Genomic DNA, 72,089 nt, shown 5'->3' on the forward strand with positions numbered 1-72,089 from the left:
TGTGCAATATCCACAAATAAGATAAAATGCTTCCTCTATTGGTCCCAACCTGAAAGGGTTCAAGACAAATTATGACCTCGGTTTGAGCGCGAGGAATTCTGGTGTGTAAACAAACCAACATGGCTGACATCATAAGCATCATTCTTGATCATTTCAATTGAAATCTATTTTGTATTGATTCATGCACTGAAAACTAGCTAACACCAGAGCAGCTGCCAATGATGCGTTAACGTTAGCAGCAACACTTCGGCTTTGATGTGATGTCACTTGTCGTAACTCAGAGTACGTCGATCTAGTACAGGTTCACAGTGGGAAGTTACGAGTTCAACTGCCCTTCCAGTGCACTTTCAAAAGTTACAGGTAGAAAAACACAAGTTATGAGTTGCCTGGAACAAAGCGTGAGTATCTGTGCTCCACAGCACAGACTGGTTGTCTGTGTTTTGTAGCATGGACTGACAGCCAGTGCTCCATGGCTTCATGAAATATGTTTAAAAGGAAGTTGATTTGGACCAACCGTTTCGTATTGTCACCAAGCATTTAGATAGATTACTGAACAAATAAATGTAATTAAAACAACCCAGAATAGTAACTATATTTAACTCCTCTGGTGGGTTAAAAATGGACCAACCCATCCTGCCGGGTCAAGTTAACTGCTGCAGGGCTGGTCCTGCGATGACCTGGCAGTGGGGTCATCTTTAACCCAACAGTTTTTAGTGTGAATGTCTGTGAATAGCATGATGCTACTCAGCCCTCTGGTAATGTGTGTTTATTGTGGGACTTTGGTGAACCAGAAAATAAAATTCATGTTTTTTTACAGTCTGATTTATGATGACCTCAAGGAAAATGTCTTTTTTTTTTGGTTTGATGACTTTGAAAAACTTGAGTTCTGTATGAAAAAAGGAATTTTTGCTCGAGCAGATTTTATCTGAGACACTTGGAAGAAAAGACAGTGTCTATTATTTAATACTGAGCTGGGAAAAGATTTGGCAGCTCTGTTACTGTCATGAATTTCCATTTTGTAAACACCACAACTGTATCTTTGGTGCCTGGGTTAGCACTGCTAGCTCGTCCATCTCACTCGAGATAGATACATTACATTCCCCATGACCATGGATGGAAAGATAGGTCAATGTTGTCACTTCCTACCTCACACCACAGCACCAGCACATCATCCATGCCTCGTTCTCCTCAGCTTGTGGGGAACATCCGGCCTAGCACCAGTTAGCATCAGCATGCTATGGGCTGCTAACATCTGATCTTGTGTGTAAACCATAGTCATAAAAAGTAATGGCTGACTCCAAATACAAAGAGAGCTTAAAAAAAGATGAAGAAAAGTCGGAAAAGGACGAGGAACAGAGAGCTGCTGCAGTAACGGTTAATACATATTACCGATATTTTTGTCAGTATAATCATTTTAATAGTAGTGATTCTTTGACACGTTGAAATGGCTCTCAAATTTAAATTTTCTCATTGTTTTATATTTTTGAGAAGGTTTGCATAAGACCTCCTCTGAAGACACCAGCTAGTGGTCAAATGGTGCCATTGCAAGCTCAGACTGGATCATCATTAAGCAGTTATCCCTGGAAACAGAAAATGAGGCAAGCGTGGATGTCTAAGACAAAGAATCTCCTTATGGTCACATCCGTTTTACAGAAAGAATAAAAGTCTGTGAATTAAGCTCCACTGAGTGGTGATTTTGTTTGATAAGTCAGGTTTTAATCATCAAAGAATAAACTTTGCATGAGAACAGGTTTTTGTTAAAGAGGGTAATCAAAACCTCCCCTCAGGCTCTTCAGATAAGATCAACAATCATTACAGCTTCAGTTATTCTGAGTTTGTATCCTGGTTGTTTTGCATGCTAACGTGACTTTGTCAGTCTGATCTTTACGTATTTATTACACGTCCATCCTGAGAGAGGAATTCCCCTGCTGCTAGCTTTTTAGGCTAATTTCTCCTCTGATTTATGGCAGCTTGTTTGAAGCAGTTTCTGTCAGTGTTTGCAGAGAAAAACTCACAGGAGCTGTTTGAATTTGAATATTTCCCAGCGCTCTCTCTGGCGTGGTTTGTCACCTCCTCTCTGTACTTTCTCCTCAGGTATGCAGAGCCGGGTGTTGACAGGCCTCTGATCTGATTGTGAACAGGTTAAACTGAACAGGACAGCAAGGGCTGACCCTAACCCTCTCTTTAGCTCCGCCCCCTGTCATCACCAGCTGAGATAAGCTTCAGTTGAGATAAGCTCTGCACCAACAGGAATGTTCTCAACCGTTTGGATGCCTCAGCGCTCAGGTGTTAAAAGCCCTTGATGCTGGCCGCAGGTGGACCCCCCCCCCCCCCCCCCTCCGTATGCAAATACCATGTAAATATTTCTCCTGCAGCACCGGGAAATATCAATACCAGGAAACTAAATACCAACTAAACCTTCTTGAGCAATTCCCAGGAATTTCAGAGTCCTGATGTCGGCGTGTTGAGACTTCACTGAGAGGTTACTGAGAGGGCGCTCAGCAGGATCAGTTTCTCTGGGAGACTCCTAAAGTTCTGTTGACCCCGTTACAAACACATATTGATGTTGTTGACTTACAGTACAGAGGATTTTAACCGTATGACTTTGAACTCTTATTTGCTTTATGTTAAAAGTGTTTGTTTGGCCTGAGGAGGAACTCGTGTTTATTTACGCTGCTTAAAGAGAGCTGGAGATTTCTTCCTGTGAAGGTTGATGTTGACTTTGTTTCCACCATGATTTCTGTGGTTGTTTTCTGTTGCCAGGCCGTAAATCAGACTCAAGCAACCGATCTGGTTCTGTTTTTAATAGAGGGATGGATCCAGTGTGTCAGCTTCATTGATCAAAAGCTGCAGAGGTTTTAATGTGTTTGCTCATTCTTCCTTTCTATGAGGCACAATTAACCCCCTGTCAATACTTTACCCGGGTATATTTTGGCCCATGGTACTCCATAACCTTGTTTTCACCAAGCAGTCTGGTTTAGATCAGTACGGTTTGGCGTGGTTAACTGTGCCCCCTCGTAGAAGGTGTTAAATTCTCTGATACTGAATGAAGCAGATTTCATTACCGTAACTCTTCTACTATTTGGGCAAGAGATGAGAATCCAAACAGTTCCTGAGAGAAAATAAGATTCTCACAATTTAAAGGCAAAAACAACAGAAAAAAATAAATTAATTAAAATTAAAAAAAATCAGCAGAGTAAAAAATACTACTTTTTTATCATAATAATAATAATAATAATAATAATAATAATAATAATAATAATAATAATAATAATAATAATAATAATAATAATAATATCATTATCATAACATACATAATAATATTCTTAAAATAATAATTTAATCAAATTATTTTAAAAAAAGTTCCAAAAAAGTTAGAAACAAATGCATTTATCCACACCTTAGTTTTTTTATCCATTGCAAGATTTAAGCTGCAGAAAGGTGATTTCAGACCTAGTGGTCCACTTAATTTTAGTTTAACACAGAACATGTCGGACAGGTTTCAATTTATAAATCCGACTTTATTTGTGTGTCACTTTTCATAAATGATAAAAAGAGTAACACAAAGTGTTACACATACAGTAAAAAAAGATACCATGTACAGCGAAATTGAAGTCACAGCAGCAATCAAGAAAACCAAAGTAAGAAAGTGTATAGAAAATGCAAAAAGCTCCATAAGAAAATAGATGCTGACAGCTTGTCCATCATTGTCCAGTCAGCCAGCCTCCACCTCCACAGGGTCCAGGACTGAGCTTCTTCAGCAGTCTGTTCAGTCTCTGTCTCCTGGATCCTGTCTGCTCACAGCAGGTGAAGCTCTTCACATGTGGTGTTGGTGTCTGCTGTTAGCTCTATTAGCCATGTCTGTGAATAGCATGATGCTACTCTGCCTTCTGGCATTCCCTCTGTTGCTGGGTTAGCACAGCTAGCTTGTCCATCTTATTGGAGATAGATCTTACGTTCCCAATAACGGTGGATGGAAGGACAGGTCCATGTCGTCACTTCTTAGCTCACACCTGAGAACCAGCACATCACCCTCACCTCCTTCTCCTCATCTTATTGGAAACATCCGGCCTAGCACCAGTTAGTGCAGACATGCTACAAGCTGCTAACAGCTGAGTTCACATGTAAACAATGCAGCCATGGTTACATGTAGGATCTCCAGACAAACACAGGAGAAAAGTAGTAAAAATATCACTGAAGACACAAAAAGTTTTGTGTACATGACCAACAAATGAGCCATACAGACATACAGACGTACAGCTGGTAAAATAAATAATAAATCTAGATTGCGAAAATACTTCCTGGGGACTACTGAGACGCCTGCTGATTTAGACTCTGAACCATTTAACAGTAACAGTCTATAAACTGGATTTACACTCAGGGATTAATAAAGATTGATTCCTTCTTGCTCTGTTTCTGCACAGCGTCAGGAGTGTCAGATCTTTGGAGATGATGACTTTAACACCAACATGTGCTCACTGGTTGATCTCCTCTCTTTGTCTTTGAGTCTGAAGGAGTGTTTCTGTGCTTTGTTGTCTGCTGTTTTTCTGTTTTTCACCCCCTCAGGATCTCTAACTGCTCCTCTGAGAGCAGCTATCAGCTGGATCGCTCCTCAGGGCGAGTTTACAGGAATGCAAATCTTATTCAAATCTCTGTGTGAAGAATGTGAGATCAGTTATCTGTGAGCAGGAGCAATCAGAGCGCGTCCGTCTGATCTGTAATTACCTGGAAGCTTCAACACATCTGGAGGCGAAAAGGTGAGTTTGGAGGATTTTACACTTGAGTCAGTCCATTTGTTCCTGGCTTTGATCTCTGACCTTTCAAAGAGACAGGCAGCAGCTGTGCTGTTGTTTCCAGGCGTTAAAGGTGTTTGTTCAGAGGACTGAGTGGGTGTGATGAGGAGGTTTTACTGGGTAAATTCACACTTTGGGTTTTTTCCCTCAAGTTTCAACATTTAACATCTTACATTTGTCATTTTTGATAGTGGAACAAACTGACACATTTGCTGCGGTTTCATTTCTAACATAAGTTTGTTTCTTTGAATAATAAACTGCTCATTCATTCCTGTGATTTTAAAGCTGGGGTATGTGTCAATGTAAAGTTCACCAAAAGGAAACAAAAAGTTAAATTACAAAACTTGGTCATATTTCTTCATGTTTTCAGACTGTTACAAAAGAAAAAACTTAATTAATCACTTAATATGATGCAGTAAACACCGTGACAGGAAGGGATCACGTTTTACAATATTAAAAAAAGTAATCTCTTTGTTTGCAAGATGAACTTCAACCCCATAAAAACCTCGGGGTCAGGTATTAATCAACAGTTAGGTAGAGCTTCGCTTTGAAACGTGACAACAAGCTAACTTTGTCAGTTTGTAGCGTAGCTTAGCATCCGGCTATATTTCTCTCTCCTCACAGCCCGGTGCTCTGAGACGTGTCTGTAACGTGTAACGTTAGTGAATCCTGGTTCTGTCCTACCAGAGCTCATCTACCAACTCCAACCTCACCAATCAGAGCTAACGTAACCTGGCTCTTCAATTTATTGATAGACTCTCAAGTTTGAACAGACCACTGCAGAATAACTGCTGACTGTGGGTTGGAGGCTACATTAGCACAAACACATTAACCTGAGTTTTAGCCTTTAGCATTTAGCTTTTGTTTTAGCCTTTAGCCTGTGGTTGAGCCTTTTGCTTGTATTTTGGCCTTTAGCCTATGTTTAGGCCTTTATCTTGTGTTTACGTCCTGAGTTTGTGTTGTAGCCTGTGCCTGTGTATTAGCCTTTAGCCTCTGTTTAAGCCTTTGGCTCTTTTAAGCCTTGTTTCAGCTTTTTGGCTGTGTTTTAGCCCATTAGCTTGTGTTTTAGCCTTTACCCTGGATTTTGGCATTTAGCTTTTGTTTTAGCTGCCAGCCTTTTGCTTAGCCTTTATCCTGAAATCCAGTCTTTACCCTGGATTTTAGCCTTTAGCTTCTGTTTAAGCCCTTAGACTGGATTTTAGCCCTTAAACTAGTGTTTACCCTTTAGCCTTTAGCCTATTGCTAAGCCTTTAGCATGTTTTTTAGCCTTAAGCATGTGTTTTCAGCCTTTAACTACTGTTTTAGCCTTTAACCTTTAGCCTATTGATTAGCCTTTATCCAGGAATCCAGTCTGTACCCTGGGTTTTTGCCTTTAGCTTGTGTTTTAGCCTTAAAATTGTATTTAGCCCTTTAGCTTGTGTTGTAGCTTTTATTTTTATTTTTTTTATTTTTTATTTATATAAAAAAAAAAAAATCCTCGGTTAAAGTCTTTAGTCTGGGTTATAGCCTTTAGCTCTTGTTTTAGCCTTAAGATTGATTTAGCCCTTTAGCTCATGTTTTAGCTTTTATCCTGGGTTATAGCCTTTAGCTCTTGTTTTAGCCTTAAGCTTGCATTTTGGCCTTAAGCCTGGGTTTAAGCCCTTTAGCTCTTGTTTTAGCCTTTAGCCTGTTGCTTAGCCTTTATCCTGGAATTCAGTCTGTACCCTGGGTTTAAGTCTGTAGCCTGTGTTATAGCCTTTAGCTCTTGTATTAGCATTTAGCTTGTCTTTTAGCCTTACGAATGTATTTAGTCCTTTAGCTTGTGTTGTAGCTATTATCCTGGGTTTAAGTCTGTAGCCTGGGTTATAGCCGTTAGCTCTTGTATTAGCCTTTAGCTTGTGTTTTGGCCTTAAGCCTGGGTTTAACTCCTTTAGCTGTTGTTTTAGCCTTTAGCCTATTGCTTAGCCTTTATCCTGGAATCCAGTCTGTACCCTGGGTTTAGCCTTTAGCTTGTGTTGTAGCCTTTATCCTGGGTTTTAGTCTCTCGCCTGGATTTTGGCCTTTAGCTCTTACTTTAGCATTTCGCTTGTGTCTTAGCCTTAGCCTGTTTTTTAGCTTCAAGATCACTCAGGTCTTCACAGCTCCCTTCATTTTAACTTCAGACCCTGATTTTTCAATAAACTCAACAATTTAAATTCAGTTTCTCGTGGCAGAAATCTCAGCTTAAAATCATGGCTGTGTTGATAAATATTGTGTCTTTATTCCAGCTTCTCCTGGTTATATCACAGCTTTGTTTTTATATGTTAGGATTCTAGGAACGGTTAAATGTACGAGGTTTGGAATAAAATCCTGTCTCTCTGGAGAAATCAAAGATTTTCTGGCTGCAGAGTGAACATTTCCACTCCTGCAGCTCGCGCCGACTGAAACCTGACCTTCTGACCACTGAATGCAGGAGCAGTTTAACGTGCAGGCAGCTGCCTGTGGTTCAGACAGTCACACAGTGTACTCACACACACTCACACACACACATACAGCAGGCAGGAGCTTATATAACGCCACACACACTCTCTCTTTCTAGGAATGCATACCATATACATAAGAAGTGTCCTTACAGCACAGGGCAAACCTCCTCTAATGCTTTTCCAGGGACTGACTCACAGAACATCCGTGTGTGCGTTTGAGTGTGTGTGTGTGTATTGGGCGGCTTCAGATTTCATTGTAAAAAGTTGGTGGTGATGCAGAAGTTGAAACTTTTCTAGGATCTCTATTTTTAAGACAGTGAAAGTCATCGTTCTGCGTTTCCTCCGCTCGGCTGGACGAATCTTCTGCTCTGTAAATAAAACTTTGGGATTCACAGAAACTGCACGCTCATTCTGTCCTCCATTTATTTATTCTGATATATAATTAAAGAGCCACCAGTGTAGTTTATAGAAGACTTCCAGCCGTGGCTTAATTGCAGTCCTTGTCTCTGGTTTAGGCTTCGTGTCCATCATGTGCCTCATTTCCCAAAAGCCTGACGGTGAAAGCAGCAACTGCAGGTTTGTGTGTGTGAAGCACAGAGTTCCTGAACAGCTCCCCCTGATGCCCGTCTGCATCTTAACCCACAACTGCATGCTCATACTGAAGAGCTGCAGAGAGCAACAGTTTGTCAAGCTTCACAGGGAGGTTAGCCACCAAAAAAAAAATGGATTTGTGCATAAAACTCTCACTTTGATGGCAGCAGGATGCACTGACAATGAACTGACGAGGAACTCAAGAAACACTGTGACTAAATAGACTCTGGACAATCGACACAGGTGTGGAAAGAGACACAGGTGAAACACATGAAGAGCAATCACACAGGAGGGAAACACAAGGAGAACTAAACCAAACAGGGAATAACAAAGTGAATGTGAAACTCAAAAGAAAACACAAGAAAAACTGAGATAATCACAGAAAACAGAAGACAGGCAAAACGCAAATATCCATTTTTACGCTGATGACACCCTGCTGTATTGCTCTACAAGCCTTCAAACAGTTACAAACTGCTTTGACTGTATTTAACAGAATTTTTACGGCTTAAAACTAGTTTTCAATGCAGACATGACAAAAATCATGCTGTTCTCTGGCAAAAAATCAACACCTCCAAACCTGCCGTCAATCTGCACCCTTGAACGTGTACCTTGGTATTTAAACCAATGACGCTTTGACTTTTAATTTTCATATACAACAGCTTGTAAAAAGTTTAAGGCCAAAGTTTTTATTTTAGGATCAGATCCTCCCTATCGTTTGAAGCTAAGCTACTTTTCTGTCAGTTCTCCATTATGCTGACGTCTTATACATGCACGCCTCTGCTCAAAGCCTGCATGCTCTGTATGCTGTGAACCATGGAGCCCTGAGGTTCATCACAGGTTTTAAAGCATTACACAGTGGCGTCTGCTGGTCAGTCCAGGAGGGGAAGCTCATTTTTTTCCGGTCTACGTCATAAATTTGTTTATTTAATTAAACCTAATTTCTTCCCTCTGTGTCAGCTTGTTATCAGCTGGAGCTGCTACGTCAGACTACGACAGGCTGTAAGTGTGAGTGACAGGGGGAGAAGCTCCACAGCTGTAGCTGTAGCTGCTTATTGGTGAAAAGAGAGAGAATCTTTAAACACAACGCTCGTCGTTTTTAAGAACGGTAAACTCTCTGGGGATCAATAAAACCTCTGGATCAGTCCAGAACAACTGACTGTAAAACTGAGAAGATGCTCCGGTGGAGGCTTATACTTCAAGATCTCTGACTGGCTCATTTCACTGTCAATCAAAAAGGGATTCAGCCTCAGACAGATCATCCAATCATCATGCAGAAGCCCAGCGTCCAGGCCAGCCCACTGCCTCATAGACCCCCAGAGACGCTGAGCGTCCGATGGGCGGGACAAAGCCCAGCGTTTATCCAATGACCGTCCAGTTTCCACAGTGGAACAACCCACTCTACGCTTCCCCGCTGAAGTCAGAAGACGCTCAGCGTACGACTGTGTTAAAGCGCTGAGATGCTGCGGGGATGAATGAGAAGGAGGTGGAGCCAGTTACCTGTGATAGGAGCTGATTCTGAACTAAAGATGAAGATCAATGAAATGTACACTTCTGGACAAGACAGTTATAGCGCCAACTACAGGCCTGGCATGCTTACTACATTTACATTTTGAGGCCCTCAGTTTTAGCGTATTCAGTTGAAACGTTGTCGTGTAAACGGGGCCTAAACTGATCCAACCCCAGAAGGTGGAGCTAGAAACACTGCAGTCTGTTGATTGGTGGAAAGAATGATTACTTCCTGTGTGACAGCGGCTGTATTTCTCCTGGCGGCACACAGACTTCTCTGAAACAAAGCTTGATTGTTTGTAACAAAGAGCTACATGCCAATCACAGAGAAGACGAATCGCTGGATGTCTTCATCGTTGCTCTTTGTTTACTGTGTCGTGTTTTCTTCTTGATGCGGCTCACACACCTACCAATAAGTGCACGGTTTGTTGGATCAGTCTTTATTGATCCAACCCGTACCAACCTGTACCTGTATGTTTAAAGAACGATAACTCATCTGCACGAGTTAAGCTAGGTGTCGCTTCTGTTGCCAAAATGTAGCGCCCCCTGGTTGCTAGCTCCAGATCAGTTAATCAGGGCACAACACTTTGATACCTGGGCTTTACTTCTGTCAACAGAAAGCAGTGAAAACACGTCGTACATGTTTACACTAAATCAATGTGTAACCAGCCGGAGGGGACGGCGTTTCTGTGCCAGGCAGACGGTGAGGTACAGACCTTTAAATGTTTGCAACACTGAAGTCCCCGGTGTTCAGCGTCTGTAGATTTTACCACAAATCATCCACAAAAGTGAAGATTTAAGCGTTTAAAAGTGATTTCACTGACAGGAAACGAGCGCAGGAAGTGTTCGCCTAAAATTCAGTGGGTTATGATGAAGTAACACACTCAAAGTGAAACCTCAGCTGTGCCAACTCCTCACACTCGATGCTTCTGTTTGGACGGGCTCAGAGCCAGGAACATGTACCCAGCACTACACACACACACACACACACACACACACACACACACACATATGCAGAGAGAGGTGTTCTTGTTACAGCATGCTGAGCCACAGCTCACTGTGTGTCTCTGTGTGTGTGTGTGTGTGTGTGTGAAGCAGAACAACGGCATTCAGTTCCTCGAAACCAATTTTTACTGTCAGTTGGTGGAGAGAAGGTCAAAGGTCAGACCTCAGCCTTTTAACCCCAGGGCGGCTTTTTAAGAAAGAGGAACTCTTTAGAGAGGAGCTTTGTTTGGAGAGAAGAAGGATGTAAACAAGCAGACAGATGTTTTTTATCGCTCAGCGTGGAAATATGAAGAAGTTTTGCGTTTGACCGCGTTAAACAGGATTTGGTGGAAGGTCGACAGGGAGCACAAAGAAAGAAGACGATTTTGTTGAACATACACTCACAAACTGTTTCTTTATTGAGCTGACTCAGACAAGTCGTCTTTGTTTCTGTCCTCCTCCTCCTCCTCCTCCTCGCTCTTTACGTTAACCGCCATAAAAGATAACCGCCATAACCGCCTCATGTTAAAGAGTCCTGAGCTGTTTACAGCTCTGTAGCCTCAGCAAAGGACGGGGTCGAGTGTAATAAAACCATAAAGTTCAGTTGTAGAGATGCTGATCCTTCATTAAAACTCTGGAATAAACTCAAAGAAACTTCAGGAACAGTTCCTCGATTTGTTTGAAGATTCACGCTGTAGTGTCGTCTCCTGTCCTGACAGAAAGTTGAGAAACTAGCAGTGATGTAGCAATCATTGGATCACACACAAGATTATTCAATAAGACCAATGGACCTCATGTTGAATCTTTGAGGAAAGATCGTGGATGTCGTCAGATGTCTGTGATTATTCTGCAGTGAAGGAAGAAATACGAAGAGGAGGAATCTGGGAAAATAACGCTACAAGCTCCCCGTCTTTTCATCATCTCACATTTGTGTTTATGTCTGTTGCCAAGTTCTTCAAGATAGAGTCAAAGAATAAAATGTTGTCTCCTCTGGGCCTTTATACATGTGTGTCAGTGTCTGTGTCTGCCTTTAACCCCCTCCTCAGCCTTAGTGTTGATGCTTGGTTGTATTGGGACATTTCAAGACAGAGAGTAAGCGTGGTTACATCAGCCAATCACAGAGCACCCAGTCAGAAGTGACTTTGCGTGTTGATTAGAGAGTGGGAGAAGCTAATCAGAGCAGCTAGGATAGCGAATGTAGCACGGAGAAAGAAAACAATCAAAGTGAAACGAAACTCCAGACAGATACAGATTTTTCCCTAAACGAGGACTTCAACTCGCTTTCAGGAACTTGGAGAGCAGCATGGGATGACGAGCAAAACGAGTTAGCTTTCTGCTAACCAGGTATGTCTCAGATACCTACAACTAGCTTGTGCTAACATGCTAAGTCAGGTGCACAGCTCTCAAGTCTCTCCCACATAGAAACACGATGCTACAGGTGGTTGCTGGGCTGGTGTGTGTTCACGTAGCTTCAATCAGAGGATGTGGGTGTGTGCTGCCGCTGGCACTGAGCCAAGGAGGAGGAGCCCAGTTTGAATGTTATGTTTACTGACAAGTAACGAAACCTCCTATGGACCCTACCTTTAAGTGGTAAAATTATGCAACGCTTCCTAGTCTCCCCCCTTGGACCTCCTCCTAAATGTTACTATGTGTTTAAATGATGTGGACTGCGTGCCCTGTGATTGGTTCACTGAGCAGGATGGTGTTTCCTGTATTTCCCACCGACTAGATCTTTGCCTTTCGGATGTTCATTATCAACAAAAGTGGCCTCCAACATGTTTCTGCTGACACACCACAGAGAGCCCACAGTGTCCACGGTGAACCCACAGTGTCCACAGTGAACCCACAGTGTCCACAGTGAACCCACAGTGTCCACGGTGAACCCACAGTGTCCACAGTGAACCCACAGTGTCCACAGTGAACCCACAGTGTCCACAGTGAACCCACAGTGTCCACAGTAACAGCTGTTTTCCACACAGAGCTGTGAACAGGCTTCAGCTCCTTAATGTACAAAACAAACACGGGAGAGCACAGACATCAGCTCGCTGTGTTTACCTGAGAGGAGAGCACGACTCATCCTCATGGAACAGCTCAGATGACACACACACACACACACACACACACACACACACACACACACACACACACGCTCCTCTGTCACAGTTCAGCGGCTCTGAATCTGCAACCTTTTAGTCACAAGTCAGTTTGACACACACCAACATATCCAAGCACTTTCCCCCAGACGGTTTAGTGTGATCAGCAGTCTGTGTGTGTGTGTGTGTGTGTGTGTGTGTGTGTGTGTGTGTGTGTGAGTGTGTGTGTGTGTGTGTGTGTGTGTGTGTGTGTGTGTGTGTGTGTGTGTGTGTGTGTGTGTGTGTGTGTGTGACTCTGTGTGTGTGTGTGTGTGTGTGTGTGTGTGTGTACCCATCCGTTTAACAGGCCATTTCCACAGAGCGGATGTATTTACATATGTGGCCTCTTTAAAACAAACACTCTCACACAGCAGTTAGCTTCCTCTGCTAACAGCTAACAGGCTCATGTGCAGTTGGAGTCATTTACATGATAATAATCTGACTGTTTAGTCACACACACACACACACACACACACACACACACACACATACACACTCACACACACTTTGTAGTGAACTTCCTACCCTGTACATCCAGTTTGAACTTTTTGCCAAAGGCCACGCTGAAGCAAACAGAGTTTATTTGTGAGAAATTGACCTTTGACCTACATCAAGCAGCTCTTTGTTTTTAAAGTGAGCTGTAAACACTTTCACCTGTCAGAAGAAAAAAACGTGTTAATATCAAAGGAGCAGCATGAAATATGACTGTAGAATTAAATCTATAGCAAGAAGCTGGTGGGCAGTTCAACTCCCAGTTCGTCTGGAAAAGTCCAGTGGATCCCCTCTTATCCTGACATCTCTCCATTAGTGCATGTTCAAAGGATCCAGACTGTGCATGTGTGTTTCTGTCAGTCTACGTGTTTGTGTTCGACACCAGACATACAGGGTGGGCCAGAAAGATTTACCCATCGTATATCTCTATTTTGTTTGCTTAGCTTTTGTCCTAGAAACTTAAAATTTTGGATAGTTTCTCTTAAAAGGGAAAGCTTTTGATGTACCTGAGTTCATTTGCTTACTCCTAATGATTGTCGAATATGGCATCGAAGGGTAAGCGCGACCAGATTGAAGCCTTGAAGGAGGCTGGACTGACAACAACGCAAATCATGAAAAAGGTGAATGTTTGTGGTAAGACTGTCCACAATGTCATGAAACGATACAAGGAGACTGGAAATACCACCAAATGATGCTGCAGGAGATCGAGAACATGTGGCCTCCGTCAAGTCCGGACATCAATCCAATGGACTTTGTGATCTGGTCTATCCTGGAGAGGGAGGTCTCAGGAGCATCTCACAGCAGTGTCAGCGCTTTCAAGACAGCTCTGATGAAGTCATGGTCAAAACTTGATGCAGAGACAGTGCCAGGTCGTCTCCAGGCTGTGATGAAGGTAAAGGGCGGCCATATTGAGATGTAAATCTTTTTGGTGACGGAGAATAAAGTATAGAAACTGTGTTCAATGTTTGTTATGTTTGTCTGCAAGCATCTTTGGATAGTGCGGAAAAAAACGATGGGTAAATCTTTCTGGCCCACCCCGTAAAAAAACTCGAAGTAGATCCAATGTTTTTCCAGAAAAATATCCCAAAAAGTGCAGACCACTTCTGAGAAACATCTTCCTGTAACTGTAAATTTTTGTGCTTAGTTAGATCACATCCACTTCCAGAGCAAGTTTTATGTTTCATGTTGTATTTGTTTCTTCTTATCATATTGTGATTGTTTGCGACCTTGGCCAGGTGTTTGTTTTTTAATCTTTAGATGGATCAGCACCTCAGGAAATCTCTCATCTTTTAAATATCTACACTCCCTCGTGGTCCTTGGGGTCTGTCATGAACCAGAAACCAGAGGAGAAAAGGGTCACTGGTTTGGAAAACCAAGGGGTAACGTACAGTTCAGAAAAATGAAGCCCAAGCTAAAGCGCTAAAAGTTGCTGTTCATCAAGAATCTGAATGAGGCTGGCTGCAGAAAGACCAAAAACTACGTACACACCCAGACAAAAAATAATAATACTAATTACAGAATTAAAAACATATTAACAGCCTGGTTCAAAAATGTCTTGGGTCTGAAACGCTAGGGGGATTTTTTTTTCATCTCTGTGGTTTAGAAGCTAGTCGTGAGTTTGTCCAATCAGAGACACAGCTCAGCTCACGTGACTGGTGGGCGCCCTATAGCTGTTAGAAGAAGCTCAAAGCCTGCGTCGTATCCAATATGGCCGTCGCCAACAATCAGTCCGGCTCTCTCTTGGATGGATAGTTTTCTGTCTGGGAGGAGGCAAAGAGTGTTTTATAACGGCAGTTTATCTGCAAGTAATAATGTAATATGTGGAGTTCCTCAGGGGAGCTGTTTAGGCCCTCTTTTATTTCCATTTTTATAAATGATATGCCCTATATTCTAGAGCAAGCCAATATGATCATGTATGCGGATGATTCAACCATGTTTTGTGCTGCAACTACATGTAACATACTAAATGAATTTTTATCAAATGAAATACAATCAGTGTCGAACTGGGTCAAAGAAAACAAATTAGTCTTAAATGTGTCCAAGTCAAAGTGCATTGTCTTAGGTACTAGAGATATGTTTTTACCTTAAATATCAAAAGAATTAAATGCAAATACTTATTCAAACAATCCATCAAACAAATAATATTGAGAGAGAGAGCACACAAGTATAATTATTAGAGTAATCAATGTTTTTTGTGTATGTTTTTAGTGTTGGTTTGTTTGTGATTGATGTTATTTTGATTTACACTGACTTGTGTCAGTTTTTGTTTGTATGGTAATTGTATGTTGTTTATGTTGTGATGTTTTATGTGGACCCCATGAAGATTAGCAACCACGACAGTGGAAGCTAATGGGGATCCGAATAAGAATAAAGAATAAAGCTTCATAACTCTGCACCAGGAACAGTGATGACATCACAGAGACCATGTCTATGAGTCAAACCAGATCCCAAACGTCTCCAGGTTTGAGGTCCTGGAGGATGAAAATGAAGCTCTGCTCTTGTTTTGTGTCTAATGTGGAGATGAACTGTCAGCATCTCCACTTCCTGCTTCACAAACTGCACAGAAGCTGCAAAACTTCATGTTTTACCCTTTGATATCAGGATTTTATGAAGTTAGTGGCCATGAAATGTGAATTTGCAGTGTTTTAAACTGTTTTCTTGATGATTTTGGCTCTCTTTGTTTAGACTTTTATTTTGAAAAGTCTGAAATCAGCATCTCTGATTGAATAAACCATCTTCTCATCAGCATATGGCAGGAATGTTCTGGTATCTTCTTACTTTTGGCCATATGGTTCCTCTCATTCCCCCTCATGTTCTTTCTTTCTTTCTTTCTTTCTTTCTTTCTTTCTTTCTTTCTTTCTTTCTTTCTTTCTTTCTTTCTCTCTCTCTTTCTTTCCTTCTTTCTTTCTTTCTTTCTTTCTTTCTTTCTTTCTTTCTTTCTTTCTTTCTTTCTTTCTTTCTCTCTCTCTTTCTTTCTTTCTTTCTTTCTTTCTCTCTCTCTTTCTTTCTTTCTTTCTTTCTTTCTCTCTCTCTTTCTTTCTGTCACACACAGCGTACAACCCCAGAGGGATTTACTTAACAACTAAAAACAGGAAGTTGCTCACATCCCACCACACATTCCACAGCCCACACACACTCACACACACACACACTCACACACACACACACACACACGCAGGGCGGAAACAAAGAGGGAGGGATGGACAGATGACAGAGAGAGAAAAAAGGAAACAGCAAACCACCACTTTAACGCTCAGCGCTCTGGAATGAATGGAATACCGCTGGTATCACTCAACGCTTGCGTCTCATTGGCCGAGAGGAATTCTGTAGGCGGGAAGGAATGCTGTGATTGGCTGGAAAGGAATGCCGGTCAGTTTGAATTGGATCTGGTTCAAGCTGCTGCGTAATTTAATCTCAGAGTGACTAACAGGAGCCTTCCTCTTCTCAGACAGTGATTAAAATAAAAAAAATCAGATTGACTAACGGGAAGAACACACTGCACCCACCCTTCAAATGTGTGTGTGTGTGTGTTTTCATTCATTCATGGAAGGAAAAGAGTGCTCAAAACAGATTGAATCACAGGACGCTGGATGAGTTAATCACATTCATTTCACAAAAAGAATTACAGGAGAGCATTGTGTTCAAGCTAAAGTCAATAATATGACTAAACGTTCAAGTTAAGGTCAACAAGACGACGAACAGGCGGCAGGAAAAAAAACAAACGCAGAAGATGAGATTTTACTCCGTTTAGGACAGAGAGGATGGATGAATCAGGTTTTAAAGTTCCAGCAGCTCGTATGAATGACCCCTCGCTCCATCAGCTGTGGTTATTTTCCTCGCTGTGTGGCACGCGCACGCTGCTATGAGCTTCATCATTAGCGCCGCTCGACCCCCTGACCCCCCCGTGCTAACTCCCATTAGCTTTCGACACACACAGGCACACACACAGGGCTGGTCGTGACCCCGTCTCACTGGGATCACCGCGGGTCATCGTGGATCAGAAGGTAATGGGATTTAAAGACAAAGACGTGTAGACAGTCAGAGGACGGAGGGGAGAGGAGGAGACGAGAGGAAGTGAAGGACAGAGGAATGAAAAATGATTGAATTAGAAGAAAAAACTTGATGGAAATGTTTCTGTACGGCTGCTTTTCTTCGTCCTTTGTCCTTGGAGGTACTGAGCTCAGAGAAGGAGTGAGAAAGTTTGGCGACAGAAAGTGAGGAAGAGGATTAATCTTCAGCTCCCAGCTTTGAAGCCTGCTCCCCCATTCATCCATCCATCCATCCATCCATCCATCCATTCATTCAGTCACAAAGATGCTCTGCCTTGCTGTGACCGTGTGTGCGCTGACCCCTGCTTGTGTGAGCAGATCTTTAACTCACTGTTGACCTTTGACCTCTGTGTGTGTCAGTGTGTGTGTGTGTGTCAGTGTCTGGTTTATCCTCCACAGACTAATCGATTAGACTCCATACGTCCCTGATTTCAAATTGGATGGATTTTTAAAAACCCAAACTCTTAAAGTAACTCTACAGATTTAAGAAGCCACGCCCCCCTCGTGTAAACTCCGCCCACTCTCCTATCTCTATGAATTCATTGATTCTCCCTCCGTTTCTAATCCATTCATGGTCTGTCTCTGTCGGGCTGAACACTGTAAAAACAAAGTGGGGGAAGTCTCATTTATCTGACGGACCGATGTTTACACAGCCTCCACCCCCCCTTCATCCACCCCCCCATCCTCATTCATTCATTCACTCTCTCTGTTTTTCTTAGACTGCTGTTTGTGCTTTTTCCTCCCAGGCTCTAATGGTACTGTATGAGGGTTAATGGACTGTGCATGTGTGTGTGTGTGTGTGTGTGTGTGTGTGTGTGTGTGTGTGTGTGTGTGTGTGTGTGTGTGTGTGTGTGTGTGTGTGTGTGTGTGTGTGTGAAAGCAGGAGGCTGAAACACACATGCATTAGTTTTACTGTCTCTTTAAATATGTAGAAATGAACTTCTGAAGTTAACTTCCTGCACAATATTATAATACATGCAGGTTTTTATAATTTTACTTTGCACACAGAAAATAAAAATCATTAAAAAAACAAACAAAAAAAAAAACTACCAGGATCAGAGTCCTTACCCATCTGAGGAACTGAGCTTTTTATTGAGCAAAAGCACAAACCACTGCTGCACTTCATCAGGGAGTTGTGATGCTAACGCTAATGCTATCCATCTATTCAGTTCAAACTGAGGGTGTTCCTTCACTTGACACACAGGACTAAAATAAATAAATAAATAAACAGATAAAACTCAGCTAAGGCTTTGAATTTTCACTGGATTTGATAGCATTGTAATCAAGGGTCTTCAACCTGCGGCTCTGGAGCCTCATGTGGCCCTTTGACTCTTTTGCAGCGGCTCATTAAAAAAAATAATTGTTGAAACAAAGAATTTTAAATTTTCTTACAGAGGGTATTGCAATTAAAGACACTGACACCAAATCAAATCAAAAACATTTTTTAAAGGATTTTTGCATTTTTTTATTTTTTATTTTTTTTAATTTCAAATTATAAAAATCTGCAACAAAGAATTCCAAATTATTTAAAGATTTTGTAAATTTTTCAAATGCTTGCAAACTTCTAAATTTTTTGAATTTCTGCTTTTTTTGTGCAATTTCTTCAACCCACATTTTTGATTTATTTTGAAAATAAAGCTAATTTTTGAAATAACAAATAAAAATTTAAGTTTTTCACAAATTATGAAATTTTGGAAAATTTTTGAATTTCAATCATTTTTTTAATTTTGGAAAATTTAAGCACATTTTTTAAATTTCATTTTTTGAAAAACCTTGGAAATTTTTGAAATATCAGAAACATACAATTTGCAAATTTGTAAAATTTATTTTATTACAAAATTTCTTTGTAAATAAATATTTGCAAACTTATTTTTAAAAAAATAAGACATCACATGTTTAATTTTTGAATTGAATAAATATCATTTAAATAATTAATTCCCTTTTTTTTAAACTACATTTGTGAAAATAAAGCAGATTTTGTGCCTGAATTACTTTGATCCGGGTGAGCTGAGGCTAAATGGCTTCTTTGACAGCAAAGATTGAAGACACCTGATCATGATCGTCAAAAACTTAAGACATCACTTTAGAATGGACTTTAAGAAGAACTGTTTACGAGGACTTGGGCAAAGAGATCTAGGATGACAGGTCAAGAAAAAGTCCACTTCTCCTGAAGGGAGAGAAACCTTCGAGCCAGCAGACTGACGGATGCTCAGGACCACCAGGAGGTGGACTCTGCAGACTGGGAGCAGACAAAGGTTTTTTGGTCAGATGAGACCAAAGATGAGAGAGAGAGAGAGAGAGAGAGAGACGCTGCTGGACCAAGGAATCATGATAAAAGAAGAATATGGGAAGAGGACAAACCGCTGACTGTTAGCATCAGGTTTGCTGTAGAAGAAGCAGGTCACAGTTTGTTTTTAAGTTTTTTTTCTCTTAAATGTGGTAAAAACAGATTATGTAACATATTTTTCATTTGCCTGTCAGCTGTTGTTGTTTTTTATGACTTCCTGTTTTAAAGGAAGCTCCACCTTCATGAAGAACGCTCTGGTCTAAAATCAAACCACACTTCCTCTTACCTTACACCTCTCCCCCCTCCTCTCTCTGACTCTCTGGTTATTTTGACAACACTCTGACAGCTGAGCGCGGCGCCCGTCTCTTCTCCTCTGCTTCACTCTAAGAGGATTGGGTACGTTTCCATACATCTGACATATCTCCGTCTCACCCGTGGACCCCGGCTCTTTAAATCAGGCCTGTGTGAAGGCTGCTGGGGGGCCAGGGCCCGGGTAGGGGGGCACCTGTGGGCCATTTGCAGGTCTTGACCTCTGGTTTTGAGAAGCCCCCTGCGGTAATGTTACACCTCTGGGAAAGAGGAGTTAGCTTTGAATGGTGGAGGTCTGCGGGGCTGTCCACGGTGTGTGTGTCACATGATGAAGCGTGTGTTTGAAACGGGATGAGATGGGTCGCTGAAAGCAACACGACAGGAAGTAAATCATTACAAGTTTGTTTTTACCACCGACAGATATTTTTGTTGTTTGTCTTTGAAGTGATAAACTTAACGGTTTTATCATCCTGATCTTTTGATAGGAACTTTTCCTCCTCTGTTGTGACTTGTCGTACAAGGAGGATTAACCAATCAGGTGGCAGGTTGTGTTTCAGCAGGAAAACAGTCAGTATGGAGAGCAACAGCAGGTGGTATGCATCCCACTGGATCTGATGTAGATTTATTCATCTCAAATATATGTATAAAAAAACACACAAGGAAACATGTTTCTTTATTAGGTTTTAGCTGCTATTTATTGATTTTTCAATTTTTTTTTTGTCTCTATAGGACAGGAACAGTTGCTTATTTCATTCACTTGAAAAAAAAAACCTTCTTTCTTTACAACATTACTTTCTCATGAAAACAGGAATTTATTTATTTTAGAATTTCCTGTTTTATGAGATACTATCTCATAGAAACAGGAGTTCCCATGATGCTCCACTGCATGACCCATTGCTGCATGTTGTTTGTTGCTAATCAGCGGTGTGAGGTCAACACAGGTCAGTTAGGTGTTTTAATGTGTTTTAGTTAACAGTCACATGTTTCATGCTTATTCTTTCAGATGGCAATAAAAATAAAATCAGAAATTCCTTTATTTTTTTTTAGATTTAGAAAATTAGAAAAAATTATAGTAATTTAAAACAGATGTTTTATTTATTTATTTATTTATTTATTTATTTATTTATTTATTTATTTATTTATTTATTTTTTCCAGGTGAATGCAATATGTCACAATGGAAAAAAAGAGCTGACTACACTTTAAAAAGAAAAAAAAAAGCTGAAATCTTTTTAAGTGTTTTTACCTTGTTTCCTGAATTGGTTGAAATGAGTCAAAAAATTAAAAATCTGCCTATGGAAAAAAGAGAAAGGTTACTTGTATTGAGACATTGTTCTAGTTTTAAGCAAATTTTGAGCAAATTTCTCTTCTTCCATTGGCAGATTTTTTTTTTTTTTTACTTGTTACAGCAATTCAAACCTCATTTTTGACTTTAAAAAACATGCAACAACACGTTTTTCTGGACTGGTCAATTAAAAGTTGGCCATATCAAGTGTAATAAAACATTTGATAAGATTTCAGTTCCTGCAATATAGATTCAGGAAATATGGGAAGAAGAAAATTCCCTTTTAGTTGTCAAACAATCCAGGAAGAGCTGACATTGGAGCATCAGAAAGCACCTTTGCTCTGAACACTGGACCTCCACAGACCTGTTGTCTTTCTCTGACACCTCCTGCTTCAAACTCAAAGAGTCAGGAGGAATGAGAGGCCCTGCTTCTTCAGTCTGTATTCATCCTGAAAATCCAGATTAAGCTCTGTTCTGCCCTGTTTTAGATCTTGAAATACCTACTTTAGCAACAAATCAGCTTCACTCACAATGAGCTGCCAAAGCTAATCAGTGATTGGATTTCCTGTTTCCCTGAATGCACCAGGAATGATTGATCTGGGGGATGTTTTTGGGGTACTTCCCTCTCCATTTAACCCCTTACTGTCTGAATTAATAAACAGTTCTAAAAAATAGATTGTTTTCATGTGTTTTTGTATTCTTACAGATGTTAAACTAAGTGGAGATTGTAAATTTGAGTGGTGAACACAACAGTTAAAGGTCCCATATTCTGCTCCTTTTCTGCAGTTTAATGTGGATCATTGATGTCTTCATGAAATGGTAGTAACATGTTTTGGTCCAAAAAGCCAATAAATCAAGCACAGCAGCATTGTTTCCAGGCTCTCATAGCCCCTCTGTTCAGAACGCTCTGATTTAGTGGGCGTGGCCTTCATATGTAAATGAGCCACCGCTGATACCGCCCCGCTCTTCCACGTCACTGAGAGCGGCGCCACGAGCTCCGAGTGCACAATGTTTAGAAAACAGAGAAGCTCGTTTACCGTAACATTACAGGCTAAAACAACAGGCCAACTGCAGCTAAAGTTAGCATCCTGAAGCTAACACAGAGACAGGGGGGACACTGAGGAAAAGCTCTTCCATCTGCTCCACAGCACACAGCATTTAAAATACTCACATTTCCAGGGTCCCAGGTTTGTTGGAGGATGGTTGGTAATGCGCCTGGATTCAGGACCAGTCTATTGGCTAGCCCTCTGTTGGACTGTCCAAAGTTGGAAAAGCAGTCGGCCGTGAAGTGACTAGCACACACATGCACAGTTTTACTGAGTGTAGCTGGAACATTTCCTGATAAATGAACTCTAGACACTTAGTCTGTCTTCTTCTGAGATGGGAAGCTTGTGCATGGAGCTATGTGGCTTTTCTTGTTTTTTTGATTGGTCAAAAAAGAGAAATCCCCAAATTTCAAACAGCTCGTTTTAGGTCAGGATTTTATATTCACAAGCTCTTCTAAGAACAGGTTTGGTCATTAAATATCACATTTTGTGGGCTGGGAGGAAAAACAAAGACCCACAAATTTCACTAAAAGACTTAATAAAGTGATTTTTGCAGAATATGGGACCTTTAAAAACCTTTAAAAAAAGAAAGTTATATCAGATAAGATCTGTGGTTTGTGTAGAATATGAATCAATAGCTAATCATGAGATACAAAGGTCATTTCAGCTACATCAAGACCTGACAGGGTATGTCGCAAATTTGTGACAACAGGCATCAAGAGGTTAAGGAGAGACCTGACAAATCTGGATGTTTCATTTTGCACAAATCTGCAGCAGGATGTTACGCCCCACCAAGCGGTTCGGTACGGATCAGTATGGTTTGGTACGGGTCAGATCAGTAAAGCTGGATCCTGTTTGTATTTCCACAGCCAACTGTCCCCGTAAGACAAACGCAACACAGTAAATAAAGAGCAACGAAGGAAGACATCCAGCAACTTGTCTTCTTTGTGATCGGCATGAGGTTTTTGTGGGACAGTACGGTTCAGTCATTGGGGGGGGGCTATCCTGGTTTAAGTCAGTCAAAACACCAGACGTACCATGGTGAACTGAGCTGACCCACTTAGTGGAAAACGGGGGTTTGAGACCTGTTTAAACTCCTGTGTTGAACTTGTGGTTTGTGGTGACTCTGGCGCCCCCTGTGGCCCTCGTCTTCCCTCTTCTCTCTGGTTTAAGCTGTGTTTTCTAACAAAGAAACACTCATTGGGAACCTCAGTTTAGAAAAAAACGTTTCCACGTTCCTGTGGAAGGTCAAACTCGAGTCTCATGTGTTGCAGTAAATCTTCCTGAGAGTTGGAGAAATCTGCTTTTCAAACCGTTTGTCAAAAACTGAAATCTGTTTTGCTGCTTGGAGTGGAAACGACCCTCTGAGCGCTGATTCCTGTCCGGGTCCCCCTGAGGAGGATATTCCAGAGAAATTCCCACGCTTTCTCAGAAACAGCTGAATGGAATTCCTCACGCAGCTTTTCTCCTCCACCTTTTTTTCGCCCTCAGTGTAAAAGCAGCCTGCAGGCCTCCATTCATCCTCCACGCCTCTCTGTCAGCTCTGCTCCTCGCCGTCTTTGTCACTTTCTCAACCTGAGCACAGCGCTCTGTCTCTTTCTTCACCACTTCATAGCCTCGCCTCTCTCTGATATCCCCGCTCGTTTCTTTCTTACTGCTTGACTTTAACAGGAAGTTGTGGTGGCCATGGAAACGCAACAGCTTCACCTGTTTCCTCTCTCTGTAACAACATCAGCTGACTCTCTCCAGCACGCTGTCGGGGTCTGAAGTGCTGCCTCCAACTACTGCAGCTTTTGCAGATTTGCATTTTTTCTTTCATGTGTGCAAAAGTTGTTTGAACTTCAAAACCTTCTGCTGACAGTTTCCTGTTTTGTGCAAACACAGAAAACACTCAACAAGTGGTCCGGTACGGATCAGCCATCTTTGTTTGTAAACTCGGGGTGGTGTAGATCCAACTTCCCAAGAGGAAATTTCCCACTCAGAACTTGTAAATTCTGACTTCTTAGTTCAAATGAAATGCACCAATTTTCTTGAGTTTTGGATTTGGTTTTGGTTTGTTTTTTGTGTGTGTGTGTGTTGATTCAATAAAAACCTTTGTAAGTTCAGTCACCACCTGGATCCACCACAGCTCATGATGCTACAAACAAACCCCGAAGCCAACTCAGCAGAAACTTGTTACCTCAGGGCACACCTCAGTGAGAGAAAGAGATGTCCGTCAGGCTGAAATACACCCAGTAAGCTGGGACCAGGACAGGTACTAAGTACCATGAAACTCCGCCCACCATCGACCTGCAGGTTAATAACCAATCACAGGGCCAGGGTCCCCAGTTCACAAGCTCTCTGCACAAAACTGAAATCTTATCAAGTGTTTTTGTCTAATTTTGAGTAGAAAATGTCTTTTCAGACCCAATATCCTCATTTACCTGAGCAGTCTGGAGAAATGTCTTTATTCAGGTTACATAAAGACTAAAATGAGGTCTGAATTGCTGTAAAAGGTAAAAAAAATATCTGCCAATGGAAAAAGAGAAACGTTACTTGTATTAAGATATTATTCTAGTTTAAAGAAAATTTTGAGAATTTTTTTTTTGTTCCATCAGCAGATTTTCTTTTTTTTCTTGTTACAATTCAGACCTCATTTTTTTCTTAGAAAAACTTGAAACAAGACATTTTTTCTGGACTGATAAGTTGAATGTAGCTCATATTGAGTATAAAGACAATTTTTATTTAAAATAAGACAAAAACACTGAAAAGATTTCTTTTTTTTTTTCCAGGGAAGCAGAAACTCATTGCCTTGAGGTGATCCTCTGTGAGAGTACTTGGAGAATTATCTTTCGAGCTTATATGCACCTGGTCGGCTTAAAAGGAACTCTTAGTACCATGAAACTCCGCCCACCTGCTGGATGATAACCAATCATAGAGCTGATGTTCAAATTTCATCAGTTCTCTTTAAATTACCGTAACTCCTCAACTATTTGGGCTGCCAAGAAAATTCAAAATGTTCCTTAAAGAAGAAAAGATTAGCTTTATGTTTACCGTAACTCTTGAACTATTTGGGCGAGAGAAAGAAATATCACCTGTGTGTTATTTGGGTGATTAAGTGTTGATTTGCTTCCAAGTGATGCTGTGCTGAAAACCTCAAATCTTATCAATTGTTTTTGTCTAATTTTCAGTACAAAAAAAACAAGTTGAAAAAATTTGCTAGAAAATTTGCTTGAAACTAGAAAAATGTCTTAACACAAGTAACTTTTCTCTTGTTCCATTGGCAGATTTTTTTTTACTAGTTACAGCAATTTAGACCGTATTTCTTGTCTTTAAATAACTTTAAATAAGACATTTTTACTTTTTTTTCCCCACAAGTTTTACTTAAAGAAAGACAAAAACACTTGATAAAATTTCATGTTTTTGCAGTGAAACTATTTGGGCTGTGGAGGAAATTCAAACAGATCCTTAAAGAAAAAGAGATGAGAAATCAACAGTTATTAATTGATCCAAGCTGTTCTCATTACCGTAACTCTTCAACAATTTGGGCAAGAGAAAATAAAATTCACACCTGTGTGCTACTTGGGTGATGAAGTGTAGGTTTGTTTCTAAGAGATGCTGCATCTTCCATAACATCCACCACTATTTTTTACTGTTTTTTTATTGTTTATTTTGCTTCTTTTCATCTTCTGAAACTCTCTCAGTGACGTTTGTAGATCTAAACTGTGAGCAGATATCTGACGTGCACCTAACACATCCTCCTCCATCTGCAGGGAACACCCGTCAAATTAGAGAGTTTTCTGTTAAAGAGTGCGTTTGGATGAAGAGCTGAGGAGCAGATCACTCAGATTATAGATGAGGCAGATTCTTCAGGTGTAAACATCAGAGATAAACGTTCAGTAAAGCAGGGAGGAGCTGAACGCTGAGCCCGCTCTGTCAGCACATCCTCCTCTGGGTGAGATTAACCAAACAGAAACTCTGAGCGGCGTTTTCCTCTAAGCCCCGACTCTTAACGGCCTTCAGTCATCTGTCAGCTGGGCTTCAAGGAAAGACGCCACTCCCTGTCTTCACACAGGTGGTTATTCTCTGCCTGTCATTTACCCAGAAGGCCGTTCAGCTGAACTGTATATTTACCGTCTGAGGCGGTAATTTGGACGCTGTCAGCGACGGGAAACTTTCTCAAAGTGTCTTCTTCCAAAATCTGTACATTTCTTCTCACTTTGTAATAAATAAAGTTTTACATTCAAAGGTGAAAAAGTTTTGAAGCTTAACGTGACTTAATTTGCATAAAACACACTGTTTACATCCACCGACACACTCCCTAACCACAGCGCCAACACACACACACACACGAAGAAGAGATCCCATGGGAATCAGCGTGTGGGCGTGTGTTTGGTTTGGCATGTTGTCCTCCCTGTGTGTTCTGCACACACACACACACACACACACACACACACACACAAAGATGCTGAATTAAAAGTCAGGAAACCGGAAACTTCCCTTGGTTTCCAAAACCTGTGTCTGTTTGAGTAAAGTGAAATAATCTCCGTCACACCTGGTGGAGGAGCAGTTTCTCTTATCAGTCACTTCCTGTTGAGCAGCTGGTTTATCACATCGATCAATAACGTCTCTATTAACACACACACACACTTCCTGTTACTATTTAAAGTTTGTGAGATTATCAAAAAGTAGTTCAGCTGCTCAGACGCTTCCTCCCTCCAAACGTCAGCGAGCAGACCTCATCTTTCTGTCAGTCATTCATCATCGCGGCTCCGCTGGCTTCTGAGAAACCTCGTCTCTGTGATCGAGCCTCAGCGTCGCCGGCTGGAGTCATTAGTATCACATGTCGTGTGTGTGTGAACCGGAGCTCCCTGTCTCAGTAATTAACGTAAAGTTGGAGAAAGAAGCTCAAAGAGAGATTTCTGATCAGGTGAAATCTTGTCCGAGCGTCTGGATGAGCAGCTGTTCCAGCTCGAGTTTCTGCTCCAACAGTTTATCTCTGTTCATCTCTGCATCAGGCCGTCTTTGTAGGCCAGAGTGTGTGTGTGTGTGTGTGTGTGTGTGTGTGTGTGTGTGTGTGTGTGTGTGTGTTCTTACTTATGTCCAAATTGGGGAATGTCATCAGCTCACACACCAGTTGATTGGGGGCACCATTGCCTTTGGGGGCCAAAACCACGGTCCCCAATTAGATTTCATTGCAGTTGCATTCAGCATGCTCTAATATGGGTTTCTATGTTAAAATCTCCATTGTCCCCAAAAATGATATTTTTCAGAGATTTTGTGTGTGTGTGTGGTCCTCTGCCCCCAATCTGTGTATAACTCTACATTTCCCCTAGTGGATGTGTGTGGAACTGCACGACCCCAAAGGCAGGGTAATTGGAAGGATACACAGTAAATGATAACTCAGCAAAAATAAAGTCTGACTGTGAAGATATCACGTATTTATTCAGTGCTATCCATAGCCAGAAATGTAGCTGGCACTACAGTAGCACATGTACCGGTGTCATCTGCTCAAGTCATGTGTATTTGTCTAGGGTTTGCTTAACTTTAAACAAACCCAACTTGCTTAAAGTTAAGTACAGTTGTGAGTCATGCTTTTTAAATTTGAGAAACTTAATTCTTTTCACAAACTTTCAAGTTGCACTAACTTGAAGATCAAGTTGGCAAGATTAGCTAAGTGAGTGTTTCCTGAAAATTTTTTCATGGGGCCCTCCTTTTATAATTAAAAATATTTTCAAGCCCCATCAACCATGCAAATACATTTATGCATCTTATTGCATACATCTATAAGACCAATACAGAACTGCAACTTCAGTGTGACATCTCAACTAAAAAAGAATAAGAACAAATGTCTGTGTAAACTGTAAATTAACTTGTGCACAACAGATTTTTTTTCTCTGAAATATCAACAGGATCCCTTTTGTGTCTCAGATGTCTTTACTTGTTCTACTTCAGACTGTCAGAATCTAATATTTTGACTTTTGAGACACAGCACATCATGATCTGTCTTCATTAGCCAAAGACTTCATTATATTTCATTGTTTTTGTTTTTACTTTGTTTGGTAGCTTTGCTGAGCCCCCCTTGTGATAACTCTGGGCCCCCCTGAGGGTCCTCCCCAGTTTGAGAACCACTGAGCTAAGTGAAGGTGCGCTCCTATGTAATGCAAACTATTGAAAGCACATAGATACTGTTACTAAGCCTGCGTCTTAAAGCCTTTCTGCAGAAGTTGACTGCTGTCAATGATCGCACCAAATGTACGTGACTGCATTTATGTCTGGAGTAACTGGCAATTGCAGTACAGAACCCAAGGGAAAGTGAACTAGACTGCATTCTGATTGGATGAGAGTACACAGTACGGTGGCTCATGGCAGTCAAACAGTATGATAATTTAGCTAAACCAAGCAATCACAGACTGGCATGCATTAGTGTTCAAATTCAATACAGATACTTAAAAAGATATGATACTTGATATCAGTTTTGATACCACAAGGGAGAAAATGATTACAGATCAAAGGAATAAAGACATATTTTTGATAGTAGGAACAACGCTGAATGCAGTTCTCTGACGTGTATCATTCCTGAATGTGTATCCAGCTGGTTTACCTCGCTTTAGTAAAATAATAGTAATGCATTTAGATATGAATCTGTCCAGGAAATTTTGTCCATGCAAGTAGAGTTATTTTTGTTATGTTTGACAGTGATAGAAGTGCAGTGTGCAAAAGCATTCAGTCCTGTTTCCTCTAAGTGCAGCTGATTGCCTTCAAAAGTTGCCTGATGATTGCTGAATTATCGCATGCTGACCTAATGACTAAATAGAGTCTGGGGTTATCTAATCCCACTACAAATTCCGCTGTTCTGTAATGGCCTCAGGGGTTCGTTAAAAGAAAATTGAGGAGCAAACAGCATCATGAAGTCCAAGGAACACACCAAATAGGTCAGGGATAAAGTTGTGGAGAAGTTTAAAGCAGGGTCAGGCTATAAAAAAGATTTCCCAACCTTTGAACATCTCACAGAGCACTGTTCAATGCATCATCTGGAGATGGAAATTGTATGGCACAACTACAAACCTACCATGACACGGCCGTCTACCTAAACTTACAGGCTGAAAGGAGATGCAGCCAAGAGGCACATGGAGACTCAGGATGAACTGCAGAGATCCACAGTTCAGGTAGGGGAATCTGCCCACAGGACAACTATTAGTAGTGCACTGCACAAATCTGGCCTTTAGGGAGTGGCAAGAAGAAAGCCATTGTTAAAAGAAAACCATAAGAAGTCCTGTATGCAGTTTGCCAGAAGCTTTGTAGGAGACACAGCCAACATGTGGAAGAAGGTGCTCTGGTCAAATGAGACCAAAATTGAACTTTTGTGTCCGATACAAAATGCTATGTGTGGAAAAAAATTAACTCTGCAAACGACTTTGAACGGAACATCCCCACTGTCATGGTGGTGACAGCTTCATGCTCTTGGGGAGCTTCTCTTTAGCAGGGACAGGGGAGATGGTCAGAGTTGATGGGAAGATGGATGGAGCAAAATACAGGGCAATCTTGGAAGATAACCTGTTAGATTCTGCAAAAAACTTGAGACTGGGGCAGAGGTTCACATTCAAGCAGGACACTGACCCTAAACATAAAGCCAGGGCCACGGTAATACAAAACATATTTATGTGTTAGAATGGCCAAATCAAAGTCCAGTCCTAAATCCAATCAATAATCCGTGGCAAAATCTGAAAACTGCTGTTCACAAATGCTCTCCATCTACTCTGAGCTTGAACTGTTTTTGCGAATAATAATGATAGATGATAGATCACTGAACACTGAAGGACATTGTACAATAAAATAACATCAATAAAATAAAAAAACAATACACCAATAAAAAATACAACTATAAAAAACAGCAGTGCACAACAGACAATGATGAAGTAGATGAAAGTGGCAAAATGAAGTTAAAGTAAACAAGCGATTCTGAAAAGGTGTGTTCTGAGTCTGGATTTGAAGAGAGAAAGAGAGTTCAAGTTATGGAGGTCTGGGGAGAGAGAGTTCCAGAGATGGGGCACAGAGTGACTGAGGGCCCTGCTCCCCATGGTACTGAAGCGGGCAGACGGCAAGCTGAGGTGGACGGAGGAGGAGGGTGTGAGGGAGCGGGCTGTGGACTAGGATGGAGGCACTGTGAGAGGTGAGGGAGGGGCAGAGATGGTTCATATTTCGGTGGTGATAAGCAGACCCGGTGATATTAATAATGTGTGACTGAAAGGAGAGTGTGCTGTTTAAGATGACACCCAGACTCTTAACCTGAGGGAAGGAGGAGACTTGAGGAGCTGTCAATGGAGAGGGAGAAGCTGTCAATTTTAGAGAGTGATCTTATGATGATCTTAGATCCATAGCTCCATTTATGACTTGCTGATTTTTTTTCTGAAATTAACTTGTCCCTGTCTGTATGAACCATCGATAGAGCAAACCATGTTGATAGCTTGCTATCGCTGGTTAGCCTACATAGATCTTCTCTAGACCTACATGCCCACCAACAACCATTTTACACCCACCTTCCTGCTTTATGAAAATAAACATTGTTATGTGTAGATTTTGGTTGATTTGGAATTAATTTATCATTGTTACATACTTACTAAAATGAAGGGATTTTATTAGTTATTATAGTTCATATACCACTAATTCTTTTTCTTCTTCTTTTCCTTTCATTTTTGAAGCAGGATATGTAGTATATAATTTGAAGGAACAAAAACATTAAAGACACATACTGTTCAATGACTGACAACAATAAAGCCTTGAAACTCAAGAAACTCAATCTAGATGCAGAGTACAGAATTAGATGATTTTAAATCCAAACATGAAGAATTTTTTAGCTGTGGTTGATGTGTAACAGAGCACTTAGGTTTGGAATTAATCATAATAAGCTTCTACACAAAACTGATTTCAGGATATATTTCTCTATTACTCAGAGTCAAATGAATCCAAACGTTCTGGGATAGAGGTAATAAGTTTTTATACCATGCATCCTTTGTTTTTGTCTTTCTCAAGCAGACTAATCCAACCTTGATCTAACCGAAGCTGAATGGAAGTGGGACACATTTTGACTTCTATATCACAAATCTAGCCAACTGCTTTGATAACTGTTCCAATAATCTTCTGATAAAACAGGCCCTAATTATCAACATGCCATACAGGGAAGGATAAAGCACTGCTGGATGGGTTTCAGTATTATGAGAATTGTAATTAATACTGCTTATGAGGTGAGCAGTATTTGTGAATGTAGTTGAACTTCCTACTTATATTATTATTATATTACTAATTATGTATTGTATTCTTATTATTACTAATATATTATTATATGAATAAATAAATACAAGGCCTGCACTCTGGTGACTTGCACAATAAATGATAGTCACGGTTGACTGAAGTGTAAAACACTCATAATGCACAATTCATTCCACACACAATTACAAAGGACAACTCCAATGGGCAAAGCAAAATTTTGCGAAATCGCGCGTCATAGCCCATCCCCCGACAGGAAGCGTGTCTAACCGGCAGCCCTGCGCATGTGCTACGGTCAATGTTGTTTGGAGTGACAGCAGGATGCAAGGAAGGAGCTACCCTCTAAGGTAAGCAAAACATTGTGCTGGAATAGCAGGGTTTTGTGCAGTGTGCCAACATCCAGCCGTGTAATGACTGAGACATCAGTTAAAATGTGCCGCTTCCGAGTTTCTGTTGCATTGGTGCAGATATCTGGGTGCTTTAGCCCCGATGCTAATGACGCTAACAACGCTAATGACGCCAATGACGCTAGCTAACGACGCTAATGACGCTAACGACGCTAATGACGCTAATGACGCTAACGACGCTAGCGACGCTAATGTAGCATTACCATAGCGGCGCTTTGCAGGCTAACGTTAAGGTAAGCTAGCGGAATGGATGACGCACAGGTACACTAGTTAGTTTGGAACAGATGAGTTGAGGGAGCCGCTGCGCAGATTAGCTCTGGTCTTAGTGAACCTTTTTGTGAATGACCTTACAGTTTATGATTATAACTAATGATACAGTATTTGGAGGAGGGGATGACTCTTTGAATTTCGAGTAGATTTTGCTGATTGCATTGATAAGAATGAACTGCTATTTAACGTTATACCTTGGAGGGTCTTGCACTGAGATTTTCAATCAGTTATGGCATGAACTTTAATATAAGACATTGTGTTAAGTGTATTGTAATGACAACACATTGTTTAAATTATTTGTTTGTTTAAATTAAGCATTTACAAAACTATTGAATGGTACATGTTAGTTAACTGAGAATCTGTTAACTAATCTTGGTGATACTAATAGATTAAAGTTCTCTCTCCAGTAGGTGAGATGGCTCACATTGGAGGTACAATGGAGAGAGAGAGGAAGAGAAAACGAGTCACTCCACAACAAGATGCAGAGCAACACATTCACTCGAAAATTGATAAGGCTGGACTCAAAGAGCGTTTTATCAATCTGCACAAAGGTTAGTTTTTAGATTTTTGATTTATCGAATGTTTTTTAATTAAGTCAGCACTGCATCTGATGCATATCTCATTTTTAATGGTAACTTTGTCACGCTATGTGGATTGGGAGAGCTGGATTATATTGTGTTTTTGAGTCATTTTGGTAATATTTTGTTAAAATTTCTGTACATACATTATTAATGAATCAGATGCTCCGAGAATAACTCCACCCTATGCTGCTGCACACCCTGAATTTTTTCCCTGCTGCAAGATCATGCCCTGTCTCAATATCAATGCAAAGCCTTTATGTCGGCATTATGATGCATCTTGTAATCAAAAGATGTCCACACTTCTGTTCATTACTTGTTGTATAATTGTGAATTTAGTAATACTCCGGTTTTGAATACTTCCAAGGCACACCAGGACTTTTCTGATGGCCCAGCATTTGGAAACCACTGCTCTTACACAATATCGTTGCACAGCTTTGCTGTAGCTTCCAGAACAATAGCTTCTGATTAAAAATATGGCAGGCTGCTGTAGTAGATGAGAAATATTGATAAAGTGTTTGCTTTTTTCCTTTTTTTAAAGGTCGAGGGGTTTTTGCGACTGAGGCTTTCAGAAAAGGAGATTTTGTGGTTGAATACCGTGGCAACCTTCTCAAACAGGACAGGCCCCTTCATTTTAGGCACTATGATGACACAGAAGCAGTGTTCCTGTTTGATTTTGAGTGGAAAGGGAAAAGTTATTGGTAAGTAAAAGTGAATATGCCCCTTCCTTGCATGTGTAATCAATGCATGACATGGGTAGTTTCCCCCTTTTTTCCATGCAAATGAAAAGAAAAATCCGAACCACTGACTACTATATTACAAACAGGACCATTTAATGTAGAGAAGTCTTGCAGAGATGACTTAAACTATTATACTGGTGTCATTTGATGCATCAAAAGGTGAGAATGACACATTCTTGAAGTACTCTTGAGGAGTTTTTAAATTATTGAGATATTGTGTACCGTGATATAGTCAGAAATTAGCATGACTACATTTTTAGGCCATGTCGCCCAGCCATAATTTGTACAGTTTTATATACGAGAAAACTTAAATGAGACATTTGATGGTTAAATATGTTTAAATGGCCATTTTTATGCCTAAACTCCTAAAACTCCTTCCTGTTCACCTGATCTCTGTAAAACTGCGCACTGAGCTGCTTCACAAGCACTTTGAATTAGAGTTCTATGTCTTCACTAGCCTCATGTAAAAGGGATATTCACTCTAAATAAAGTACAGTTTTTCAGACGAAAATTGAAATATAGTATAAATCTTCATTTTATCAGCCCTAGTAGATGTGATGCTTTCACCTCTACAATAATTCCACAAGAGTAACCTTTGTTTTGATACCAAGATTATTCATATAGGTCTTGTAATTGTATAGATTTTCTCTTTGTTTTTGCCCAGCTTTAGATTTATATCATACTTCAGTGGCTTGCTCAGCTGTGAAATCAAACATTCCCTTCTCTCCAATCATTCTTTTTCCAAATTTTACATGATATTTTCAACTTTCTTACTATGCTAACCACTGCATACAAACCATGTAGGCAACTTCAACTGGACTTTGTTCTTTTTCTTTAGTCTTGATGCATCAGTTGAAGATGAGTCGCTGGGAAGGCTTGTGAACGATGACAACAAAAAGCCAAACTGCAAGATGAAAACGATTGATATTGGTGGGATGCCACATCTATGCTTGTTTGCAATAAAAGACATAACCCCAGGTGAAGAAGTAACCTACAACTATGGAAATGCAGACTGGCCTTGGCGCAAGCAGGTACACCAGCAAGTCATGGATATTTGAACAAATTAAAGAAATGTTTGAATTTTGTTTTCAATTGATGGAATTATTACAAAATGAATTGTGATAACATTTGTTTTGGTTGACTGAGAACTAATGTAACATGCTTTTCCATGATGTGCCCTGGAGTTGGGTGGTATCATGCTTTGGATGCATTTAGGCCTTAAATGAATTTAACTTGGTTGAACATTTTTTTAGCAAGTGTGTGTGTATTGAATGACCCCAAAAGTTTGGTATGACTGTCCAACTTAACTAAGTTCATCATGGTTGTTTGTCTGTTAACCCTGAGTAGTTAAAATATTCCCGGACTTGACATGAATGGAGTCACCTTCATCCTCACACACTTAAATTCAAACTTAAACTCTTGTTGGTTTCTAAAATTGTGTGTTTCTTCTTTTTCCAGCAGCAATCAACACCTGATGTTTTGGAGCAGACTGTGGATGACAGTGACAGACCTCAGGTAGGAGCCAGATTATAACACACTACTCAGTCTCTCAGTAATAAGAAAGTATTGGCTATCTGTGTTGTATATAGTGGATCAGTGAGTATGAATGAGCCCTCTGCACACTCTTGGAGCAGACCAAGTAGCCTTAGTCTGTAAGTACTTCTCTTGTCAGTTATTGGGACAGATTCTGTTTGTTAGTTACCACACAACAAGTTGGATTGTACTGAGAAAATGGTGTCTGACAGTTTCATCCAACGGGACGTCCCCAAACAGGGTTTTTTTTAGCAAGTGTGTGTGTATTCAAACGTCCCCAAAAGTTTGGCTTGACTAACAAACTGGTGCCTGACAGCTTCATCTTACCGGACGTCCCCAATTAGGTTTTTTTTTGCAAGTGCGTGTGTATTGAATGACCCCAAAAGTTTGGTATGACTGTCCAACTTAACTAAGTTCATCATGGTTGTTTGTCTGTTAACCCTGAGTAGTTAAAATATTCCCAGACTTGACATGAATGGAGTCACCGTCATCCTCACACACTAAAATTCAAACTTTAACTCTTGTTGGTTTCTAAAATTGTGTGTTTCTTCTATTTCCAGCAGCAATCAACACCTGATGTTTTGGAGCCGACTGTGGATGACAGTGACAGACCTCAGGTAGGAGCCAGATCATAACACACTACTCAGTCTCTCAGAGATTAGATATTATTGGTAATGTTTGTTGTATATGGTGGATCAGTGAGTATGAATGAGCCCTCTGCACACTCTTAGAGCAGACCAAGTAGCCTGAGTCTGTAAGTTCTTCTCTTGTCAGTTATTGGGACAGATTCTGTTTGTTAGTTACCACACAACAAGTTGGTTTGTACTGAGAAAATGGTGTCTGACAGTTTCATCTAACGGGACGTCCCCAATCAGGGTTTTTTTTAGCAAGTGTGTGTGTATTCAAACGTCCTCAAAAGTTTGGCTTGACTAACAAACTGGTGTCTGACAGCTTCATCTTACCGGACGTCCCCAATTAGGGTTTTTTTTGCAAGTGTGTGTGTATTGAATGACCCCAAAAGTTTGGTATGACTGTCCAACTTAACTAAGTTCATCATGGTTGTTTTTCTGTTAACCCTGAGTAGTTAAAATATTCCCAGACTTGACAGGAATGGAGTCACCTTCATCCTCACACACTAAAATTCAAACTTTAACTCTTGTTGGTTTCTAAAATTGTGTGTTTCTTCTATTTCCAGCAGCAATCAACACCTGATGTTTTGGAGCAGACTGTGGATGACAGTGACAGACCTCAGGTAGGAGCCAGATCATAACACACTACTCAGTCTCTCAGAGATTAGATATTATTGGTAATGTTTGTTGTATATGGTGGATCAGTGAGTATAAATGAGCCCTCTGCACACTCTTAGAGCAGACCAAGTAGCCTGAGTCTGTAAGTTCTTCTCTTGTCAGTTATTGGGACAGATTCTGTTTGTTAGTTACCACACAACAAGTTGGTTTGTACTGAGAAAATGGTGTCTGACAGTTTCATCTAACGGGAGGTCCCCAATCAGGGTTTTTTTTAGCAAGTGTGTGTGTATTCAAACGTCCTCAAAAGTTTGGCTTGACTAACAAACTGGTGTCTGACAGCTTCATCTTACCAGACGTCCCCAATTAGGGTTTTTTTTGCAAGTGTGTGTGTATTGAATGACCCCAAAAGTTTGGTATGACTGTCCAACTTAACTAAGTTCATCATGGTTGTTTTTCTGTTAACCCTGAGTAGTTAAAATATTCCCAGACTTGACAGGAATGGAGTCACCTTCATCCTCACACACTAAAATTCAAACTTTAACTCTTGTTGGTTTCTAAAATTGTGTGTTTCTTCTATTTCCAGCAGCAATCAACACCTGATGTTTTGGAGCAGACTGTGGATGACAGTGACAGACCTCAGGTAGGAGCCAGATCATAACACACTACTCAGTCTCTCAGAGATTAGATATTATTGGTAATGTTTGTTGTATATGGTGGATCAGTGAGTATAAATGAGCCCTCTGCACACTCTTAGAGCAGACCAAGTAGCCTGAGTCTGTAAGTTCTTCTCTTGTCAGTTATTGGGACAGATTCTGTTTGTTAGTTACCACACAACAAGTTGGTTTGTACTAAGAAAATGGTGTCTGACAGTTTCATCTAACGGGACGTCCCCAATCAGGTTTTTTTTAGCAAGTGTGTGTGTGTTCAAACGTCCCCAAAAGTTTGGCTTGACTAACAAACTGGTGTCTGACAGCTTCATCTTACCGGACGTCCCCAATTAGGGTTTTTTTTGCAAGTGTGTGTGTATTGAATGACCCCAAAAGTTTGGTATGACTGTCCAACTTAACTAAGTTCATCATGGTTGCTTGTCTGTTAACCCTGAGTAGTTAAAATATCCCCAGACTTGACAGGAATGGAGGCACCTTCATCCTCACACACTAAAATTCAAACTTTAACTCTTGTTGGTTTCTAAAATTGTGCGTTTCTTCTATTTCCAGCAGCAATCAACACCTGATGTTTTGGAGCAGACTGTGGATGACAGTTACAGACCTCAGGTAGGAGCCAGATTATAACACACTACTCAGTTTCTCAGAGATTAGATATTATTGGTAATGTGTGTTGTATATAGTGGATCAGTGAGTATGAATGAGCCCTCTGCACACTCTTAGAGCAGACCAAGTAGCCTGAGTCTGTAAGTTCTTCTCTTGTCAGTTATTGGGACAGATTCTGTTTGTTAGTTACCACACAACAAGTTGGTTTGTACTGAGAAAATGGTGTCTGACAGTTTCATCTAACGGGACGTCCCCAATCAGGGTTTTTTTTAGCAAGTGTGTGTGTGTTCAAACGTCCCCAAAAGTTTGGCTTGACTAACAAACTGGTGTCTGACAGCTTCATCTTACCAGACGTCCCCAATTAGGGTTTTTTTTGCAAGTGTGTGTGTATTGAATGACCCCAAAAGTTTGGTATGACTGTCCAACTTAACTAAGTTCATCATGGTTGTTTTTCTGTTAACCCTGAGTAGTTAAAATATTCCCAGACTTGACAGGAATGGAGGCACCTTCATCCTCACACACTAAAATTCAAACTTTAACTCTTGTTGGTTTCTAAAATTGTGTGTTTCTTCTTTTTCCAGCAGCAATCAACACCTGATGTTTTGGAGCAGACTGTGGATGACAGTGACAGACCTCAGGTAGGAGCCAGATCATAACACACTACTCAGTCTCTCAGAGATAAGATATAATTGGTAATGTGTGTTGTGTATGGTGGATCAGTGAGTATAAATGAGCCCTCTGCACACTCTTAGAGCAGACCAAGTAGCCTGAGTCTGTAAGTTCTTCTCTTGTCAGTTATTGGGACAGATTCTGTTTGTTAGTTACCACACTACAAGTTGGTTTGTACTGAGAAAATGGTGTCTGACAGTTTCATCTAACGGGACGTCCCCAATCAGGGTTTTTTTTAGCAAGTGTGTGTGTGTTCAAATGTCCCCAAAAGTTTGGCTTGACTAACAAACTGGTGTCTGACAGCTTCATCTTGCTGGACGTCCCCAATTAGGTTTTTTTTTGCAAGTGTGTGTGTATTGAATGACCCCAAAAGTTTTGTATGACTGTCCAACTTAACTAAGTTCATCATGGTTGTTTGTCTGTTAACCCTGAGTAGTTAAAATATTCCCAGACTTGACATGAATGGAGTCACCTTCATCCTCACACACTAAAATTCAAACTTCAACTCTTGTTGGTTTCTAAAATTGTGTTTTTGTGACCACTCAGTCTCTCAGGGATTAGATATTATTTGTAATGTGTGTTGTATATAGTGGATCAGTGAGTTTGAATGAGCCCTCTGCTCCTTAGAGCAGACCAAGTAGCCTGAGTCTGTAAGTTCTTCTCTTGTCAGTTATTGGGACAGATTCTGTTTGTTAGTTACCACACTACAAGTTCGGCATGTAGTGTGGTAAACTGGTGTCTGACAGCTTCATCTAACGGGACGTCCCCAATTAAGTTTGGATAGCAAGTGTGTGCTTTTTGAACATCCCCAAAAGTGTGGCTGATTGACAAACTACTTAGGGTTAACTTGATTGAAAGTCTGTTAATAGACTTGACATAAAGCCCACTAAATAGCTTTTAATAGAATTTAAATAGATCCATTTTTTAATGAATTTTTAACTGGGCTTTTACACACTTCTGATTATTCCACTACATATGTTCCTTATTGGACTGTCAGTTCTTCAAAAAGGTCAAGTTTTAAAGGACCTTGTAAAATCTTTTGAATACGTGAGCCCACAAGTTTGTATTAGCGGCTGCTCAACGTTTTTGTTCCTTCGTGTGCACTATCGAGTTCTCATCAGCAGCTTTTCAAAAGTATTTCAGCAGTCGAGCGTTTTCCCTGCCTGATCATGTTTACTTGCTTAGATGTTTTTTGATTAGGTCCTCCTCCCTTGTTTATGTGCGTCTGCTATGAATGAGCAGGCTACATAGTAAAATCGTTTATTTTCTGTGTTTTTATGATCGTGAGTCAGGGTGTTTTATTTAGAAAAATAACCAGATTCTACTTCCCTTTTCTTTGTCTGACTTCATACCCATTCAATCTGCTCTTTGGTAATTGTAAAAACAGGCTTGTTGCGTATTGTCCGCAGAGACCTAAGCCACTTCTGGGGCAAAGCTAAAACGTGCTGCGGCGCTTCTGGTGTAAACACTAACTGCATGACTGGCTGCATATCAGCTCGAGTGCCATCCATCCATCCATTTTCTTCCGCTTATCCGGGGTCGGGTCGCGGGGGCAGCAGCCGAAGCAGGAAAGCCCAGACCTCCCTCACCCCAGCTACTTCGTCCAGCTCTTCCTGGGGGATCCTGAGACGTTCCCAGGCCAGCCAAGAGGTGTCGCTAGAGAGATAACACCTCTCAGCTCGAGTGCAGCCATGCCAATTAGCTGCTTTTTACAAAGTTGACAAACAGCTTTATCTTTGTCCATAACTTTGCCATCCACAGTGTAGAACCCAAAATACTTCCACAAGCTGCTTCTCAGATGTTTTGGTGTTGTGACTGTCTGCTCAGGACGGCTTTGCTTGCTCTTGTCCTTAATTATTGTCCCTCATTTAGTGATAGGTCAGTAGGGCATGCAATTATAGTGAATTCTTAGTGCGCCCTAGTTTGGATCACAAGTCAAACTATATCACACTGTCAGATGCACTAATAGAGACTGCAGCTGACATTTCAAACAGGTAATTACAGCTCAAACATGAACTTTTCACATCGTGTCCCAACGAATGTTCGATACTTGAAAATAAAATGACAGCCCTTGTGCCTATGATTTTTTTTATTTTGAAATCAACAAATATTTTCTATACTTTATATAGAAGTTTTGTACACTTCCTGTGATCTCTACAAAAGTGGTTCTCCACCTGGGGTCAGGGTTGCCAGAGAACAGGATGAACTTAACTTAATGAGCTACAGTAGAAGTGTGAATGTGCAGATTGCAGGATATCAAAACATTGCAATTCATAATCAGCAATGCAGTGCAACTTAAGTTGTCAACCTGAAACCACCAGTTTTTTTTCCTTCACATGGTGCATAGGGTCCAAGTTTGATACATTTTCATGTTGGTCAAAGGGTGTTCATGCATATATATATATGCTTTTTGTCTTTTAGCTTTTATCTGGTCCTGTGGATACATCAGTAATGAAAGATAAGATCAACTTCAGCAGCAATCCAGGGGCAAATAACAGCCACTTTTCATCTTTCAATGTAATCACTATTACACCATTGCACATTTTTGACTGTTAAGTGTCTTGATTCAGGTAATTTTTGTTTTGCTCAACAAGGTCTTATCTAATTTATTTCTGTCCTCATAGTCTCGAATGGCCAAACTGAGAAAGCACCACGAGGAATGCTTCAATCAACACAAAATTGCAGAGGAACAGCGAAATGCTAAAGAGAGACAACATACCGCGATTTTGTTAAAACGTGCACGGCTGGCTCAAGAACTGGCAGAACTGGATGCTCTTGTGAGTAGTGTGAACACTGCTATCTGCCAAACTCTTTTCATCATGTGTATTACCAGGAGATTCACTGCAAGGGAACTGAACTTGAAGTGATTATTCCAAAATTCTGCTGAAATATTTGCAAGTAAATGTTTAATGATCAAATTAAAAGTAAATTTGAAGGTTAAGGTACTTATTCAGTTCGGTCTACTCAACCTCCTAATCAGATGTGTCACTCTGTACAGTGAGTAGCTGATGACAGCTGCAAATGTGGGGAATAAGGCTGAATTAATTAAAAAAAAAACTTGCTACTTAGGTGCTGATGTAATTAACTCTCTGTGTAGGCACAATTCTGTAGTCTTGCTTAAAGTCTTGCCCACTCTACTACCTTATTTTTATATGCCAACTCAGTTATATATACTGTGTACAACTTATGGGGTTTATACAGTTCACAATTGTCTTGTCTATCTTGTCACTGCAACTCTTTAGTCATGGAATCATGACTGTAGAAACTGACAGCTGTCAAACTGTAACATAGAGAGAGGACAGAACCAGCCCAATGGGATGCAATGGGATTCCAGAACATGTTTCTCCTTTTTTCTGCCTGAACAGTAAGCGAGAGGGACAGATATGGTTTACTGACCAAACACTCTATAATACTGATGACTATTAGAACTATTCAACACTTTGATAAAAGTATATCACTTAAAGCAGCCTTGACAGCTCCAAATTGTACTCAAGAATTGCAACTCTGAACATGCATACACACTGATTTAAAAAAAAAAATGGAATTAAAAGTCTTTGGTCTCTGAACTGGGGACATGTTTATTTTCAGGCCCCAATTCCAAATTGGTGAAATACCTCTGGCACAAAATATTTAAATTGGGACAACTATGTAAAGAAATTCCCAGCACAAGATTTGTGGAATGTTTGGATGAATATTTTATGTTACTTAATCTATTTGTTTCTAGTGCAAACCAAGGCTATAAATGCAATGCAGCTTCCTCACTTCATGCAGTACATGTTAATAGCTTCTAGAGACAGGATACCGTGCCTTCTTTTATGACTAGCTGACTTAAGAGCAAGGCATTATCAACATTTTGATTTTGATAACAGTTGGTTTAATATTACTGAAAGTTTTGTCATTGTAGTTGGATGGAATTTCATATTTGCTTTAGTTGATTTTCTCTCTTTTCTTCAGCTGACTTCACAATCTCCCCTGGATAATGCCATTGAGGACGAGTGTGATGATATTCAAGTATGTACAAACTTGACTGGGGCCAATTTTTACAATTACTCACATGTTCTTAATTAATCAAGCATTATAATAGAAGTGAAAGGGTTGCTATGCATCTTCCTTTTTCTAAATACAAACTGAATTTGAATATTTCAAATAGAAAGTTTGTCTTTTTAGCCACTAGCCTCATCAGACGCTTCATTGGCGGATGAATCATCAATGGCCAGTGATCCAGTCAGTGGAGAGCCAGCAGCAATGTCAAAGGTGACACTACTCCATTTTAACTTTAGCTTGTTATTTGGTTTTCAGCTGTTTTCCACAAGATGGATGACATCAGTGTTATCATTTGGCATCATAAATAAATACATAATTCTATTTATCACTATTTTGTCGATTTTATAATGCTGTTCAGAAATAAACCTTCTTCTTTATTTCCATGAGGATAGAAGTGTGATTTATTATCATGGTAGTGAATGGAAATGGTCATAAATCATTCCCCCAAAACACCACTATCACTAACTCTTACTTTAAAAGGTCTGTATTGCCTATTGTTTTATACAAGATTTATTCATACTGGAATGCTTTTATCTTTTTGTTTGTCAGACAAGAGCTCCTGCTATGTGTTCGTCATCATCATCATTGTCAGCTTGTCCGAATTCTGAGGATTTTTCAGCAGATGACTCTAAATGGAGGTCATTAAGACAAAGAAAGGTATTCTCCTGCAATAATAAGTAAAGTTGTAACAGTATACAGAAGTCCCAGTTTGGTGTGTACCTTAACACATGGATTTACATTGAGTTTGGGTCATTAATGTTTAACTGGCAGTAGTGCAGTTAGTGTTTTTGACCTACTTAAATATGAGATTTTTTTAATTTGGTGTAAAAAAGACAATAAAACAAAGGACTTTTTTTTTAAATGTTTCATTCAATTGATTGCCTTTTAAATACAATAACGAGACCAAGCAAATAAATACAGATTATAGAGGCTGATACTAAAGCCACGGAGAACAGAAATGATTTAAGCCCTACTTTAACTATCAACTTATGGTTATTGGTTTGAATTTAGCAAACCTAAAGTCTTCAAAAAGATTGTTTTGCAGGTGGAGAGCTTCGAAACAAAAAGCTGCTTCACCTTGTTTGGGTATGCATTAAGCAGTGAGCATGGATTAGAATGGTAACGATCTCACAAATTCTCTTGCCATTTTACAGCCAAGTGTATTCGTCATAGGAATTTGTAAACCAGACCACAATGTCTATATTCACTTGGTACAGGATAAACACCTGTACTGTTGCATCCTGAGTCGTAACAGTAGTGTACAATTTGATGTGTAAATTATCTCTTATTTAAATAGAATTTGGTATATCTACCCTGTTTTTCTCATATACAGCTAAAAGAGAGAAAGTTTATGTAATAAGAGTGCAATCGATCAACACAGCGCAGTAACCTTTGCATTTTTTTTCCTCAAGGCCCCTGCATATAAGGAAGATTCCCTAGATGAATCTGATCACACAGACTATAATGATTCAGACTACGTTCCAGACTCTGTGTCTGATGAGGACACAGAAATCCATCCAGCTGCAAAAAACCTTCCGCTATCTCTGCAATATCCCCTTTTGTCTTCAGCAAGTCAAGCCACTGATTCTGGAACTCCTGTGAAAAACCCAACCAGAGACAACCCTGAGAAAAGGAACTCCAACACTCCAAGGAAGAGAAAGAGCTCATCTCCTCATTTAGAGAAGATAATGTCAAGCACTCCAAAGAAAAGCAGAGTCCAACATCTTTCTGACTCAATCAAAGTATGTCCTCCTTCAAAGTCTGGAAGTCGTCGAGTGTATAACAAAAGAAACTACTGTCTCTATTGCCTCAAGCCTTCTTCAAAAATTGCACGACACCTGGAAGCTGTGCATGGAAATGTAAAAGAGGTTGCCAGAGCAGTTCTATTTCCAAAGAACTCAAAAGAGAGACGTAATGCATTAAATATTCTGAGACGACGTGGAAACTTTGCCTATAATGCTCAGGTTGTGAGTAAGGGAGCAGGAGAGCTCCAGGCCTGCTACAGACCTCGAAAAGCCAGATCTGCTGTTGAGTTTATTCATTGTTTTCATTGTCAAGGACTCTATGCCAAGAGGACTTTGTGGAAGCACATGAAAATCTGTCCAGCACGAGAAGAAACCGATGATGAATCCAGGACTGGGAAGCAGCGAGTTCGATCCAAATGTGCCCTTAAAACTGCTGTTGTCCAAGAGATTAGTGAGGGCTTGAAGAGTGTGATTTCCTGCATGAGCTATGATGAGGTCACTCGGACCATCCAAAATGACAAACTTCTGTTGCAGTTTGGTCAACACCTCTTTGATCTAAATGGGTCCAGAAAGAACCGACATGACTTGATTAGACAAAGACTTCGAGAACTTGGGCGACTATTAGTAGTTGCTCAGAAGAAAACTCCTATACGGAAAGCAGAGGAACTCATCTATCCATCCAACTTCAACAGAGTGATATCTGCAGTGAAAGAGTTGGCTGGATACAACACAGAGAACAACACATTTCAGACACCTTCCTTAGCCCTAAAAGTTGGCCACAGTCTGGGTGTACTTTGTGAGCTGGTGGAGACTGAGAATCTGTCCACGGTTGACAGGGATGACGGCCTGGTGGAATATGCTCGCGAATTCAAGACCATTAAAAAATTCAGATGGAAGGCACTGATAACCAGAGGTGCAACAACCACTATGAAAGAGTTGAAGTGGAATGCGCCACCAATTTTACCTTTCACTGAAGATGTCAAATGTTTGGACTCTCACTTAGAGAAGGTTAAAGATGTTGCTGAAAGAATGCTGAAACTGTCTCCCTCTGCACACAGTTATGCAACGCTTGCCAAAGTAACGCTGGCACAGGTCATTATTTTCAACAGAAGAAGAGAAGGAGAGGTGTCAAGAATGGAGCTGGCCACTTTCATGGCAAGGAAAAAGTCAGAACTCAATGCGGACATGGAAGCCTGTCTCACCCCTCTTGAGAAGAAGATGTGTGATTTCTTCACTAGAGTAGAAATCAGGGGAAAACGAGGAAGAGGAGTCCCAGTGCTGCTAAAGCCATCAATGCTGTCAGCCATGGAGCTCCTTGCTGAAACTCGTGAGATGTGCGGAGTCCTCAAAGAGAACATATACATGTTCGCTAGACCAGGTGCCTTGTCTGCTTATAGAGGGGGAGAATGCATCCAAAAGTTTGCAAGGGAGAGTGGTGCTAAAAATCCGGAGGCCTTAACATCAACAAAGCTGCGAAAGCACATAGCTACCATGTCTCAGGTACTCAATCTTCAAGAAAATGAATCAGATCAGCTTGCAGACTTTCTCGGTCATGACATTCGTGTGCACAGGCAGTATTACCGCCTGCCACAGGGAACGCTACAGCTCGCCAAAATGAGCAAAGTGCTTTTGGCAGTGGAGAAGGGGACCCTCTCACAGTATAAAGGTCAAGCTCTTGATGACATTGAGATTAACCCTGAAGGTATGGATGTGTGTATATTAGTACAACTAAGGTTAGATAAACGCCATGGTTATTATCCCATGAGAAATGCATCATCACTGCTCTTTACCTGTACTATACTCTTTGTACTGTATTTGGTTATTTAAGTTTAATGATGAAGAATTGTAATAGTCTGTTTCACACTGGAGGGATGCAAATTTAGTCCATCAGTTATTTTTACATATTTTTCCTCATAGGCATTGTGTATGATCATGTTATTTACAAAATTATTTTGTGTAAATGTGTAACTTAAGTAATGCAGGAAGTCCATTGAGAGTTTTTGTCTCAAGGCTACTTTTCCTAAAGTGTCCTTTTTGTACTTTTCTGACATTGTCACTTCAGAAAAAGTTGACTGTTCACAAGAACCAGATGTATCAAGTGATGAGGATGAGCTTGCCAATGTCAGCTCAGCCATAGAGACCACAGCTGAGGACGACCATGAGGCAGAGGTCACATCTCCACCTCTCTCCACTTCTTCTGATGCCTCTCTATATCAAGGTAAAAATGAAATAGGAATCATTTTTTGTACTAAGTGACAGTAATGTATCCAGTAAAACCCCAAAGTTGGGTATGACAGAATATACACAGTAGTCAGCTGCTGTAGCCATCCTATAGCAGGTTGTTGTTTTGGAGAACCAGGTGGGAAGTAACAAAGTACAAATACTTTGTCACTGTACTTAAGTAGATTTTTCAAGTATCTGTACTTGATTGATTAATTTTTGACAACTTTTTACTTTTACTCCCTACATTTGAACACAAAAACCTGTACTTTCCACTCCTTGCATAGTTAAAAATAACCTGTTACTTTTATTCAACTTCCACGGACATGACAACGCAGCTTAAAAACGACAGAAGCAGAGTTGTACTGACTTGTCACCTGATATCACATCACAGCTCCACAGTGACTGACAGCATCAGACAGAAAGCTGTGGTCCGGTCAGTCTTCAGCAGCTTCAGTCTGTTCAGTAATTTCTATCTCCAGTAGAGTCATGTTACCTTCACTGTCTGTGGGATAAAAAAGCTCTGTCACCTCTTGCTGCTCCTGCAGCTGCATGGGATGTCAGCCTAAAAATATGATTAAGCAGATTAAAGTTTTCAATTGATTGACAGCACTTTTAGTTTATTTTTCATTTTGCCAAGTTATCAAGCAAGTATTGTGTATAATTAACATAGTAATCATTTTTACTTTTGTACTTAAGTAAATTTCAGTGTGTTTTTTTTTTTTACTTTTACCCTTAATTAAGGAGATGAATCACTTTTTTTTTCCAACTTTTACCAGTGACTTTTACACAAGTATCTGTACTTGTTAGTACAGAGTGTAAGTACTTTTGCCACCTTTGCGGATAATTAGTAAAAGTAGTTAAAGAGCATATTGAAGGTTCAATTTTTTGTAAATTAACACTTACCATTGTCAAATAATGACTGTAGAATAAGTCAATCATTGATTTTATGTGTTATACATCGATAAAGGGCGACAATTAGAGGAAGAAGTGGCTGTTTTCGGCATAGCTGTTCAAAACACTCTTTTTTTCAACATGGTGTCATTTAACATCACCAAAGGGACTCGCGTCACTTCACTCCGCTGTGAGCCAATATGAAAAACAGGTGGTAGTGAGTGAGAGCGGACTTTAGGGGTCGATTTTATTGTTTTATGATTGAATTTGGCCATTCATTAAGGCGTTTACTTTAACTGCATTTGTGATGGATACAGATAAATTAGCTTAACAGGACATGGAGTCCTCTTTTTTCCCCAATAGGAAGATGAATGGAGTTAGCTTTGTGCTCGGTTTCACTTTGGGCAGGTGAGAAGACAAGACTTTATTTCTGCATCGGTCACCACAACACGGTTCTCTGTGGTGCTCATTTTCGTGAGGATTTTGTGCCTGGCGATATTATGGAGTTTAGGATGGGATACCAGAGCCAGGTCCAGGTGTCAGACATGGGTGCAGTCCCATCAATGCAAATCGCTTCGCTGGCGGCAGCAGCAGCAGCAGCAGCCCGAGCCCAGCTCCCAGTGGCAGATGACGTAAAGACAAAGTTGTCAGAGATTCAGCCCGACAGAAACGTGAGCTGAGCATTGTCTTGTTTTCTGACTCTAGATTAGTTGATAGAGCGCTGATAAACCTCTGTCTTTCTCTATGTGACACATTATAACAGCTGCTTATTTTTTAAGTCAGCTGATCTTATTTAAAACTGTTGATGTGAACACAGCATTCGGCTACATATCACAAGCAAACAGCGGGCACTTACCGGTACAGCTGCTCAGTTCCCCTCTGCTTCTCCTCGCTTCTCCTCCGCTGCTCCTAAGGCTGTTATTCCATCCTATTTATCTTGCCAAACAAGCTCATAATAATAAGCCTGAGGACCATAAGAATGCAGATTTTCTTCTTCTTTATTGACAGGAGTAACAGTCTGATCCATGTTTATTAATGTTAAACAGAGGCAGACTCAGAGTGACCCCCCTGAGTGAAGTTGCATTCAAATGCTGGTTTTTAATGCAAAAGTAAGAAAAATTATACTACAACGTCTTCAGGAGACTCTGTGGTTTCAGAGTTTCTTTCAGAATATTGTTTTTAAGGTTTTTTACTATACATTTCTAAATGGTTGTCTTCAACCTGCAATATGCCCTTTAACATGCCTCATCCATAATTTATTTATATAAGTTCAAATTAATTTACATGTAATTTAAAATCACAAACTATGCCCCTTTTTTAGGAGTGTTTTAAAATTGAAAACTAGTGTAGTAAAACCTATTCATGGTCTTCCATTATTTGTCACTTGACCACTGTTGACCTTGCACATTTAACATTGGTACTGACAGAAAGGTAACTTGACATCACCTTTTTTTCTTTTCTTTATAGACATTTCACAGACACTTCCAAACAGAGACAACTCTAAACGTAAGTGGGATGACCGTGAGGTACGTGCTGTGGAAAGACACATGATGGACTTCATACGCACTTGCAAGGTACCGCAAAAGATTGACTGTCTGCGGTGTATCAATGCAGAGCCCGTCGCACTGAGAGATCGCAGCTGGACTGGTGTAAAAAATTACGTCAGAAATCGAATCACTGCCTTGAAGAGAAGGGTTTGTGCTAAACAATAGTTTTTGTTCTTTACAAAGCATTGTTCATTTTATATTTCTCTTTTGGAAGAAATGGACTCCGTTTGTTACTTGGACTAATGGACAAAATCTTGAACTCTTGTTAAAATGTACCCTAGTAAAGTATACTTGTTGGTGTACACTGATAGTTGAAGTGTTCTTGTCATCTCAAGCTGTTTCTGTTTACAAAATAGTAGCACTTTTGAGGCTGGCCCCTCCTGTTACCTAAACAGCAACTTATGGAGCCATTTGTATGTGTCTAACCATGTTAGTAAAACATGTTTTGACAGCAAAACTTAGTTTGTTGTGTGATGTTCATTTTCATGCAAATTTGATTCTGGTGAAAATGTGGCTAACATATTGAGTCTAATCTTATTTAGAACAAATTGTTTCCAGTAGAATTTTATTGAATCCCAACTGTTGTTGATAGTCTTACCAACATAAAACGTGTAAGTATGGCAAGGATTGGTCATTAGTTAAGCCATCATCCTTCAGTTGTTTTGGTTTCTGTTGAAAAAGTTAAGTAAGAATAAGTTTCTTAAGATATGTCAAGAGCTACTCAGGAGCAGTGTTGAGACTGATTTTGAAGGTTTTATATTTTCATAACTCAAACATAGCAACAAATAAATGCTAAAATTACTTGCATAGACTTCTGTCCCCAAAGGACTTTGAGGCACCTGAAAGTGACTTTTATGAGTTTGTGTATCTGTGTACAGTTAAAGTCCCCAAAATTGACATTAAAATTATTTGTCCTCAATCTCAAGGTAAAAATTCTAATTGGACAAAAGTTATTTTAAATGAAAATCTGAGGTGATTTTCATAATCTAGATTTTTCTGGTGATACATCCCACTTGCTGGCATCTCTCTAAACCATTCAGAAAGTGGTGTTCCCAAAAGTAGGGTGTTTTCATGTGCGCCCCCAAAGAGGACATAAGGCAGTATGTGTGTGTGTGTGTGTGTGTGTGTGTGTGTGTGTGTGTGTGTGTGTGTGTGTTTCCCTGACATCTCTGTAGTCCATCCACCCCGCTCTGTAAACACTGTCCTGCCCTCTCTCATTGCTCATCATGGGAAAATATTTCATCCAATGCGTGAATCAGCTGCTCTGGTATTCAATCAGTGTGTCTCTGAGTGTGTGTGTGTGTGTGTGTGTGTGTGTGGAGAGTGTGAGTTAGTTGGATAAGGAACAGATTTGAACTGTTAATGACCCAACCGCTGTACGCTGACATGAACCAGAGTGACGTGGTGTCTGTTGAGAGGAGCGGCGGCGTTTGGACCCAGCCTGAGTTTGAGACTTAAAGAAGTTTTTCAGAAGCAAAACAAGAAGCTTTAAGTCGACTTAACAGGACGCTGATGATTATCTGATCCATTAAACTGCTAAAAAGCAAATAATGGAACCCACCTTATTGCTAGAAGGCCTGTTAGTCAGAAACTAAGTTTGGACTTCGTTGACATTCTTTGTTCTCATTTGGATCAGTATTTCAAATATTTAGCATCCTGTAAAATTCATACAGATCAGAGCCGTCTCACCTCGTAGGCATGGTGCCAGTGGCCCACCCACCCAAACCCCATGATGTTGTTATGACTGCTCTGGTACAGACAACATGAATAATCAAAAACTAACTTTATATTATTATGGTGAGAAAAAAAACTCAGAATAAAAGCAACAAAAAGTAAGGGCTTGGATTTTATTAGAAACATGGATCAGCTAGTTAGTTAAAAATATGAGAATAATGGATATAATTGGATCTAAACTATTCTTGTGACTGACAGACCTTCTGAAATTCTGGCTATCAGGACTTTTGATTTTCTGACTAATGGGCCTTTAGATATTATGACTAACAGGCTTTCTTATTTTCTGACAAACGGGCCTACAAATATTCTAACTCTATCTTGTGATGTACTGACTAACAGGCCTTTTAATATTCTGATTAACAAACCATGACTAACAGGCCCTCTAGTTTTTTGATTGATGGGCCTTCAAATATTATGATTGACAGGCCTTCTGACTAACAGGCTTCCTAATTTTCTGACAAACAGGCCTTCAGATATTCAAACAGGCTGTCTGATATGCTGACTAACAGGCCTTTTGATATTCTGATTAACAGGTTTTGACGAACAGGCCCTCTAAATTTTTGACCAATGGGCCTTCAAATGTTGTGACTGACAGGCCTTCCAATATTCTGGCTATCAGGCCTTTTGATTTTCTGACTAATGGGTCTTCTGACTAACAGGCCTTCAAGTTTATTTCCTAATGGGCCTTTAGATTATATAACTAAAAGGCGTTCTAATTATCTGACTAGGAGGCCTTCTGATTTTCTTACCCACAGGTCTTCTGACTGATAAGACTTCTGATTCACAGGACTTCTAATTTTCTGACTGATGGGCCTTTAGATAATATGACTAACAGGCTTTCTTATTTTCTGACAAACAGGCCTTCAGATATTTTAACAGGCTGTCTGATATGCTGGCTAACAGGCCTTTTGATATTCTGATTAACAGGTTTTGACTAACAGGCCCTCTAAATTTTTTGACTAATGGGCCTTCAAATATTCTGGCTATCAGGCCTTTTGATTTTCTGACTAATGAGTCTTCTGACTAACAGGCCTTCAAGTTTATTTCCTAATGGGCCTTTAGATAAAATGACTAACAGGCCTTCTGACTAACGGGCTTTCTAATTATCTGACTAACAGGCCTTCTAATTTTCTTACTAATGGGACTTTAGGTATTCTGACTAACAGGCCTTCGCATTTTCTGACAAACAGGCCTTCACATATTCTAACGGGCTGTCTAATATGTTGACTAACAGGCCTTTTGATATTCTGATTAACAGGCCATGACTAACAGGCCCTCTAGTTTTTTTTTTTTTTTTGACCAATAGGCCTTCAAATATTATGATTGACAGTCCTCCTGACTAACAGGTCTTCTAATTTTCTGACTAATGGGCCTTCAAGTTTTGTCACAGGCCTTCTGAGACTCCAACTAACAAGCCTTTTGATTTTCTAACGGGTCTTCTAACTAATGGACCTTCTAAAATTCTGACTAACTTGCTTCTTAAATTGATGACCGATCGGCCTCTTGATTTTCTGACTTATGGACATTCTCCAGAAAACAGGCCTCCTAGCTAACAGGGCCTCTTATTTTCTGACTAATGGACCTTTTGACTATTAGGCCTTTTATTTCCAACATGTTAATGTGTGCAGTGTGCAAAGAGGAGTGTGAGAAAAATATGGAAAATCAGCGACAGATCAGACTCAAAATGATGAAAAGCGACTTGAATGTGACGATAAACATCTTTCCAAACAAAGAAATGAAAAAAAAAATCCCAATTTTTTTTAGTTGTCTCGTTCTGTCGTCATCCAAACACGGCTTCCTGATACGCAGGATGAAAATAGAGATCCTGAACCTCTCAGTTCAGTGGTTTTTAGATTTTCTGGATTTGTGGAGATCTTTCTGGGTTCAACACGAGTTAAATTATGGATTATCTGCATCAGTAACCTGTGTGATCAGATTTAATCTGGGAATTCAACAATTAAAAAAGTTGCAGAGATTATTTATGATCATTATAAAAAGTGTGTGACACACACACGGATTAATTTCCCCACGGAGCAGGATGAAGAAACCAAACTGTTTGTTGATATGACGCAGGGATGAATCATTTCTCCTTTATTGTTTGATGAGTGCAAAAAAGTACAAATTTAACGTTCTAGTGTGTGTGTGTGTTTGTGTGTGTGTGTGTGTGTGTGTGTGTGTGTGTAAACTCCTCGGGGGAGTGTATCGGTTTAAAGGTGTCAGTCAGGAATGGAACGCGCTTGGGTGTGGACGAATCCCACGATCCTCTGGGAGCGAGAATCAATTTCACAACCTAAATGATCCTGTTACATTTCTCACACACGATCGTCACACACACACACACACACACACACACTCTCTCTCTCACTGATATGATCTTGTTCTCTGTGCAGCACGTGCTCTCTCCCCGGTCTTATTTCTCTGTAAGTGTCAGAAAGTTCAGTTTAAACATAAATCCTCTGCGGCTGTGGAGCAGGCAGGAACCTGCATGTGGGCCGTACACGCCGGGTTAATCTCCTCTGGCTTTACTGTACGGCTTTATTGGTGCTTTCATCTGAGGAATGCCTTTGATTCATCATCTCAAACATTGCACAACTTCATCCACAGCAGAGCAGAGAGGAGCTGTAAGCGCTCAGCCGTCAAAGATCACAGACGGCAGGACGAGCTTCAGCCTTAAGCACACACGTCCATCAATCCATCAGGCCATCCGTCAGTCAGTCAGGCCGCACATAAACCGCTGCTTTAAAGGTACAAATAGGTTTACAGGAGGGAGCCTCTGGAATCAGACTGTGTGGGAGTGGAGAGGATTCCTGTCGGTTCAGTCTCTTTGTGGAGAAACCAGCTGAAGACTGGTCACAGGGTCGGCTTTAGCTCCTTATGAGTTTAACTTTCTCCTGGACATGACGCTCCCGCCCTCCTCCGTCTGCAGCAAAGAGATCAGCTGTTCAGGTCTGCAGGCTTCAAAAGAAACAGCCAATTAAAATAGAGACCATGAAACCAGTTTACAGAGGCCAAGGCGACTCACAGCAAAGAGGGAAAGAGTGGAGAAACTTCTGAGCTAATAACAGAGCCGAAGGAGCTACCAGGTCCCCAAATTACCGATCCGTACCGTCCCACGTTTTGGTACCCTTCTGTCTGGGTTTGTTGCATTTATTAGCAGGGTACACTGTAGCTGTGTTTCCATTACACCTAGAATTGAGCAAAACATTAAAAAATCGCAATTAAAAAATTGTAATGGAAACGCCACATTTTCCAAAAACCTCTCAAATTTCGATAAAAAGTTTTTACACTCTCATGAGGTGGTTTTTCAGAAGTTTCGATATTGAAGTTACTCGCAAAAGTGCAATAAAGACAACTTCTTCACAAAAACTTAACGTTGTCATGACAACGCACCTCCCTCACCTCCTTGTACGTGTCCACTGCCACACAAACAGACTCTGGCAGGACGGCTGTGAGCGGGTCAGAGAGCAGCAGGAGGGAAGGGCAGGTGAGCTGGAGATGATGATCTTCATTCAGTGTTTTGTTCGTGCCGGATCGAGCGCGATCACGACCGACAGTTTGAGCAGTGAGTAAAAACACTAATGTTCAAGAATCGGCATCATCATGAGTGCAGCGTCCGGACGGACATTATGTTTTACTTTACTCAAGTTGTGCACAACTCTGGTCGTAATGGAAACACCGGCAAGGCGAAATTTGTCTTTATCGAAACTTCAGAAATATCGCTTTTATTTTGCGAAAAAGTGTAATGAAAACGCAGTTAATGTCACGCTGCTATGGCTTTAAGCTGTTAATTAGCTGATGCTGCTATTAGCATCCGGCTTTCATGTCACCTACCAAAGAGGGCACAGTTGGAGCAGGCTTCACTGATCCAACCTGTACCACACCGTACTGATCTGTACTGGACCGCATGGCGGAAAAACGGCTAGAAACTTCAGGACCTTGCTTACAGACGGCTCACCAAGCAGTTTGTCTCAGTAAGTCTCACATTTTGTTGCGTTTCCACCGACTAATCCCGGGACGGATCCCCAAATTACCGACCTGTACCGTCCTACTTTTTGGTTCCCTTCTGTTAGGGTGCCAGACTATACCGATCCAACCCCAGAAGGTGGAGCTAGAAACAGAGCAGACCATTGATTGGTGGACAGAATGGTCACTTCCTGTGTAACAGCGGCTGCTGTGTTTCTCCTGGCAAAATTGTTCCTTGTTACAAAGAGCCACATTCCAACCACAAAGAAGACGAGTTGCTGGATGTCTTCATCACTGCTTTTTGTTTACTGTGTCATGTTTTTCTTCTTCATTGGATTTATTAACTGTGTCGTGCTGCAATTGCATCACGCTATCACACGGCTATCGGCATCTGGCTTACACACTCCCTACCACAAGGGGTCATGGAGGAAACGCAAACGGGATCAGGCTTTACTGATCTGATCCAATCCGTACCAAACTGTACTGATCCATACTGGACCACATGATGGAAACAGGGCAAGAGACTTCAGGACTCTGCTCATATACACCTCACTGAACCCTGAAGTTTAACCAGCTGATTTTAAATTTTCACAAGTCCAATCATAAGTCCATAAGTCCAAAACACAAAAGTGTCTGTCATGTCTATTTTCACTTTTTGTTCTTTCTTTGTTTTGATCGTATAATGACATCTGTGTCTATGTCGCTCTGCAGTACTCCTCCAAAACACTTGAGGGCAGTGTGGCCAGTTTTCTATCCCACTACGTTTTCTGCTCGCCTCAACAGCGATGAATGCACCAGATGAGTCTCTGCTTCGTTGCGTGATTGCAGATGATGTAGAGACTCAAAGCTCGCCTCTTAAGCGCCCTTCACACCGCCGCGCGGTAACCGCCCCGAAAACCGCTCCTCTGCCGGCAGAGGCCCCTGAAATACAGAGCGTTTTTCAAAGCGGCTTCTGCCGCCGCGGCATGAGCATGGGGTAAGCATGAGGTATGGACGTAGAGGTGACTTGGCGAACGTTACAGCAGAGCCCGCCCAAAAGTCCTTCACAACACTCCCTCCTCAAAAACACGTACCCCCTAGTAGTACCTTATAGTTTCTGTTCACTCTATAATGTGCATATGAAAGATTTTATTATTATTGTAGAGCTCTGGATATTCAGATACCGGCAGTATTAGCTCCTCCATTGCTCGTTCTGCCCCGCGAAGCCTGCTATTTCCGGGTTTTCTTTTTCATTCGATGTGATTGACTGTTCCCGGGCTGCTGCCGCCAGAAAGTTCAACACGCTGGACTCTGGGCGGCAGGGGAAATTCTGTGCGCGTGCACGTGGGCGGCAACCGCTTCTGGGTCCAACCGTCGCAGCCAAAACCGCTTGCCGCCTGCCGCCCGAGCCTCAATAAAATGACTGGGGGCGGCGCGTTGCCGCGCGGTGGTGTGAAGCCCCCTTTACGGCCGCTCCAGCTGATTTGCCTCAAAATCTGTTTCAGAAAGAGACGAAACGGTGACGCCATGGAGACTACGTCCTTTTTTATCCAGTCTATATGTGAGTTTCAAATCGTGCATGAACAAGTGTGCTTCATGACTTTGAAGCAAGGTGCGGTAAACTTTCTAAATATCTGCAGAAGTGTTTCAGACCCAGTTTAATAAATCAGATTAATAACAGGGTGGAGACGAGTTTCTGTAAATCAGCACACATCTGTAACGAACCGAACTGTCCCTTTAAAGTTTCTGGAGATGAAAGAGGCTGAGCTTTTCTGTCAGTAGAGTTATCTGTCCTCAAACACAGAGTGAGCAGAGAGTGAAGCTGGAAATAAACAGCGTCTCATTTAAATGTTGACTTTATCCCAGAGTGAGGATGACGAGTGATCCTGAGTCAGACCAGTTTCAGATCCTGGAGAAACAATAATCATTAATATTTAATCTGCACGACCTTTGGAGAGAGAGACCTACTGTACTCACTGAACACACACACACACACACACACACACACACACACACACTCTAACGGATGTGAGAGCGTCTTGTTGCCTTATAAGGCAGTTCCTGTTACACTGCTCTGATACACGTGAGGGTTTTAAAACCGTTTCTTCAGGCTGCTGGGTCATATTTCAGTACACACACACACACACACACACACACACACACACAAACTATCAGGCCTGGCGTGCACTTAACAGCTGCTGTAAGCCAAGACTCTTCTCTGGAAACGAGATAAGGAGATGAGAAAAAGGGAAGGAAGAGTGTGCAGAAACGGGGCGGAGGAAAAGATGGTTGGTTAAAAAGTTACAGAGGGATTAAAAATTAACACACCTTTATTAAAGCGAGGGAAATAGTGAATGGAAACCAAAGTTGATGCATTTCAACATAAAAATCTGGGCGAGATTTTCTCCGTACGGTAAAAACTGAGCTCAGGTTGTCGTCTCACACCGGCTGCTTGTTCAGTCCAACAACCTGCTTCACTGACAGACCGCTGGAGTCACAATTTGTTTCTTTTTTTAAGTATATGAGTGTTTTTCGTAGGGCTGGGACGATATGCTATTCTTGAGATTTCGCTTTTCCTGTTTTTGACCCAAAAAACAGACAAACGTACTTTTATTTGGTCACGTTCATCCCAGACGCTCCATCCTTTGATCCCCTCCATGATCGTCTTTTCTCACGATCACACCGCTCTTTCTCTCTAAACTACCTCGACACATTGTCTCAGATTTTATTTTTTTATTTTTTTAAATACCAATAATGATATTGGTAAATATTGGTTATCGGCCATAACAGCAATATTAGGTAACACTGCACTTTAGAGGTCCGTAAATTTCATCGCACTTAGGTAATAATTACACAAAGTTTTTTCTTATTTCTTTAAAATTAGCACATAACTTCTTTAAATAATGTCCTCTTAAGTAAAGTGTTACCTAATTTTAATATCAGCCAAAATGTTCATATCGATGCATCCCAAATTAGGGGTTAGCCAATCAGTTTGAAGCAAGGCTTGTTGCTTAATGGTCCATGTATCAAACATAAATTAAAAAAAAAGAAATAAAACCAGCAACATAACAGTTATTTGTTTGTATAAAAATAAAAGTTTAACCCTGAATCAAATTCATTCTTCTCTCTGGCTTCCTGTTTTAGAGGACACAACACGGGATTAACGTTATGAAATGGAGCAGGAGAGACGAGAAATTATGTGTTAGGATGAAGAAATCTGAAATATTTGGGACTAAAAATGTTGTTTTCAGGTTAAGATCGTTTGAAGAGACACCTGAAGGACAGGTGAGCTTTGATTCATTAGCCTGTCAGACTAAATATTATCTTGTTGGACTGTTTTGGCTCATATTTAAAAAATAAAATAAAATAAAATAAAAAATCTTTGAGAGCAAACTTGAGCCTCCTCCATAAATAAATACTATAATAAATATATAAATATTCATCTAAAGACGTGGTAAAGAGGCAGTTCCTGGTGCTGAAACCACTCCAAGTCTGTTTTAACGTCCCTGAGTCCGACCCAAACGCTGTTACGACTTGTCTCACATTCTTGGAGTTTTACGGTTTACAGGAAAGACGTACAGCTCGACTGTGTGCCAACAGTTCTCCTGAAAAATGTGAAGAATTTTCACTACACAGGCTGAAAATAATCCAGAGATAATTGAGAAAATCCTCTGAAAGTCCCTCGGTCATGTGCTTTTAATGGATGTGTGTGCACAACTTTACAGAAATAACCCAACGTGGTGAATGCAGACAAACTGGAAATTGATTATGAGACTAAAAATATCAGCTTTGGACACCATGAGGTATCACATCAGGCAGACTACTCGGTTTGAATCAGGTTTACACACCTTTTGGCGGTTGTTTCAGATCTTAAAATATCCACTTTTTCCCTCCATCCTCTGTGGAGAAACTGAAGGATGAAAACAGACGTCTGAGTCTGCTGCTGATGTGACAGAGTGTGGATGACTCCTCGCCGCGGCGTGCTCTTCCTGTAAACCTGTCACTGCTGCTGTGTAAAGCCTTTAACCTCTGACCTCCAGACGCTGTTTGACCCTGACTGCACGTCTGCATCCTCCTCATCGCTCCCTCATAACTCAGACACACAGACACACACTCTGCTCCAAACCAGGAGTGTTAATCTGTTAAAGTAACACCTGAACACACTTTTCGTTGCTCTATCTTTCTGTGATTTTTGAGTCATTTTGCCCTCACCAGTGAACTCCTGCAAACTCTGGGAAACACTCAGGAGTTTATCCTGACATCAACCTCCAGAATGTTCCAGGGATTCAGAGACAGGAGGAGGAGAGAGAGGGGGGAGGAGGGAGAGGAGGAGGAAGGATGCTGCAGAGGAGCACACAGCGCTCTGTTCATCAATCACTGAATAAACGTCCAAAACAGCTTGGCTTGCAACACTCACACACACTCACACACACTCTGCACAGGGAGAAAATGAGCAGCAGCACACAGCATCTACTCTACCATACACACACTCACACACATACACACACTCCGCACATGTGACATCTCAGCTGCTCCTCTGTGGCAGCGTGCAGGAATCTCAGCGTCAGCAGCTCCATCAGCTCCTCAGAGGACGGCGTGGTGGTGATGAGGAGGACGTGATCACACTCACAGCAGGATGAAGTCAGAGTCCTCACATGGATTCACCAGGACAACTTGTCCTCTGTCTCATTCCCTATTTTTTATTTCTGTAAAAATCTTGTTTTCTGATTCTCTTATTTCGATCTTGATTTTCTTGGTTTTGCCTCTATTGATTTATTTTATTGCTCAGCTGCTTTTTTGTTTTGATTGTTTGTTACACTCAGCTGTAGATTTTTTTTAGCTGTTTTTACTGTTTATTGTGGAGCACTTTGATACTTGTATTGAAAAGTGCTGTGTGAATTAAGTATTGTTAATACAACAATTATCATTAAATTAAATATTCTATTATTGTTTTATTGGATTATAATTTTAATATTTAATTTTATCATAATTTTAAACTTTTATTTTCTTTGTTTTATTTATTAATTTATTATTATTATTATTATTATTATTATTATTATTATTATTATTATTATTATTATTATTATTATTATTATTATCATTATTATTATTTCTTAAATCTACATATTTTAGCCACAATCTTATTGACCTAACTTTCCCCAGGAATTTTTTTTTTTTTTTTTTTTTTTTTTTTTTAACTTTTGTCTTGTTTTTCATGTTTGTATTTCACTGTTGTTTCACTGTTGTGTATATCTATATTTCTTTCTTTCTTTCTTTTTTAACACTTACTTTAGATTTTGTATGTAAAGCATTTGAGTTTTTGAAAAATACTCTGTAAAAAATATTTTGATTGCTTTTTTTATTATTTTAATAATTTCTTTTTATTTTTTTAAATTGTTTTATTTTTTGAAAATATTGTTTTATTTTTTAAGTCTGTTTTTTTATATCATTTTATTTTTTAATATTCTTTTATTTTTGTTATTCTATTTTATTTTTTTAATGTTTTTTTTTTATTTTTTTTTACTTGTTTTATTTTTTTAAATGTTATCATTTTTGTTGTTGTTGTTGTTGTTGTTGTTGTTCTCTAAAGGAACTCTAAAGGAAAAGTTTAACTCTGTCTAGTTTTGTTGTGAGTTAGGATGAGGTAAAGAGGCAGGACTTCAGCCTCTTAGCGCACAGCTTCAGGATGCCCGCCTGTCAACCAAGCCAGCCCTGACGTTATGTGTGAAAACTCCCAAATTTAATGACTTAAAAAATAACTTGTTCTGAAGAAAATTAGCTATTCAGACTCAATACGTTTTTGGAACCAGGCTTTGAAAAATGTTGATTTCTTCTGTAAAGATCAGCTTTTTTAATTGCATGTTTAGATTTTTTCTGGTGTTTCTGCAGCCAGCCTCTAGTGGACACTCTTGGAACTGCAACTCTTAACACTTCTACATAGGCTTCACACTTTTAGACTGTCTGGAGGTTGTTGCTTTGTTCTCACAGCAGGACTGAGTGTAGTGTGTCTGAAGTAGAAACTCATGTTTGGTCGAGGACGATTCAGGTGATTTGAGGTCAAAACTCACAGACGTTCATTGGAGGAGACGTCTGCCCTGTGTGGTCTGATCCCTCAGTGAGTGAGCGCTGGTCTAGGACAAAATGTTCTGGAGCTGAATGTTTCCCACTCTCTGACAGGTGCCGCTGCCACTGGAGGTCACTTCAGCTGCCAGCCGTCATAACGCTGATCAGTGTATGTTATATGTCGAGGAAAAGTTCAGGTTTTTGTGTCTTTTATGACAGGACTGAAGAGAAACTCTGTGTGTTCATTTGAGGATGTGTGAAAGTGAGTCTGACGGCGTCCGCGGAGGGATAATGAATGCTAACACCGCCGCTAACGGAGATCCTAATGAAGAAAGAAGAAGAGACAAAGAAAGGAACCATGCGGATTAAATCGGCTCTGTTCTCTCCCAGCAGGAGGCGGGATGGGGGGGCGCTGCAGGCTCTGACCACCAGAGGACACGTCAGGACATGCCCGCGGTCTCTGCACAGAGAGATGCTAATTAAGCCTTTCATGGATTGAATTTCGATGGCAGAGGGAAACAGACGGAGACAGAAGAAGACGGATCAGAGGAGGTGCAGCTGCCGGAGCCCTGAAATGAATAAATTGAATTTGGTGCCCTCGGTCTGATCTGATTTTACAGTCTTCACAGTCTGACAGCGTGCACTCAGAAAAAGGGGTTTGCAGAAAATCTCATGTGGAATAAGTTTCTCTTAATCCCATGTGCAGGAATCTGGGTATAAAAGTTATTTATCCCCAGATTAAACTGAAACGTGATCCAGTTTTTGTCCAGATTAGCTGCACGAGCTGATTCCCAGACTTTCACCTGTGAGAAACATCCGGCAGCTTTGTCAAAATATGAGCCACACCTTTGAAAGTATGTACACAACCATGTGTTAGTGAGTTATTTATAATCCACCGTGAGTTTATAAATAACCACGATGCAGATTAGCGTGTGACATGTGACACAATTATCCTCTCCACCAGGACGCAGGAAAGGAACATGTCCGGACATGAACCGGGACGAGACAGAGAGGACAAACTGTAGATGAACCCTACATTGTTCTTGCTGATATGTGTGTGTGTGGAGGACTGGGAGTGTGTGTGTGTGTGTGTGTGTGTGTGTGTGTGTGTGTGTGTGTGTGTGTGTGTGTTCTGTCATCACAGCACAGACACACACAAAGAGACAGAAACACAATCGTGCGTCTGGCTGGACGATCTGGAACAAAAGAGTCAGCAGTGCTGATGCTCTGAGCTGACCCTGCTCAGTGTGTGTGTGTGTGTGTGTGTGTGTGTGTGTGTGTGTGTGTGTGTGTGTGTGTGTGTGTGTGTGTGTGTGATGGGAGTGACAGCAAAGGAAATATCTGTTTACTTTAACATCCGTATTTAAGTTTGAAGGATTAATATCACTGGATTCGTGCCGCTCTGTGACGTAAAGGTCAAAGGTCACACCTGTAGTTTACGCCTGAATCATCAGGACGTCCTCCATCATCCTGTTCGTTTTCTGACTCATCCAAAGACTCACCTGTACAGGTGGATGAACAGCCCGGGTGAGCGTCTTAATGTGACACACTGACCCAGTTTTTCAAACCTCTAAGTTAAAACAGAAAAGATCTCGAAGTGTGTTTGTTTTCATGGTTTGAGGAGGTTTTGAGACATTAAAGTCCCTGTGAAGACTTTAAAGTGATATCCTCACTTTGATTTATTTGTCTGTTTAGACCTAAAGTCTCTTTACTGGCCCACAGAGATTCAGCAGGATTTCTGTGATTAATTTTGTAGTGATGGTGGACACTGGAGCCTAACCGTCAGACAGAAAAAGACAGAAGAGCAGAAGAAAGAGAAACAGGAGAGAGATAGAGCACGAGCTAAAGGCTAAAAGGGCTAAACTGTTTGTGCTAATGTTCATTCCAACCATAGACTGTTATAAAAAAAGAAAAAAAAAAGTCATCTTGCTCAGCTTGAAGTGAGGTCTCCACAAAAACTGCTCCCCCTGGTGGCTGGCTGCAGTATAAGTAAAAAAAATCCATCTCCCCAGTCATTCCAGATGGGCTGTGGTCAAACTTTAAAAAATTAGTACACCTGGTAGAAATGTTTCTCACCTCTGATTGTTGTAGTGATTTTTAAGATGTCATTGTGCTGTCTTGTTTTCAAGTCCTTTTTCTTTTCTGTTTCATTAACTAGGAGGTGGTTGCACGATGGCGCAACAATTAGGGCTGCAGCCTCACAGCAAGAAGGTCAACGGTTTTGATTCCCACCTTGGCTGGTGGGCCTTTCTGTGTGGAGTTTGCATGTTCTCGTTCTGGTTGTCTGTCTCTCTGTCAGCCCTGTGATTGGCTGGCGACCAGTCCAGGGTGTACCCCACCTCTCCCCCAATGACAGCTGGGATAGGCTCCAGCCACCCTGAACAGGATACGTGGTATAGAAAATGAATTAATTCATTTTTTAATGTCAAAATATATCAACGCTCCTCCTTTATCCAGGTTTGGAGCCAACAAAAGCAGTGGTTCCCAAACGTTTTCTGTACGTCCCCCCTTTTTGAAGATAAGAATGGGTTAGGGTTCAGAAAGAATAAAAAAAAAAAAAAGATTTCTCCACTATCTAAAGCTAGCAATGATCAGAGTATTATCTTTGAAGAGCAGCAGGTTTTATCACACTTTAAATCTGATTTTAATGTATTGTAAAATGTTTTATTATGATAATGTTTTTCTGTCTTCTCTTTTCCTTAAAAACAACAAGAACAGACTCCTTTAAATATTATACTTGTATTTTATTTTATTTTTTTTAACCTGTTTGTTTCTATATTTTAGCTGGGGGGACTACCAATGGAAATTAGCTTGGTAGCTAGATTTGGGTACATTTACATTTTATTTTATTTTTTAAGTGTGTATGAATGTACATTGTCCCTCTCTATCAAATAAACTAAATTGAAATTGAAATTATGTGTGTCAATCACATCATTAATAATCTGCAGGTGAACTTAAGTGTCCTGGCTTTGTAAATGTTTCAGTCACAGATCTTAATTAAACTCCTGAAAAGTGGCAGATAGAAAACAGACAACTGAAGGAAATGGGTTTAAACGTTTACTGATAAGTGGTTTAGTTTATATTCAACTCTTTGCGCTGCTGATTCAGACTGTAAAGAATGTGTGTCAAGGTGCTGGGTGTTGAAGATGCATTCTAGTTTCTGTTTTGTCAGTGAACTGTTAAATCACGCTGCACACATGCAGATTCAGCGTGTGAGTACAAATTTTTCTTTTTGAAATCGTCCACGAAGCAAAACTCGATTTATCGCCCAGGCCTACATTTAGCCGTAGCCTTGCTGCGCCCTCCAGTTTGGGAACCACTGGACAAAAGTGACCCAAAATACATGTGCAATTCATCTACTGTCGCCTGCTCTGGCTAAGTGAGGAGCCAACGCTCACCGCTCAGTTTCCAAAGTTCTGAAAAAATTACTAGATTTGCTGCTTTTTTGAAAAACAGTCACTTGAAGAGTCTGAAAACTCACTAAATATTGAGACAAAGTTTCTAAGCTGGCGACACAGAATGCTTTAAATCTATTTGGTGAGGTTGGAGCTGGTAGATGAGCTCTGGTAGGACAGAACCAGGGCTGTGAGGTCATGTTAAACAGAAGAGGCCCCAGGATGGAGCCTTGGGGGACTCCGCGTTATTTTATTCTCAGATGTCAGGATGCCCGTAGACACAAAATAGTCTCTCTGCTTTCTCGTCAAAAATGTTTTATTAGACTTGATTTTAACCGCATTCAAGTTCCATTTAATCTTATTTTTTGTAAAATTCAGGGTGACTCAAGTGTTTTTTCCTCTCACTACGCTTTACTGGAAAGTGTGTGACATCCTCTTTTCACTAACCGTGCTGCTTCATATTTATAGATGATGGGTTAGTTAAACATGCACAGAGATATTTAGCTCTGCAGTGCAGTTTCAGGTGCATTAACCTTTTTCTTTTTGTCTCATCTGCTCAGCGTCAGTCATTCTGTGACTCTGTCGGCTCCTCTGGTGAAGTCCCTCTCTGCTGAGCGACGAAGGCGGCGACTTCTGAGCGTCTGATTCATAAAAATGAAACTTATCGTCCCTGAACTGCTTTTGTAAGGGACCATAAAGTCCACTTTTCACACCCTGCCTGCCTCCGTCTGAGCTTTAATCTGCTGCCAGAGAGGAGGAGTCAGAGGGTGAAGCTGGCAGAGCGCCGAGCAGTGAAAGTCAGAAAGTGTTACTCAATCACACACACAGTCATTCTGAAACCAGCTTAAACACACACAAACACACACAGTTAGAGTCATTGTGAAACTAATCTTTCATCCCAGTTTGTCAGCCTGAATCAGAGGAGAGGAACCACAGAGCTCTGCTGACCACACGGTTTACATGATCATCAGCATCCCGCTGAGACGCTGGACCACAGGGAGAAAGCTGCAGGTGAATCACGCCGTCTGACCTTTACAGAGTGACTCACTGAGGATTATAACGTCCTGTTTTATAGGAACCACAAACAGACACTTGGAGAAGTCATCGCAGTTTTCCTAAAGCTAAAAACTCTGCAGGTTTGAAAGAGATGAGAAATGTTTACGGGTGCCTGACAGGGTCAAAAGTCATCATGACCTCCAACAGGAACATAAAAGTTGCACTTAATGAGCAACTTTTACTGTGTTGTCAGCAACTTATGCAAGCGTCTCAAACAGGGAAAGGAGAAGCATCATGGGAAACCGTTTTGCAGAAGTTACCAGAACAGTAAACATTGTTTACCCTTTACCCTTGAGCAAGGTGTTTAACGTCACCAGCGAGTGTAAAAAGCCGATGAATGAATGGAGGGCGTGTCTGAGAAACGGCGCCTCTCCCTGGACAAACAGAGATTAATATCTGCAGACCCAGAAAGGCTCAGCAGTAACCTTCCAACCACCTCTGCTCACAATACATGACTGTTAATGTTTGACGGCGTTACATAACCAGAGCTACAGCAGCACAATGCAGGGAGCGCGTGGGAGCGTTTTACACAAAAAGGAAACTGGTGTCGAAACCTTACAGACTCCTGCAGGTCGCAACAGCTTCCAGATCCAGAGAGCTTCAAGAATTTCTTCAACACTCCTGAAGATGTGACAATTCCCCAAAGTGGGTCAACGCGAAACTGTTGTGCAAACTGACTTTTTCCTCAGTACCCAGTGTACCCCAGGAACAAACGGCGTGCCCTGTCGTCCATCATCTCACACCAGCTGTGTCTTTAGTCCAGCTCATAGCAGGATCTCTAAGATTCACTACAAAAAACTGAATCTTCAAGTGTTTTTGTCTTGTTTTTTTTAGTAGAAACTGTCTGTTAATACTTGGTGAGCCACATTTGCAGAAGCCCATAACGTAATAAAAGTCCTGAACCTATAACTTAATAACTTTTGACCAATAACTTATTACGTTATTGGCTGGTTTTTACATTATGGGCCCGATGCAAAAAAAAAAACAACTTTGAAAATGTAATAGTGTGTGTAATAGAGTTTAACACATTTGCCCTTTTTGACAATGTTATAGGCAAATCACATAACCGACCATAATAGCGTACAGCATATCAGTTAGTGCCTCTGAAAAGTATTCATTTTTGTCATGAAAAATGCAATCTTTATTAAAACTCTGTAACAGTTAGTTAGTTGTTAAATCTACTATATTTGTTATGGCTTGTGTTCTTCAAGATAAAATTAAACAAATAACAAAATTGAGTTCTGGTCTCAACAACTTTAGATCCTGAACTGAAGAATAGAACGATAGAACTGAACATATTTAACACGAGCACAAAAATAATAAGGATTACTGTTCCCTTTCTTACATTTAAACATTAAAAAAATCAATTTCAAATTATTTTCTACATTAAAAAACACACCAACTTGTCTTTAGCAAAAAGCTCTTAAAGACCAGTTACTACATTTCAAAGGTTTTTTTTTTTTGCATCAGGCCCATAACAAAAACTGGCCAGTAAGGTAATAAGTTATTGCGTTATCGGTCAAATGTTATTATGTTATAGGTTCAGGACTTTTCTTACGTTATAGGTCATAACATTATGGGCTTCTATTTATTTATTTAACCTTTATTTAACCAGGTAAAAGACCCATTGAGGTCAAGACCTCTTTTACAAGGGCGACCTGGCCAAGAGAGGCAGCAACACATGTCACAGTAGACAAAACAGAGTACAGGAATATCGATTAGAATACACACAATAAAATGCAAGAGTTGTCATAAGAAACAATTTAAGAACACAGGCACTGTTGAGTGAATTCACGTTGTCGGTTTCTCAGGGTAGAGCGGAAAACTTCCAAAGAAACAAGTTCAGTCAGTTTCAGTTCAGATTGGAGGGCATTCTAAGAAGAAGGAGCAGGGTAACGAAAAGCTTTTTTTCCTGTTTCAGTTCGTACACGTGGAACAGAAAGATACAAGATGTCATTTGACCGTAAAGCATAATGGCTTTCATTTCTCCTAAGAAAAGTGCTTAAATAGCATGGACCCAGGCCAAGAAGAGATTTATAAACCAGAGTCATCCAGTGCGTATATCGCTGTTTATCCAAAGAGGGCATGCCAGCTTTAGCATACAGTTCACAGTGATGGGTGAGGAGACTACAACCTGTGATAAACCTCAGAGCCCAGTGGTAAACAGGAGTCAACGACTGAAGGCAGGTGGTTGAAGCAGACATATATACAACATCACCATAATCAAGAACTGGCAAAAAAGTAGCCGACACCAAAAGCTTCCTAACTCTGAGAGAGAAACACGACCTGTTCCTATAGAAGAAACCAAGTTTTGCCTTAAGTTTAGAAAGCAGATTTTTCATATGCACTTTGAAAGGTCCCTGTCAATAGTTAATCCGAGGTACTTATAGCTGGTAACCAGCTCTAGGATTTTACCTTGGAAAGTTCTAATCGAGGGGATTTCCTCCAGGGGAACAGATGCCTTTGAAAAAAGCATTATTTTAGATTTATCAGCATTTAAAACCATTTTCAAGTTTTTCAGACGAATCTGCACTACATCAAAAGCAGTTTGCAAGAATTCAAATGCCTGTGCAACTGACTGTGAACAGCAGTAAATTACAGAATCGTCAGCATAAAGATGATGTGACGCATTTGGCAAGTTTGCACACAAATCATTGATATAAATTGTGAACAGAATAGGTCCTAAGACTGAGCCTTGTGGGACGCCTTTTGTGATCTCAAGAAAGGGAGAACTAACTCCAGCCATCTGAACACACTGTAACCTATTTACTAAATAGTCGGCAAACCAAGCGACTGCTTGTTTAGAAATTCCAATCTTAAAGAGAATTTTTAAAAGTAGATTGTGGTCAACAGTGTCAAACGCCTTTGATAGGTCAAGAAACAGTGCAACACAAAACCTTTTTGAGTCCAAGGCCTCAAACACGTCATTAAGAACTTTAAGGGCAGCAGTAGCGGTGCTATGCTGTTTCCTAAAACCAGACTGAAGAGGGTTTAGAAAGTTGTTGATTCTAAGAATTCCTTCAGTTGATCACAGACCAGTTTCTCAAAGACTTTTGCCAGAATGCATAACTTAGAAATAGGTCTATAGTTATTCACATTAGAGGGGTCGCCCCCTTTTAGCAATGGGAGGACAAAGGCAGATTTCCAAACTTTGGGAAGTGAGTTCACCTTAAGGCTTAGATTAAAAATACAGGCTAAGGGCTCGGCAATGAAATCAGCAGCTAGCTTTAGAAAAAAGGGATCCAAACTATCAGGGCCAGCTGATTTTTTGGAATCCAACTTTTTTAGTGCACTGCAAACCTCAGAAACAGACACAGGTTTAAAATCAAAAGACCATCCAGTAGGGGGGCGGTTATTAACCTCAGGTTCCATATTTAAAGAAGCAAAATTAAAACCATTTGTTAAAGAATCAAATAAATACCCTGCAGTGATAAAATGCTCATTAAAATAATTCAGCATGGCACATTTATTGGTCAAGTTCACTGAATCTTTGACCAAAAAGTTTGGCATCCCACTTGAGGACATAGCACCTGAAGCAGATCTCACAACATTCCAAAATTTCTTGGGATCACTTAGATTTTTTGTAGTTTCAGATAAATAAAACTCAGATTTAGCCTTTTTAATTAAGGAGGTACATTTGTTGCGGAGTTGACGAAAAAAAATCAAATCAGCCTCCACTTTTGTTTTTCGCGCTCTGGCCCAAGCATGATCTCTTTCTTTGAGGAGATTTCCAATTTCAGTGGAGAACCAGGGATTATTTCTCCCGTTTATCCTAAACTTACGAATGGGGGCATGTTTGTTGATTAGCTTCAAGAATTCATCATGAAAAAAATTCCAAGCCAATTCAATATCATTAACAAGGGAGATTCGTGTCCAATTAAGCATGGACAGGTCATGCAGAAAAGCCTGCTCACAAAAATGTTTGAAATCTCTCTTGAGTACAATACGTGGTTTAGTTTTGGAGAGTTTGGTATTTCTGATCACTGCGATAGCACAGTGGTCACTAAGATCGTTCCCAAAAACATCAGCATCAGTATACTTTTGGGGGGTGTTTGTTATTATAAGATCTAGGAGAGTTGACCTGGAAGGATATTTAACGTTGGGCCGAGTAGGGCTGTCTATTAATTGACTTAAATTCAGTGAGTCACAGATAGATTTTAGGCCATCTGAGGCTGATGACAACCAATCAAGATTTAGATCTCCCATCAAGATAAACTCGCCCAAATTTAACCCTGTGACAAAGTTGTTTAAGGAGTTTAGAGCCTCGCTGCAGGCAGAAGGGGGCCTGTAGCAGCCCATGACTGTAAGGGATTGTCCCTGTTGAAATTCAAGTTTTAATGCCAGGAACTCAAACTGTTTGCTTAGAGATACAGAGGAGAGGAGAGTAGCATGAAATTTGTTTTTTATATAAATGGCTACACCACCCCCTTTCCTGGGACGATCACAGCGAAAAACATTATAACCACTGATTGCAATATCCTGGTCTGAGACAGATTTACTCAACCAAGTTTCAGATAACACAAGAATATCAGTTTCAGTTGTCTGTACCCAGATCTTAACTAAATCAATTTTAGGAAGCAGACTTCGAACATTTAGGTGCAAGATACCAAGGCCTGATCTGGTTTTAAATTTATCAGAGGTGCTAATATTCTCCAGAGAAGGGCCTGGGTTAGGCTGAACATTACCTGACAATAAAAGAAGAAGAATGATAAGACATTTTCGTTTTACATAAGAAGTTGATACCTTCCCATCAGCATTTAAATTTACAAGAGCAATCAATAAAAGTTCTGTGTGAACAACATTGTCCCGCAAGACATATAAACACATTAAACGAAGAAGAGATTTGTTTGTTATTTTTGGCTGACTGTAGGGCAACAGCAAATACAGGGTCAGTTTATCAGCAGCCGATAACCAGGTACAGGTCACGGACCTGGAGGAAACTAAAGGAGGATGGAAGGCATGACTGTGCCTCCCACTACCATTTTTTGATGACACAGACCCATAAGAAACAAGTGAAAATACAAGAAACAGCGCCGAAATGAGCTTCATTGTTTCTGCCTCTTAAATTATTGATACAGAGAGCACAAAAGAACAACAACAGAACGTTAAAAACACAGCTAACCAGGTACAGGTGGCTAGCAGCTCCGATGGCTAGCAGCTGGAACCTAGGCCTGGGCTGGTTGTTGGATGGGCTGCAGCAGGGCCGGGACCTGGCCTGGTGGGTGGAAGGGCTGAGGCAGGGCCTGGGCCTGGACTGGTGGATGGAAAGGGCTGCAGCAGGACCTGGGCCTGGACTGGTTGTTTGGATGGGCTGCAGCAGGACCTGGGCCTGGACTGGTGGGTGGGAGGGCAACTCAGTCCGGCAAACTGGGCTTGATTGTGGATGAGGCCCAGTTGCCACAGCAGAGCCTGGGCCTGTCGACGATGTTTGTAAGTGTCCAGTAGGACTTGGAGGTGTCTCCAGCCCAAAGGCTAGTGTTAGCTACAGCAGGACTTTGGCTTGGCTGATAGCCAGGCCTAGTGCCAATCCACTTAATATCACAATTTAAGTTGTCAATCCACTGCCACCATAAGTCCCATAAACCTTATATGAAAGTGTTTAACGACATATGCTAAAAATCCAAAAGAAAAGGGATACAAATATTTAGGTAAATAATAAAAAACAGAGAGAGACCCTACAGAGACAGGTGGTGTGCTGCCATCTTGGATTGATCATGAAAAAATTGTTTAGTAGTCTGTCATTAAAAAAACACACACGTTCAACTCACCAGTCCTGAAAAAAAGTCTTATTTCAATTAAATAAATATTTAAAGACAAAAACTGAGCTCTGAATTGCTTGGATGGAACAAGAGAAAAGTTTTGTAGTAAGATATTCTAGTTTTAAGAAAATGTTCTTTTTTAAAAAAAAACTTGTTACGAGCAAATCAGACCTCATTTTCGTCTTTAAAGGGTCTGTGAGGAGTTTAACAGTGAAATATATATATGTGTGTGTGCGTGTGTGTGTGTGTGTGTGTGCATATATACACGAATACGTGCAAATGTACTTTGTAATAAAACCCTGATTCTGATGAGAGAGAGAAGTCAAAAGGCATCACCAGCCTGATCCGTGCTCCCAGAATGCTTTGAGCAGCAAGTCAACCTCTCAGATTACAATGAAAGACACGATCAGACTATTCCTGACATTTTCTCAACCTGAGTGTCTGAAAATCATCCACAGTTCTTGAAGGAAACTTTACGTTGCGGGATGCTCCAAACTATAACAGAGAGCATCTTTTTTTTTTCCTGCACTCATTCATACAAAGACACAAATCTAACGTCTGATTTGTACTTTTCTACTCTCAGTACCTTCTCAAAGACCGTTCTGTACTTGTTGAATTTGTTTAAAAGGAACATTTATTAGTCGTGTCAGATCATAAATCCTTCATCCAAAGTTCAGAGGATTGGCTTGTGCCGTTCGTTTCTGTCTTCTCCTCTGAATGGGAGCAGGATTTACAGTTCCTGAGGATTTGCATTTCTTTCTTTCAGGCCTCAGGTTGTAAATATCAGAGGAACAGTCGGTTAATACCAGCAGAGTTTATTTAATGCTCCACAATCACTACACACCCACCACGACAAATATGGAAATCCACATTCAATCCACAGCTCTCATTAAACAACTGTTCAACTGTCGTTTAACCTCATGACAGACGAAGAAGAAGAGGAGGAGGAGGTGGGAGGACATATTGGAAAGGATGTTTTTGTAGAGATCAAAACACTGACAGTGAAGTTAGCCATCTTTCACAATTTTTTTTCTGTAAAAAATGATAACAAAAAAACTAAAATGTAGATATTTCACATCACCTCAGGTTAGTTTTCAAAAATGAAAGAGCAAATAAAAGCTTAAGATGACAAATACCAGTCATCTGACGCTGTCACGTTAGCATGCCCGTTAGCACGTCAGTCCAATGCTGGACAAACAGAAAGAAAAAGGCCTTAAACACAGGTGGAGTTGCTTTGTGAGGAGACAAAACTGTGCAAAAAGAAAACCTCCTATAAAAACCTTTTTCCCCCAACACACACACACACTCCCACACACTCATCACCCAAACCAGGAGAAACCAGCTGAAGGTGTTGGCTCTCTGGTGTCACACACCTGACTGAGGAAGGAGCCTCCTCTTATAGACTCCCCAGGCTGATGAGGAGCAGCTGGGAGCAACGAGGACAGGTGAGCTGAGGGAGAGCTCGTTAGGAGAGCAGGAGGTCACAACCTCCGTCTGTAACAATACTATGACTTTTTTTCTTTTTAATAAATATCAACTAGCTAACTAACACCACTTAAATAAACCCTACTCCACATCTTTTTGGCTTCAAAACAAAGTTTTTGGGATCATTTCAAAGCAAACATTCATTAATACGTCAGCTTGTTTGCGAGCAGAAACGAAGGGCCACAAATCAGATTTTGCTCAGGGCCCCACGACCAAAAATGCATCGTAGCCAGACACTTTCACTGCTAGCCTTAGCTAAAAGAATCATGCTCTTTATGTCCTATAGCAGCGGTCCCCAACATTTTTTGCGTCAGGTTTAATGTCAGACAAT

General features: G+C 40.6%; 1 protein-coding gene and 1 long non-coding RNA gene across 2 annotated transcripts; both read left to right on the forward strand.

Annotated features, from left to right (window-relative positions):
* Window positions 1–31,469: 31,469 nt before the first annotated feature.
* On the forward strand, window positions 31,470–34,054 carry LOC141786306 (uncharacterized). Its single transcript, XR_012597687.1, has 4 exons — window positions 31,470–31,506; window positions 32,244–32,387; window positions 32,956–33,115; window positions 33,993–34,054. It is a non-coding gene; the product is annotated as an uncharacterized LOC141786306 (long non-coding RNA).
* A 98-nt stretch (window positions 34,055–34,152) lies between these two features.
* LOC141789572 (uncharacterized) lies at window positions 34,153–54,810 on the forward strand. The gene is made up of 11 exons (XM_074669057.1): window positions 34,153–34,185; window positions 34,613–34,669; window positions 37,790–37,843; window positions 40,296–40,391; window positions 40,499–40,651; window positions 41,829–41,885; window positions 42,042–42,128; window positions 43,883–45,365; window positions 45,726–45,881; window positions 48,245–48,471; window positions 54,733–54,810. Exons 4-11 carry the CDS (start codon window positions 40,326–40,328, stop codon window positions 54,808–54,810), a joined length of 2,307 nt encoding a protein of 768 aa, XP_074525158.1. The 5' UTR covers window positions 34,153–34,185; window positions 34,613–34,669; window positions 37,790–37,843; window positions 40,296–40,325.
* Window positions 54,811–72,089: the final 17,279 nt, after the last annotated feature.

This window comes from Halichoeres trimaculatus, unplaced genomic scaffold (genome assembly GCF_033239565.1).
Source record: "Halichoeres trimaculatus isolate MK-OKI-2021-1 unplaced genomic scaffold, fHalTri1.1 fHalTri1_scaffold_1, whole genome shotgun sequence".
Taxonomy (NCBI): domain Eukaryota; kingdom Metazoa; phylum Chordata; class Actinopteri; order Labriformes; family Labridae; genus Halichoeres; species Halichoeres trimaculatus.

Excerpts from the sequence above, each read along its gene's own strand:
- LOC141789572 (XM_074669057.1), top strand. The coding sequence starts at position 40,326 with ATGAAAGATAAGATCAACTTCAGCAGCAATCCAGGGGCAAATAACAGC. Across the intron at positions 40,392-40,498 it reads GCCACTTTTCATCTTTCAAT|TCTCGAATGGCCAAACTGAG; the intron begins GTAATCACTATT and ends CTGTCCTCATAG. Across the intron at positions 45,366-45,725 it reads CATTGAGATTAACCCTGAAG|AAAAAGTTGACTGTTCACAA; the intron begins GTATGGATGTGT and ends TTGTCACTTCAG.